The sequence below is a fragment of the Salvia splendens genome, chromosome 13 (assembly GCF_004379255.2).
Source record: "Salvia splendens isolate huo1 chromosome 13, SspV2, whole genome shotgun sequence".
NCBI lineage: Eukaryota > Viridiplantae > Streptophyta > Magnoliopsida > Lamiales > Lamiaceae > Salvia > Salvia splendens.
The window spans coordinates 31808982-31878783 of NC_056044.1; the positions used below are offsets into that span (position 1 = coordinate 31808982).

General features: G+C 37.7%; 8 protein-coding genes across 10 annotated transcripts; 3 read left to right on the top strand and 5 right to left on the bottom strand.

The window, feature by feature from the left end:
* Positions 1–6641: 6641 nt before the first annotated feature.
* LOC121762513 (protein DA1-related 2-like) lies at positions 6642–10388 on the bottom strand. Of its 2 annotated transcripts, XM_042158407.1 has the most exons (13): positions 10045–10388; positions 9588–9742; positions 8942–9029; positions 8747–8864; positions 8534–8654; positions 8350–8433; positions 8144–8263; positions 7864–8076; positions 7726–7788; positions 7509–7624; positions 7384–7442; positions 7208–7281; positions 6642–7131 (listed from the first exon to the last, which is right to left on the bottom strand). In XM_042158407.1, exons 1-13 carry the CDS (start codon positions 10088–10090, stop codon positions 7090–7092), a joined length of 1299 nt encoding a protein of 432 aa, XP_042014341.1. In that variant the 5' UTR covers positions 10091–10388; the 3' UTR covers positions 6642–7089. The 2 variants fall into 2 exon arrangements, with proteins under 2 accessions (XP_042014341.1, XP_042014340.1); XM_042158406.1 differs by having other exon boundaries at positions 6642–7281; positions 10045–10387.
* Positions 10389–13360: 2972 nt separating this feature from the next.
* Positions 13361–17996, top strand: LOC121762115 (serine/threonine-protein phosphatase PP1 isozyme 3-like). Its single transcript, XM_042157890.1, has 4 exons — positions 13361–13691; positions 15350–15909; positions 15973–16187; positions 17615–17996. Exons 1-3 carry the CDS (start codon positions 13514–13516, stop codon positions 16159–16161), a joined length of 927 nt encoding a protein of 308 aa, XP_042013824.1. The 5' UTR covers positions 13361–13513; the 3' UTR covers positions 16162–16187; positions 17615–17996.
* Positions 17997–18320: 324 nt separating this feature from the next.
* Positions 18321–19535, bottom strand: LOC121760903 (GDSL esterase/lipase At1g20120-like). The gene is made up of 3 exons (XM_042156495.1): positions 19075–19535; positions 18572–18732; positions 18321–18481 (listed from the first exon to the last, which is right to left on the bottom strand). Exons 1-3 carry the CDS (start codon positions 19533–19535, stop codon positions 18321–18323), a joined length of 783 nt encoding a protein of 260 aa, XP_042012429.1.
* An 842-nt stretch (positions 19536–20377) lies between these two features.
* LOC121760904 (GDSL esterase/lipase EXL1-like) lies at positions 20378–21307 on the bottom strand. The gene is made up of 3 exons (XM_042156496.1): positions 21128–21307; positions 20671–20953; positions 20378–20583 (listed from the first exon to the last, which is right to left on the bottom strand). The coding sequence occupies exons 1-3, from the start codon at positions 21305–21307 to the stop codon at positions 20378–20380; spliced, it is 669 nt and encodes a 222-aa protein (XP_042012430.1).
* Positions 21308–24312: 3005 nt separating this feature from the next.
* On the top strand, positions 24313–30130 carry LOC121761126 (folylpolyglutamate synthase-like). Of its 2 annotated transcripts, none has more exons than XM_042156721.1 (16): positions 24313–24726; positions 25109–25248; positions 25347–25412; positions 25572–25681; positions 25856–25916; positions 26103–26186; positions 26264–26320; positions 26465–26525; positions 26764–26810; positions 26918–26995; positions 27566–27730; positions 27813–28091; positions 28541–28619; positions 28845–28994; positions 29151–29311; positions 29730–30130. In XM_042156721.1, the coding sequence occupies exons 1-16, from the start codon at positions 24459–24461 to the stop codon at positions 29787–29789; spliced, it is 1866 nt and encodes a 621-aa protein (XP_042012655.1). In that variant the 5' UTR covers positions 24313–24458; the 3' UTR covers positions 29790–30130. The 2 variants fall into 2 exon arrangements, with proteins under 2 accessions (XP_042012655.1, XP_042012656.1); XM_042156722.1 differs by having other exon boundaries at positions 25861–25916.
* Positions 30131–30743: 613 nt separating this feature from the next.
* LOC121762796 (protein YIPF1 homolog) lies at positions 30744–34185 on the top strand. Its single transcript, XM_042158797.1, has 6 exons — positions 30744–30859; positions 31426–31468; positions 31552–31638; positions 32635–32800; positions 33013–33286; positions 33770–34185. Exons 1-6 carry the CDS (start codon positions 30806–30808, stop codon positions 33959–33961), a joined length of 816 nt encoding a protein of 271 aa, XP_042014731.1. The 5' UTR covers positions 30744–30805; the 3' UTR covers positions 33962–34185.
* A 916-nt stretch (positions 34186–35101) lies between these two features.
* LOC121760250 (mannose-1-phosphate guanylyltransferase 1-like) lies at positions 35102–38177 on the bottom strand. The gene is made up of 5 exons (XM_042155896.1): positions 38023–38177; positions 36642–36776; positions 36449–36511; positions 36109–36348; positions 35102–36032 (listed from the first exon to the last, which is right to left on the bottom strand). The coding sequence occupies exons 2-5, from the start codon at positions 36750–36752 to the stop codon at positions 35361–35363; spliced, it is 1086 nt and encodes a 361-aa protein (XP_042011830.1). The 5' UTR covers positions 36753–36776; positions 38023–38177; the 3' UTR covers positions 35102–35360.
* Positions 38178–39766: 1589 nt separating this feature from the next.
* On the bottom strand, positions 39767–42666 carry LOC121762478 (wall-associated receptor kinase-like 20). Its single transcript, XM_042158361.1, has 3 exons — positions 41876–42666; positions 41725–41775; positions 39767–41001 (listed from the first exon to the last, which is right to left on the bottom strand). The coding sequence occupies exons 1-3, from the start codon at positions 42636–42638 to the stop codon at positions 39950–39952; spliced, it is 1866 nt and encodes a 621-aa protein (XP_042014295.1). The 5' UTR covers positions 42639–42666; the 3' UTR covers positions 39767–39949.
* Positions 42667–69802: the final 27136 nt, after the last annotated feature.

Here is a 69802-nt window from a genome sequence, read left to right on the forward strand (position 1 = left end):
ATAGCGAGCTATAAAGGAAGTCGTTGGAAGTTGGGAGTTAAGTAGGAGTTAGTTGCTGTGTAACTAACTCAAGCCAGCTGGCAATCATCACGTGAGATATGACGTGTTGCAGCCAATAAGAGTCGAGCACGTGGCTGTTAGTTAGTTAAGTGAGCTAAGATGAACAGTATAAGTAGAGGAGTTGCTTATTTCTTTCGGTTATGTTGAGTATAGTGTTGAATTGTAAATCGGAGCTTAGATCGTGGATCTAGTTCCTCCTCTTCGTTTGATTGTTTCTATCGTGTAAACTTCTTGTTGATTCAATAATACGATCCTCGATTGTTCATTCAAGAGTTGCTTTGCGTATTATCGCTGAGTTCGGCAATGCCGAACTAAGAGAGGGAGACCGAGAAGAAGTCACTGAGTTCGGCAGTGACGAGCGAAGATAGGAAGACCGCGAGGAAGTCACTGAGTTCGGCAGTGACGAGCTAAGATAGGAAGACCGCGAAGAAGTCACTGAGTTCGGCAGTGGCGAGTTAAGATAGGAAGACCGCGAAGAAGTCACTGAGTTCGGCAGTGGCGAGCTAAGATAGGGAAGCTACGAGCTCGGATCGTAACAAGTGGTATCAAAGCAGTCGATCTCCGGAAACTGGAACGGTGACGCGAGGCGCTGAAATGGAGAAGAAAATGGCGGAATTGATGGATCAGAAGTTAAGTGAGCGTGATCAAGTCATTCATGAGCAGGAAATCCAAATTTTGGAATTGAGGCAAGCAATCGCTACGATTAATTTGCAGAATCAGAAAAACAACGCAGCAATGGATAATGGTGAAGGAAGTAGCGAAGGAAAATCAGATTGGGGAAGATCTACTCGATATGAGTTTCCTAAATTTGATGGTGAAGGATTTGAAGGTTGGATGATGAGAGCGGAATATTTTTTTCAAGTAGCAAGGGTACCAGAGGCGGAGAAAGTAAAGGTAGCAGCAATTCATATGGAAGGAAAAGCTCTCCAATGGCATAGAGGATTTTTGACTCTACATGGAAATGAGGCGTATGTTGATTGGAGATATTACATCTCGTGCGTAGCAGCTCGCTTTGGAGCTCATGCTTTTGAGGATCCGCTTGCAGATCTGAGGAATCTCAAACAAAAAGGTACGCTACAATCATACATGGATACTTTTGATGAGTTGTATCCGAGAGCTAATATAAGAGAGGATCAAGCACTTAGTTTTTTCTTATCTGGACTTATTGATGAACTACAAATGCCAGTGAGAATGTTTAAACCTAAGAGCTTGGCTGAGGCTTACTCATTAGCTAAATTGCAAGAACTAACTGTGAAGGCTTTAGGAATTAAGCCTAAGGTGATGCAGAGTAATGTGTATTCTAATAGCAGTTATTACTCGAGTAGTAAGCCCCTGGCAGTCACCACTAATACTAAACCTGTGGTGAATACTAACAATTGGAGTGGAGGTAATAAGGAGCCTAATCATTTGGGTGGTGTTAGAGCTAGCACTAATCTATCACCCAAAGAAATGGATGAAAAAAGAGCTAGGAAGGAGTGTTTCTGGTGCACTGAAAAATTCACTCCTAATCATCAATGTTCTAAGAGGAAATTTTATGTTATACAACTGATTGAGCTGGGAGACACAGCAGAAAGTGAGGAACAAGCAGATTTGGCAGATGAAACAAGGGCTGGTGAAGAACCGGATCTCCAGCTGTCTTTACATGCTGTTTGGGGTAAGAATGGACCTCAACTGATGAGGATTAGGGGAATCTGTCAGAAAAAGGCTTTAAAGATCTTAATTGATACTGGGAGTACTCATAACTTCTTGAGTTCCAGAGTAGCTAAAAAGATTAAGTGTGAACTCACTGCAGTGAGCTCTAAGGCTGTAGAGGTTGCTAATGGACAACTACTGCAATGCAATCAGAAATGTAGTAGCCTTGAGTGGGAAATGCAGGGAGCAACATTTCAAGCTGAGGTCTATCTTATTCATTTAGAAACTTATGATTTGATATTGGGTGGTGCTTGGTTGTCTACCTTGGGTGAGATTACATGGGATTTCAACAAGCTGACTATGCAATTCAAATTATCTGGTGCGGTTGTGAAGTTGCAAGAAGAGCTATGGTCACCAAAATCTGATCAATTACATTGTTTACATATCTGCAACCTGCAAGAAAAAGATGAAAATGAAAGAAAGATCAGCCAGCTGATGCCTTCAATAGAAGAGGAAATTTCCTTCTGTTATGAGATCAGTACAGAGGAAATATGGCCAGAACTTAAACTGATATTGGATGAGAATGAAGCCATATTTGCAGAGCCAAGTTCATTACCACCACCGAGGGAGCAAGATCACAAAATCATTTTGAAAGAGGGGTCTAATGCTGTCAACATAAGGCCCTATAAATATGCTTCCAAACAGAAAGATATCATTGAAACTATGATTGATGAAATGCTGAAATCTGGAGTTATAAGGCATAGTGAGAGTTCCTTTGCTAGCCCTATTGTTTTAGTCAAGAAGAAGGACTCATCATGGCGCATGTGTGTGGATTATAGAGCTTTAAATGCTATCACGGTTAAGGATAAATATCCTATACCGGTTATTGAGGAGCTTTTGGATGAGTTGGGTGGGGCTACTTGGTTTTCTAAAATTGATCTACGGTCTGGCTATTGGCAAGTTCGAATGAGGCTGGAGGACATCCATAAAACAGCCTTCAAAACTCACTCCGGTCACTATGAATTTTTAGTGATGCCATTTGGATTAACAAATGCTCCGGCCACCTTTCAAAACTTGATGAATTCTGTCTTCAGAGAGCATTTGAGGAAATTTATTTTGGTTTTCTTGATGACATCTTGATCTATAGCAAAAATAAGGAAGACCATGAGTTTCACTTGAAGGCTGTGATGAACTTAATGAAGCAGCACAGCCTTCTAGCTAAGAAGTCTAAATGTAGTTTTGGGTGTAGAAGGGTGGAATACTTGGGACATGTCATTTCTGCTGATGGTGTTGCTACTGATGAAGCCAAGATAGCAGCGGTTAAGAATTGGCCAAGACCAAAAACGATTAAACATGTTAGAAGCTTCTTGGGTTTAACTGGATATTATAGGCGATTTGTATACAATTATGGAGTCATTGCTAAACCATTGATAGAGGTGACAAAAGGTGCTGCATTTAGTTGGCCTGAGGAAGCACAAGAAGCTTTTGATAAATTAAAGAGTGCTATGATATCTGCACCAGTTTTAGCTTTACCCGATTTCTCCAAGGAATTTGTAGTTGAAACAGACGCATCTGGAGTGGGTATTGGTGCTGTACTAATGCAGGAGAAACATCCTATAGCTTTTATCAGCAAAGCCTTAACTCCTAAACATCAAGCCCTGTCTGTGTATGAAAAAGAACTCTTGGCTATCTTGATGGCAGTAAAAAAATGGTATTACTACCTGCAATGTAGGAGGTTTATAATCCTAACTGATCATCAGAGCCTCAAATATTTGGTTGAGCAGAAGTTGACAACTCCAACTCAACAAGCTTGGATGACAAAACTTATGCAATTCGATTATGAGATAAGGTACAAGAAAGGATGTGATAATGCAGTGGCTGATGCCTTATCTAGGGTGCCTGAATCTATGATATTTGCCCTAACTTCTCTTATAATTCCCTTGGAATTAATTGAGCAGATTAAGGAATCTTGGAAAGCAGATCAACAAATTCAATTAATTTTGAATGCAAAACAGACTGATACTACTTCTCACCCTAAATTTAGCTGGAAAAATGGTGAGTTAAGGAGAAATGGCAGACTTGTAGTTGGAAATGATGTATTCTTGAAGGCCAAAATTCTAACTATATTCCATGAGTCTGCAACAGCTGGCCATTCGGGTGTGTTGGGAACTTACAAGAGGATCTCTGCCTTGTGTTATTGGCCTAAGATGATGAAGGATGTTAAAGAATTTGTGAGGATGTGTGTGACTTGCCAAAGATATAAACCAAGCACTACTTCCCCGGCTGGATTACTTCAACCCCTGCCTATGCCTGCTGCAATTTTTACTGATATCACTATGGATTTCATAGAGGCTTTACCTACTTCGCATGGAAAAGACACTATATTTGTGGTGGTAGATCGGTTGAGTAAGTATGCTCATTTTATGGCTTTGTCCCATCCTTTTACAGCCAAGAAAGTAGCAGAAATATTCATGGATTTTGTTTTCAAATTACATGGCATGCCTGCTAAAATTGTGAGTGATCGAGGTGCTGTGTTTGTGGGAGCTTTCTGGAAGGAGTTTATGACTTTATTGGGTGTGGAATTGCTATATTCTACAGCCTATCACCCTGAGACCGATGGACAATCTGAGGTTGTTAATAGATGTTTACAATGTTATTTGCGATGCTCTATGGGAGAGAAACCACACTCTTGGGTTCAATGGCTGGGATTAGCCGAATATTGGTACAACACTACTTATCACTTGAGTATTCGGATGACTCCCTTTGAAGCATTATATGGATTTCCACCTCCTTTACATGTCCCATACCTACCTGGGGATTCAGATATTGAAGCTATAGACATTGCTTTGAGAGATAGAGAGGAGATGATTGTCATATTAAAGAAAAATATTGAGAAAGCTGCAGCAAGAATGAAGAAACAAGCTGATCTTCATCGTTTTGACAGAGAGTTTCAGATTGGTGATTGGGTTTGGCTGAAGCTTCAAGACTATAGGCAGAAATCTATTCGGGGCAAACACCACAAGTTCGAAGCTAAGTTTTTTGGACCATATCAGATCGTGGATAGAATGGGGAAGGTAGCTTATAAGCTGAATTTACCCTCATCAGCTGCTATACATGATGTCTTTCATGTTTCATTACTGAAGCCCGCTGCACCTCCTCTCGGGCCTATTTCAGATCTACCATCTACATCTCATATCAATGATGCTATACCACAAGCGATTCTGGATAGAAAAATGGTGAAGCGACACAATCAAGCGGCTACAAAATGGCTGATCCATTGGAAAGATAGATCCCCTGCCGATGCTTCTTGGGAATTCGCGGACGTGATCACCGAGCGTTTCCCTTGGTTCCTTGAGGACAAGGAACCTTAAGTCGGGGGTATTGTTGCATGCATGATCATTCATGCGTAAAATGCATGCAACACAAGATAGCGAGCTATAAAGGAAGTCGTTGGAAGTTGGGAGTTAAGTAGGAGTTAGTTGCTGTGTAACTAACTCAAGCCAGCTGGCAATCATCACGTGAGATATGACGTGTTGCAGCCAATAAGAGTCGAGCACGTGGCTGTTAGTTAGTTAAGTGAGCTAAGATGAACAGTATAAGTAGAGGAGTTGCTTATTTCTTTCGGTTATGTTGAGTATAGTGTTGAATTGTAAATCGGAGCTTAGATCGTGGATCTAGTTCCTCCTCTTCGTTTGATTGTTTCTATCGTGTAAACTTCTTGTTGATTCAATAATACGATCCTCGATTGTTCATTCAAGAGTTGCTTTGCGTATTATCGCTGAGTTCGGCAATGCCGAACTAAGAGAGGGAGACCGAGAAGAAGTCACTGAGTTCGGCAGTGACGAGCGAAGATAGGAAGACCGCGAGGAAGTCACTGAGTTCGGCAGTGACGAGCTAAGATAGGAAGACCGCGAAGAAGTCACTGAGTTCGGCAGTGGCGAGTTAAGATAGGAAGACCGCGAAGAAGTCACTGAGTTCGGCAGTGGCGAGCTAAGATAGGGAAGCTACGAGCTCGGATCGTAACATATTGTTTACATTTAGCATGATTTTATTTGTTTGATTTTTTCTTCTGAATTGGGGATTATAGGATTGGAATTTGAACCCTAGTTTCAGTGATGTGTCTGATTAGATATGTATCATTATGAATGAATTGATATGCGGAAAGAAGAGGGGACCAAATTCATAAGCTGCTATTGGTGTATTTGTTGCAGTTGTTGGCTTTGGAAAGAAGAGGGGACCAAATTCGTCTGAGAAGTAGTTGTTGAAGAGATTTTTATTGGTTTGATTTCATCATGTAGTATTGTTATTTACTTTGTCCTATCATTTTGAATATAAAGATTGGATTTTTATTTCTATTTACCTTCCTATTGTGAAAGAATTTGCTTATCTCTGAGCTTTTTTATAGTTTGAACAGCCATTATCAGTAAATTGCAGTATTTACGTTTGGTTTCGATTGGTACAACAAACTGGGGAAGTACTCTTTGAATCAAGTTAAATGAGAATCTAGTTATTTCCTAGAAATAGGTAATATCCCAACACTCACTAAATATTGGCTATCCAAAATGGTTAGATTTTTGTTTGGCAAAAGAATTAGTTGGAGATAATTTCTTAAGTAAAACTAATTGGAAAACCAGTTGAGTTATGCAAGAACAAACTATTGAAACATTTAGGGGTGTTGTCGAACTAATCAAGTCCGTTGTTTTTAACCAATAATTGAAGTTCTGGTTTTTGGTTAGTGTTTCTTTAAAAATTTGGTTTCAATTAAAGGATGAAGATGCGCAATGCAATTTGCGAGGATGATCACTTTTACCTAATCAACATACTTATGCATAGAAAGAGAGAATGATGTTATTTATCCATTTTTCTTTATGCTAAGAATTCACATTGATGCAAAGGGAAAAAGAGAGAGCGATTATTATTTATAAAATCACATTGCCCAAGGGCGATTCAAATGGTATATGGCAAGATTTTACAAAATCAATTATTTAGGATTTTACAAAATCAATTTACAGTTCTAAATAAAACACAAAATTTCTTATTTAGCCAATCTTATAAAACAAACTCAAAACAGGTCAATATAAGGAAGAATATCTGAAGACCACAATTTTTGAAACAAACAAAAAAAAATTTATTCCCCTCATTTTCATACATAACACTATGCATTCACATTTGAAGTTGTATGAATAGATCATATGATCCACTAATATATGATCAACTCAATCTTTTGAGAACCTCCTCTTTCCATCTCAACTCACTACTCCGGGAAGGTTCCCGTGAGTCGAATATGGTCCAACGTACGTCGTAGACCATACCTATTCACGGCCGCCATGGCGGCCCTGTAACCCCCTCCGTACGCTGGAGAGGCATCGTGGGCGATCTGATGCATGAAAAACTCGCCTAGCTTGTTCTCGACAGTCGACTTACCTCCCTTCTTGGATGCTGACCAAGGAGAATATGACGATGATGATGATGAGGAAGACGAAGCTGTAAAGGTGGTGGATGGTATGCTCAATACCTCTGACTCCAGCCATAGGCGCGCGAGCACTTGACAGATACCTTCTTCCACCTCGTGCCTCAGATGGCGGTAGCCTGCACGATGCCATAAGTGGAATGACTTATTTAACATAGAAGGCGCGTACAAACCATCATTTATGTGAAGTGAGACACCATTTTAATGGCTCGGATCTTTACCATTGAGACGTAGCCATCCGTGCATCAACTCATGCGCAAGGATTGCTCCGGTCAGCAACCTGCAGCAAGAATTGGTTAGACACATTCAACGTTGCAAACCCGAGATCTAGCTAGATAGTAGTTACCTTGGAAGGCCATACAAAACCAGAATGGCTGTAACATCACACCTCCTAACCAGCTTCTGCAGTTGTGTCCTCATTCCCACTAGTCCACACCGCTCCATTCTTGGCCTTCTCGACACCTGAATATTGGTCGTACGACACAGAATTTGTAACAAACAGCCTAATAAAAGTTCTGTTGAAGGAAAGAATGATCCAATGCTAGTACTAGAGAAGAGCTTACACTAGTAACAGTTTGCTCTTCGGATAAGCATAAGCCTCTTGTTTCCGGCATGTGATGATAGCCCTGCAAAATGGTAGTGATTCGTATAAATAAAAGTAATCAACAATACAATAAAATGGATATGGAGAAAATACTTACATGCTTCTCGCCCTCAATGGCCTCGTTAAGGGCTATTCTTTCAACAAGAAGCATTGGAATTTGTTGATCAATCCTCATGTTCAGTCCCTCATAGTAGTCCCTAATTGCATGGTACAACGGCTGACAGTCACCGGTGTCCATGATAGCCGACTCCATACACTCCAAGCATATGCTACGACTATCTCCCAGCGATATGTATCTAGTATTCCATGACTTGAAACAACAAAAACTGTAAATTACAGATTTTCATCCTATGGTTGAAATGAAAAAAAAAATATACCTCCAAACGTTCGCAACTGCAACACCTAGCTGTGTTGTCGTGTTCGTGTGAAGGACAGTACTTTTGAGACCAGAACGGGTGGCATCTGTATTCTATCAAGCCAGCTCCATTAGTGGGAATCTGCAGATTTAATGGACAGTAGCAAATCAATGTGAATAATAGGATTTCAATGATTGGGAGTTAAATAAATGGATGATGTTACTTACAAACTGATGACAGACTTCACATTTTGGATGAGTGAGCTCCTTGAAGCAAGACTTGTGGTATGTGTCTTTTCCTGACAAAGAGAACTATACTACAAAAAAAGAATTGCATATTAAAAAAGGTTCGATAATAACGTTCGATTCATATCTAGAGCAGTTGTAACTAAAGACCAAAGGGCCTAACTACCTCAAGCTCAGTAATAGGGTGACCACACGCGAAGCAGCAGAAGCACTCGGGATGAAAAAATGTCCCCATGCATCCGAGATAGTTCCCCTGCACGATTTCACGTTCGCACCCTCCACACTTTCTGCAAAAGATCAATGCATCATTGACAAGAAAAACTAGAAATTTGTGAAGAAATTTTCAAGATCTCTTGGCAAAAATGTGTAAAAAAAGTACCTATAGGCCTCTGGACAATAGTCTCTAGGGCCATACTGAGGGTTATACGGGGCTGAGTTTAAACTGTCGTGAAGTGTCCTCGCTAGATCTTCATCGTTGGCTGTTCTCCATCTATATCCTGCACAGTTAAGTCCATCACCTTAGATATCACTTATTATGTAGTTGCTGTTGAGGATGACAACAAGACGATATTACCATTCGGTTTGCTTAGATCTTCGTTCAAAGAGAGAGCTACTGCGCGGTCTAATTCCTCTTTCTCTTTATTGGCCCGAGACCTGTCATCCTGCAGTTCCAACCAGCACAAGTTTAACAATCGAACACTGTCCATTCGTTGTCAATGAACTTTCCATTTCTATGTTTTCGATCAAGCCATGTAAATTCAAACTTTGTAGAATAATGCAATATGCAATTATCATAGATAATAGTAATACAGAATTATAACAACAAAAGGAAGGATCATATAATAATTAAGCACTAATTAGTTCTTTTTCTGTTCTCCAATACTATGTGTGGTTTAGATCCATCCAAGATCTACTTTTCTTTCTTTGGGATAATGCAGTTGACAACTCAGTTGGATTTAAGATAAGAAAATCTCAGAAGATAAAAAAATTCTCTAAAGTAGGATAAGTATATGATACCAATTTGAAACATCTCTATTGATATATTAATATGAGGAATATATTCCACCTATCTTCAAACCACACTTTTAAATTCAAAATCTTAAGATAGAACACAAAAACAATCACTAAAGTATAATATTCCAACAGCTGACAATGTAGTGATGAAAATTCAACCTTGAAAGATGAACATAAGGCATATATAGAGACAGAGGGATCAATACCGAAGATCTAGTTGGGGCGCGTAAGATGACATTTCCATCACCGGGCTGTTGCACGCCCGTTGCAGCTCTCCTTCTACTACCTCCACCTTGGAAAACCTTGCTCAGCCATCTCATAAGGCGAGACTTCCTCTCTCCGTATGAAGAGACGATATTCCCTGCTTAAAGTAGCCCAAACATCAACAAAATTGAAAACTAAACTAAGCACAAGATCAAATTGCAACAATAAATAGCCCTTACACATAGTTATGACACAACAATAATCCAGATTATACAGAAACAACCTTCTTGATGCATAACTGATATAAATATGAATAGGGGCATAAATAAATTGGCAAAAAGGGATAATCTTGAGGCAAGCAGAAGCAAAATACATCCCTCAAAACAAAAATATCATGTGGGAATTGTGGAAAAAGGCAAAATTTGTTAAGTTAGTTAGGACAAAAGGAGAAATACATACCATAAATGCAAGGCTGGGCAAGGTGGTTAACATTTGAGGAAGACATGAGGTATTTCCAGGTTGAAGAGAAGGTTGTAAAAATTTGTAATGGTGAAAGGGACTAAGAGAGATGATGAGAGAGGAAGAGGGAAACAGCATTGTAAATAAAGGTGGAGAAAAGAGAGAATCTGAGATGGGGGAAGAGATTCTTGGCTTGGAGAAACAAGAGAAGAAAGTTAATGGTGGGAGAATCTGGTGATGAGGATTGAGGTCAGATCAGAAAAAGGAAGGGAATATGCAGAAAGGCTAAGAATTTATCAACTTGAGTTTGAGTGAACTACAATCATCTTGCCCACCACCTTTGGTGTTATCTTTGAACTTTACAACATGAATGCATATGGCTCTCACTAGAGTTTGATTTCACCTTTTGAGCTTTATAACATTAACTAGCTAGAGAGTCCATTCTTTCAACTACATACTTCTTCAATCGCCATACTTAAAAAATAACAATATAAGGGAATATTTGCATTTTTAGCATTGTGGAAAAGTCTAAATTAATCACTGGATAAAATTCTCATGATCGATTCATTTTAAGTATAGAATTGAAATCCTCCAGCCACCCCTAGTTTTAATTATTTCAAAAAATTTAATTTGTTAAACTTGAAATGTATTTTGTTTAATTGAAATTCTTCCTTTAGTAGAAGTTGAAACATATATAAGTAAACTAGTGTGGAAAGAATTCCATCGAAAAAAGGTGTAATTATTATCTTGCATTCTTCTTTTTTTAGCCAAGAAAAAAAAGTGTAGTTATTAGATCAGCATGATACTTGGCTTTATTAAAGAAGGGAGACAAATGGCGAATCTATCATAAATATTAGATCTGTCTGCTGCAAGAATAATCAGCCTTGTTTCAAAACACATTTAACTTAAAATTTAATTTTCAATTATGTAAAGTTTAAGATATATTCTATTCCTTTCAACGATATGAACTAACTTGTTACGATTGCGCAACCTAATTAAAAGTGAACGATGCTCAAATATTAATGCAATTACGTTACGTTAGTGTTGTGGGACATGCAAATTAGTTAGTAACTAACAACTTTTGGATATAAGGATAATGCCTAATTTTTCATTACTAAAAATTAAATTAAAATTTTTCATGAATATATTTTAAAAAGTATTCTTATTACAAAATCAGCCGATGTTGAATCAGAACCGATACTGAAATCGTGTATTATCTCATCGGGCTGGTTAAAGTTTCGATTTTTTGGATGAGTTCTTAAACCCGCAAAATCACTAAATTCTACTCCTTAGGGCATCCGCAATGGGCGGACGATGGCACGCCCGATGGCGCGCATCGTCCGCGCCATCCATCGTCCGCACCCATTGCGGGTGCGCGCCATAGGGCGCGGACGATAGTCGCGCCCTATACTTCGGTCGCGGAGGATAGCGCGGACGATGGCCATCGTCCGCGCCATCGTCCGCCCCATTGTGGAGGTCGCGGACGATCAACCGCGAACGATGGCACGCGGTTTCGTTTTTTTATAAATACCGTTCATTTGTAACATTTCATTTCACTCGATTTCATTTTCGAAACTTACAATTACATAATTACTACGAAATGGATTCAAACCCCAATAGTCCTACGTTACTCGATGAGCTGCGTCGGAAGTTGGGAATTTGTCCTACTTAGTTTTTTTTTATTAGTTCAATTATGTAACTTTTTTTTATTAAAATTTCGCCGTTTGTTATTTAGACCGTTTTTTATTTACTCGTTACTTGTTATTTGAATACAGTTAAATTAATTAAACAAAACAATAAAATGATGATGTGGCGCGCCATAGGGCGCACCTTAGGGCGCCCCACTGCAGGTGGGGAGGTAGGAGGATAAAACTGCTGACGTGGCGCGCCTTAGGGCGCCCCATTGCTAATGCTCTTAGATACTCCTAAAGGAAATTGATCGAATAATTGGACTACTACTCCGTTTAAGATTTCATAAAGTTATATTTTGTCAGTATAAAAATCGAGAATAAATCACCTAATATTTTTATGGGAGGTAAAGATGTAGACTTGGATTAAGTGTTATTCCTTTTGTGACTTCTTTTACAATTTCTGACGTATCTCCAGCCAAGATGTGCTTGAAAAGGTTTGATTTAGATTTAGATTTAGATTTTGATTTAGCCACATGCAATAGTATTACTACTTTTTTACTTTTATAGTTGTCAGCACAATATTATTCCATTCAATTTATAGAAATAAATTTATTAAGATTTATTTTTGACAAAAAAAACGTGACGATTATATGAACTTCTATGTCCAATAATTGAGTTTCAAAAATTAGGCTCGAGAACATGATCTCATCTTGATTGTATTTCAAAGTGGTTCTAAAATAGACATGACAAAACAACCTTTTTCCTTTAACTTGTGACACTTAGTGTGGAAATAGAAATCGGGTGCACTATTTGTCGTTGTATGATCGAAAGTAACATATCTCGAATACGAGACTCGTAGAATCGAACACAGTGAAAGTTATCGATGACTCACCGTTGTTTGATGACATTGTCTATCATCTTTTGTAGATAATGTCTAGATCGGGAAATAAACAAGTTGAAGTAAATATAAACAAAACAAGCTTAAAAGCTCAACTTTTTTGTTAATTTCACCGAGCCCAAAAATAATTAAATCTCAATTTTGATTGTTTATATATTCAAGTTTCTCCTATATCACTAATTCTGTTTTTATCTCTCAAACACCATAACCTCTTTTAGTGTCTCACCACAACTGTCATTTATAAGAATATTAAGTGTCTTTTTGCATCTTATCCGTTACATAATTTCAATTTCAATCAAAAAAGAGATATTAACAAGTGAGGCAATTTTGATCAAAACCTCACAATTTTCAGACAATTATATTGTTGGCATATAACTTGAAAATGACCCTTGACTAAACGAATCCTTAGCTAAAATAAATGAATGCGACTATACTATATAATTGGTCCATATAATCCAAATAATTTTCATGACAAACTGAATTAGTAATTTTCTAATTAAATGTGCGTGTGCCTCTTAATTAACGAGAACTTCTGTTTTGTTCCTTCCTCACTTATGTTGAAAAATCTCACAATCTCTCACTAAAACACATGAATTCAAGTTAAAAGAATATTTGAAAGGTATTCTTGATTTAACAATCCGCTAATTTTGATAATGTAATTTAACATCATATTTTTCATTGATGAGATTAATGCTTTAAATATGTGAATATTATTTTTAAAATGAATAAATTTTGAAGTCAATGCACCAATCAATTCAAAAACATTAAAAGTAATTACTTTTCTCTCAAACCCCCAAAATATCTGTTGCAGAGACCCACAAAGCAACAGGGCAAACGACTCTTCTCGCTCAAAATCCCAAAAATCGCACACACCCATGCGTATGTGTGTGTGAAGAAAACGCACTCGAGCGGAAGGGAAAGAGGGCGGCAGGGTGAGCTAATGGACCCTGTGGTTTTGGACAGGATAATTGACAAACTAATTGAAGTCCGATCCTCGAAGCCGGGCAAATTAGTGCAGCTCTCGGAGTCTGAGATTAAGCAGCTTTGTGCTGCGTCTCGTGAAATCTTCATTAATCAGCCCAATCTTCTCGAACTCGAAGCACCTATCAAGATTTGTGGTAATTTTTTTTGCTTTTTTAGGATTAAGGTTTTGATTTGATGATTTTTGGGGATTTTGCTTGTTTTTGTGTGTGAAGTTTTCCGCTTTTGTTCTAAAATCTTTAGAAAAACCTAAATTGTTTTTATTGTTCTTTTCCTGGATATTCAAGTCTATGATTGCTGTTAAGTTTCTCAAATATTATGCAATTTTAATTCAAAGCTTAATTTAGCATAATACTGTTAAGATTATCCCTATTATTCACATAATATTGTTGACCAGACTGGAAATTCTACAGGGAGGTTGTATTTTCTGTAGCTGTATGTAGTTGAAGTTCCTTGTTTTAGTTTAGTTGGATCGGTTGGTGATGTTTGGCCTTTGTCTATCATTTTGGTGAATGAAAGGCTAAGCAATGGCACCGTGCAATATTTAGCTTAGATCTAGTCTAATTGGGACTTTATCATACCTAGTGTAGTGACGATGATAGTTTCCTTTTCTGTTAATTGTGTTTCACTGGTAAGTCATCATAACATGCATGTACTCCTGTTTGGAATCTTTTGCTTGTATTCTTTTGTACCTAATGTAAAACTTACATTGATTCTACATGTTGTGTGGTTGTTTTAGGTTCGTTGTCGTTGTTTTTTATACAGCTAGAGCTAAGATTGTAATGTTTCCTACTTCCTCGATTAATTTATGCTGCAACTTCATGGCCCAGAGCTTTAGAAAAGTGACACAACGTTTCAGATGAAGTAAAATATGGGTTATAAATTTTTTTCTAATATTAAGACAATTGGTATTGTCCAGTTGTCATAGAAATGAAATGCTTTTGAGTGTCATGTTTGTAGTCTTCAATGAAGTGCTTTAAGCAGGGATCTGGATCAAGTTTGCAGTCTTCAATAAAATGCTTTTGAGTGTCATGTTGGAACAAGGAGGAAACTAAATATCAACAAGGTCTTGTTAAATGATGACAAACTGCTCCACAAAGTGAACAAGGAAGCTTTAGTAATATCCTGCCTGTAGTCACTAACCAAGATACCTGCATCTCTTGATAGCAAAATATAAGTGACACTGAGAAAAGTTATCGTGAGCACAAAATTAGTTCTATCATGCTTTAGAGTTGAACAGTGATTAGTGAAGGAAATTTGCAATCATACTTGTCATAGATTATCAAACTTAATAAAAATAAATAAAGAACATCTAAGATACTGAGGCCGTGTGCTGTAAATGGAACAGGAGGCAGCTTTTGAGAACCCACATTCCCATATTGAATGGTTATATGACTTTTCACCCTGGTTTCTGTTGGTTGTCTTGACGAGGGAAAGGGAAGGGCTTGATGACCCAAAACAGTGTCTCATTTGGAAACAAAGAAGAGAGGCCGGTGGTTTGGTTGTATGTGAAGTTTATGTCTTTGTAGTTAGCTTAATTTTCCAGTTTCGTACTGCTAAAGTTGTCCATTCATAAACTTAATACATCTACCAAATATTTTTGTTTCACTAGATTTTTGTTTAATAACGTTTTACTCAATTATAAGTGATTAGTTAATCAATTTCTCTTAGTAGCATGAACATCATGATGAACGATCATTTTATTTAATCATTGAAAACAATCAATCATGTCTCTAGCAGTGCTGTGTGATGAATTTTGTTAAACTAACCAGTAGTAATTCTGTTCTTATTTCAGGTGACATCCATGGGCAATATAGCGATCTTTTAAGGCTTTTCGAGTATGGGGGTTTCCCTCCAAAATCCAATTACCTATTTTTGGGTGACTATGTAGATCGTGGGAAACAGAGTTTAGAGACGATATGCTTATTGCTTGCATACAAAATCAAGTACCCCGAGAATTTTTTCCTTCTTAGAGGAAACCATGAATGTGCTTCTATAAATAGGATATATGGATTTTACGATGAATGCAAGCGCCGTTTCAATGTGAAATTGTGGAAAGCCTTCACTGACTGCTTTAATTGGCTTCCTGTTGCTGCACTAGTCGATAACAAGATACTATGCATGCATGGGGGCCTTTCTCCAGAACTGAATAACCTGGGTCAGATTAGGAGTTTGCCCCGCCCGACTGCTATACCGGACACTGGTTTGCTCTGTGATTTGTTATGGTCAGACCCTGGTAAAGATGTTAAAGGATGGGGAATGAATGATAGGGGAGTTTCATTTACATTTGGCGCTGATACAGTCTCAGAGTTCCTGGCAAAACATGATTTGGACCTTGTCTGTCGTGCTCATCAGGTAAATCGACCTTTGCTCTGTTCCTGGGTTAAGACTGTTTTCCTAACCTCTGTCTCATTTCAGGTTGTGGAGGATGGTTATGAGTTTTTTGCAGATAGGCAACTTGTAACAGTTTTCTCAGCTCCAAACTACTGCGGTGAATTTGATAATGCTGGTGCAATGATGAGCGTTGATGAAAACTTAATGTGCTCTTTTCAAATTCTGAAGCCAGCCGAGAGGAAAAACAAGTTCATGATGTCTACTAAAATGTGATGCTTCACCACATCCTAATTTTCAAGGTCAGCTCAAATTATTGCTTATGTCTTTCAGTCAATTTTCTTGAATTGGGACTGCTTGCATGCAGTTTATTGGAGATCCTTAAAGCTATTTCATAAGCAATACTACTAGATATATAAAAACCACGTTAAAAGAAAAAGGCAAAAGCCTAAAGCAATGAAGTCAGTTCTGATAAGTAAAGTAATCAACGTTCTCCTGTGTTCTTGCTTAGCAGTAGCTTTCCAGAACAAGACATTACATTTTATCCCCTCATTTGTCTACTTTTAATTACTGTGTGGTGAACTTCTCTCCTAACATAACAAGATATCTGTGGTCTGACATCAGTGCATGTGCCATTCATCCTCGGCATGAAACACCTATCATCTCAGACAAGATATCCTGCTGTTTAATATCAGTGCTTAGTGCTTACTGCCCATGTCATTTGTCATAGCTAAGAAATGCTATCATACATATCATTAGAATGCTTGCACAGATGAGAAAACCCAAAATCAGTGCTTGATTTGGAATCAGATCTCAAAACATCTAAACAGGCATGAGCTATGGCTTGCGGCATCAGCCTATGGCAATATCCTGATAGATATGTAATTTCATATTATGGTTTTATATAAGTGCATAACTTTTTTGCTGTGGTGCTCAATGTGTCGATGCTCTAGTTAAAACTTAAAAGAATGAATGTATAGGCTCACAGCTAACCTACCATTTGCTTTGGTGGATTGATTGATTTTGAACTTGTTTGACCATCTTATTATTGGAATCCCAGTCCTATCATTTATCAAAGTAATCCTCTCACTGAAGGTAAACACTCCCTAGATACTAGATGGTTAAAATGTTATAGACTATCACTGTGAACTTAGATGTATTGGAATTTCGGAAAATCCCAAGGCCCTTAATAATCTCTGTCGTTGAGCTAATTTTGCTTGATTCTATCATTGGTATAGGACTAAATTTTTTTTCCACCCTAGAGAAAACTTGATAAAAAATCAGAGACCACTAAAATGTGGGAAAATTTACCCATTTTTTTGTATCCCTCACTTTATTATGGTAAATTTGCAACAAAAGAGAATGCACCCTCAAGCTAACTGTTTGATACTTTTATCTGTATGGATGCCCATTTTGAGAGAGGTTCCTAATTCCTATATAAACTTCAAACCTTTTGAGTAATTTATTTGGTTCCTAGTACTTGTTAAATCTCTAATGTATGAGACTATGCTGCACTGTTGAGGCCACTAAACATATCAATAAAGTCCCTTTGCATCCTATTTCGGTAATTCAAGCAGCTAGCTAAGTTTTGTACACTGCCACTGACTGTAGAATATTTTAATTGGAGTTCATTTAGGCTTGTCATCACTTCAAATGTAAAAATAAATGATTGATTCCTAATCCCACGATCTACTAACTATGCACTGCATTCCATATCTTATTGCTGCAGGTACTAGTCTTCAGTTAGTAGAAGTCGCAGCTGCACCTGGCTCGATCTCCCCCAAGAGCGTTGAATAAGAACCGGGCTTAAGCTTTTTCGTTTTTTTTATTTCCTATCTCAAACTATAGTACACTTGAGAAGGAGTTTTTATTAGCGCGTCTTCAGGGGTGGATTAGCGGTAGATAAAGATTGTTTCAAACTCATGTTAGCAAACCACGGGCACCATAATGGGCCAATTTATTTGGAAAAGGTTGGCATATTTGTCTAGATTTGTGCTTTACTTGCAGTGCCTCCATGAATTGAATTACTATGTCTTTACTAGTTTAAGTAGAGATGATTATGTGTACTAGCCCCCCTTGTTTGTTGATAAATTTGATTGATGTTAGTTGCTTCTTTTCCTTGTTTGGACTTTGGGGGTGGGGAAATTGGAAATTGGTATGAAAGTTCGACCATACCTTAAAAATTGGAAAAAAGGTGACAAATTCAGACAAGTTTATAAGTACTGTTATACAAATTATGACAATGGGAAAATGGAATCATTCCCGAAGATAAACAGTACAAAATAAATAGACAATCTAAGAATTAAAGCTAACCGGAACAAATTAATCAAATAGAACGTGACTAAGAATGATTATTAGTATTTAGTAGCTAGCCATCATTAGTTAATCCTCAAACAGAACTAGGGAATAGACGACGAAGTGGTCTGGCTTTGAAATTATTTATTTGTAAGAGCTTTGTAAGCAGCTTCTGATGGATTAATTGAATCCCAAAACACATACTCCGAATGAACATTACATGCGACTGAGGCTACATTGCAAAGTGGCCCCAACTCCACCCAACCACTTCCACAACATCCCTCTACTGTAGACTTGAACCCTAAATCACAAAATTATAAACACATACATAATATTAATTAGATGATATTATGTTATGCTAAGTAGTAGTTGGTAATTATATATAGCTCACCAAATTGATTAGGCTTGTCAATCATCTCCATCATAGGGTTGAAGATATCCATATAAACAACCTTGAGCGTCGGCATTGCTACCATCATCCTCCTCACGCGAACTTGGAGCTTCACGTTGTATTCCTTTGCGTCCTTGTTGTGCTTCGCTTTGCACTCCCGCCTTAAAAAGTCACGGGTCAAATTTGCATTATTCTTAAAGATGGTGGTGTCCACCGGTAGACACCCTCGGCGGAAGTCCAATGATAGCTAAATATTTGGCACCGGCCTTGTACAATTTCTGCATAAACCCTAATTAATTTTTAATTTACGAAAAGGGAATGGATGACAGACGAAGAATATGACGTCGTACTTTTACTAAAGTGTCTAGATTTTGAGAAGCAAGCAGGTCATGGTAGGCAGGTAGGGAGTACTTAGCCCTAGTGGTTGGCATTTGGCAACAATAGTAGTAATTATCAATCATGTCACTTGACGCTGCTGATATTATAAACAACGCATTCCCAACAGTTGAATCCCAAATCTCTCTTCCATTTTCACAAACGCCTTTTCGAAATTTTTGAACTGTTTGTCCAAGTTGACGACGCCGACCGACGCCGCGGTCACGTCGTGGTAGCCCGAGCACGCGGACGCGAAGCTGACGCCGGTGAGGAGGCGGTAGACGTCGACGGTTGAGTCGGCGTAGGCCGGCAATAAGTCCTTGATGCGGAAAGCGGAGACGAGCATGTCCCCGGGGAGCTTCCCGTTGGTGAACCTCCCCGTGGGGCTTCGGCCCGGGAAGTCGAGTCCGTAGGGTTTGTGATTGGCGCGGCAGACGGTGGGGAGGTTGTTGTTGTTGCCGGGGTCGAGAAGGGCGTCTCCGAATGCGTATATGGCGCTTGGCCGGGCCGTGGCGGCGGCGGCCGGAATGACTTTGATGGAGATGGAGAGGAGGAGGAAGAGTATAGGGAGATGGCTATTTTTCTCCATTTTGTTTTGGCTGGTTGTATTAATTAACTGATTAACTGATTAACTCTCACTAATGTTAAACATAAACAAACTATGAAATGCCACAAATTTATACACAACAAACAAGAAGGAAGGAGGGAGATTTTGGATGCTATTTGAAAGTGTCAAAGGAGGATGACCAATTCAATGTTCGAGTATAACCTAAATCAGATCCAAAAATGGGGAGAGTTATTACATTACACACGATTAGTAATATTGCAATAAAAGTGGATCCATTGCTTTTTGTAGGCCAAAACTTTATATTGGTTGATTTATGTGAGATTCAAAAGATATTAGTAAAACAAAGTTTTCTTTTAATTGATCGTCTGGATAGCATATGAAAGGGTTGGCAATTTAGATAATTGATCGATAGACATGCACAGTAATAATTAATGTAAAGAACAATAAACTTGAATTACAAAATATCAACACAATAATAAAGTAGTACATCTTTAATGTACAAATTATAAGCATTTTTTTATAATAATTCATCCACTATTATGATCTCATATTTCATACAAAGAAAAATAGCACAGATGGAGTAGTCTTTTAAGAAACATTACAATAAAATCGAAACTCGGACATAATTATGGAGTATTAATGAATTGTTATAGAAATTACCACTACTTTGATGTTAATTTCATCATCGTACCTAAATAAGTGAAACAAAAGATTGAATTATTATTAAAACTCTTTATAATTGATAAATAAATAGAAATTCAACCTAAGGTTGAGTACAATGATCCAAAAACTGACAAAAAATGAAATTCTTGCAATGCATGGAGTAGACTAACTAAAACTAGAATCAAGCTAACTAGCCTGAATTAATTCTTAACTCCAGGAAAAAGTTGACTAAGCGCTCTGTCTTTGAAACTCTTTGCAACAACTTTGTAAGCAGCTTCTGTGGGATTAACTGAATCCCAAAATACATACTCTGAATGATCATGACACATGAGGGAGACCATATTGCAAAGAGGCACCAACTCGATTGCACCAGTTCCACAACATGAGGTTAGTGTAGTCTTGAACCCTAAATCACAAAATTATAAACATATACAAGATGATTAGGAAATATGTTACTGAAATTAGTAATTAGTTAGTTAAATAGGTAGCTCACCATATTGGTATGGCTTGTTGATCATGTTCATCATAGGGTTGTAGTAGTCCACATAGACAATCTTAAGATCAGGCATTGCCTCCATCATCTTCTTCACCCGGGTTGCGAGATTAGTGTTGTATTGTTGGGCGTCAGAGTTGTGGTCATCTCTGCACTCGGGCCTTAGAGGGTCGCCACTCTCGTTCTTGATCAGCGGGATGTTGGTGAAGGCATCTATCGGCATACACCCAATCGGTGGAACGCCAACCAGTGCTATCTTCCTAGCACTGGCTTTTCTCAATTTCTGCACCGTCACATCAAAATCAAATTAGTCATTAGTGTCGCTAATAAGTAATACTCCATCTGTCTCATTCAAGATGACTGACAGAAGATTTAAAGTAGAGTTATATACTCCATTAATATAATTAATATACTATTAAAAAGGGAATGGAGGACAGAGGAAGAATATGACACGTACTTTAATGAAATGCTCCATATTTTGGAGCAACATTTGAATGTAGGCAGAGTAAGAGTACTTAGCCCTAGTGAGTGGCTGCATATAGAAATCATTGACAATATCAGTTGAGCCTGCTGCAACCAAGAAGAGTGCTTTCTCCACTGTTTGTGCTGCCTTTTGAAGGCCGTATGCCTTTTTCATTTTGTCGAGCACGACGATGCGAAGCTGACGCCGGTGATCAGGTCCTTGTCGGTGACCGCGAAGTCCGAGTAGGCGGGCAGTTGGTCCTTGAGGCCGTAAGCGGCGACGAGGAAGTCTCCGGGAATCTTGCCTTTGCTGAACCTTCCGGTGTGGCTTCGGCCAGGGAAGTCGGACCCGTAGGGGTCGTGATCGGCGCGGCAGAGGGTGAGGATGTGGTTGTTGTTGCCGGCGTCGAGGATGGAGTCGTAGATGGCGCTTGGCCCGTGTGTGGCGGCGGAGGGAGTGGTGGTGATGGAGAGGAAGAGGAGGAAGGGTAGAGAGACGAGAGGGCTATTGCCCTTCATTTTTGATTGAATTGGAACTGCTTTGTTTTGATAGGAATGGATTAACTCGATTAGCTCCGATGAAATATGCTTGTACACAAACTTAAGAGGCAGAATTTGTTGCAATTTGAAATTTTCAAAGAAGAATGCCGATTCAAGGTTAGTAGTAAAATGGGAGAGCTAATCATAAGTAGAGAATTTTAGTGTTTGAATCCTATATCTTAGGAGGTATTTAATTTATTTCTTAACTTCATGGTATGAAACAAAATTAAACATTGAGACATATAAAAATAGCGACAAGTAGTATGTAGGAGTAGTACTATTTACTTAGTAATCCTAATTAACTGTGGTGTGTCCTAAACAACGCGAAGCTCGAGGTTCGAGTGAAGAGGATGATGGTGGCAATGCCTACACTCAAGGTTATTTATATGGATCTCTTCACTCCAATGATGGATATGATTGACACGCCTAGTAAATATGGTGAGCTACTACCACTTTTCATAGTATAAATGTTTCATGTAATGATATATGTATAATGTGTTTATAATTAATTTTGTGATTTAGGGTTCAAGACTACACTAAAGGGATGTTGTGGAAGTGGTACGAAGGAGTTGGGGCCACTTTGCAATGTAGCATCCATTGCATGTAATGTTCATTCGGAGTATGTATTTTGGGATTCAATCAATCCATCAGAAGCTGCTTACAAAGCTCTTACAAACAATTTCAAAGCCAGACTTCGTCGTCTATACCCTAATTCTGGTTAAGAATTATACTAATGATGGATAGCTACTAGATAAGTATCATTCTTAGATTACTCCATTTAATAATTTATTTTCCAGCTAGCTTCATTCTTAGTTAGTCTATTCATTTTATACTTTATCTTCGGGAATGATTCCATTTTCCCATTATCATGATTGGTATAACATTCCTCATAAATTTGTCTTTGAGAATTGTCACATTCTTTCCCATTTAAGGTTTAGTCGAATTTTGATATATTGCATTACTATTCACTTTAATCACACACGGAATTGGGTTATGGTTTAAACAAAATCAACCACACTAATCAAATTGGACGAAGATAAAATTAATCTTGTATTCGTATATTCATATTGCATATTCATAGCAGCAAAAGGCGATTCCGTTGCCTTGGCGGCCCTCACACTCCGACCCGACATCATGTGAGGGGGTTCAATCAGGATACGCAGTAGCCCGTTAAGGGAGAGACCTTAACCCACTGGCTGCTAGAAGCCCAACAACTACACGACAGCAGTGGGATTAGAACCCAGGTTCATTGCAGCAAGATCTACCCCTCCGTTGCCAACTGCGCTACGCCCTTGCGGGCTATTGCATATTCATGTGTAGAGCTGTGATCAATGTCGAACCAATTTTAAAGACCGAACTAGAGACCAAATCTGGGCCATTAGATCTAGTTTTTTTGATGAGATGTGCTGCTGTGTAAATTTTTCGGTCTTCATTACAAGCCCATTTTACTTCATTGTATAGGTTTATTACTTCATTCCGTACGTAATACCTTGAAACTACAACATGTTTTTACTTTCTTCCAGTAGATTTTGAAATGATTCAACATATGTTTCATTTGAATTCATTAAAATGAGTTTTTACTATTTACATTAAAAAATGCAATTTATTCAAGTGCGTTTATTATTTCATTCAGAAACGTTATTACTTCATTGGATAAGGTTTTTACTTCATTCCAGTAGGACTTCAAATGCTTCTACACATACTTCATTATAATAATTTATTACATCATTCCATATGTTTATTACACCATATCAACGTTGTGGCGGTGGTGATAGATAATATTGTAGAGAGAAAGAACGGCACGCGACGGCGAAACCGCATTTACGTACTGGAATGAAGTAATAATCCTACTGGATGAAGTAAAAACCTACTGGAATGAAGTAAAAACTTACTGGAATGAAGTTAAATCTTCGTAACATGTTAGTATGACTTATTTACCTCCGGATGAATTAAAATAGGCTCGTGATGAAGGCGAAAATAATTGATAAATTTGTGTCTCTCATCCATAAAAAAACTAGATCTAAAAACCCTAATTTGGTATGGTTCGGTGGTTCGGTCTTTAAGAGTAGATTTGTGAATAATGAGACTCTGTGTATATACAGCGACGATCACTCAATACTTTTACCTCCGTTAGTTTAGGCCACTCCCATTAAACAAGTATGCCTCAATGGGCTTAAATTCAACCAAATTTTAAGCCGAAAAATTCAAAATGTTAGTGGGCTAGGGCCAGCCCAACCTGAAAAATTGCACAATAAACAACAATTCGAGCCTCATTGGGTTATAATTTCCTAGCTCGATGCATTCTGAACCGGCTGATCCACCATGAGAAAAAAACACCACCGACTCGAGCGTGATCAACTCGGTTCTATATATGCATCTATGAAATTAACATGCCCTAAAAAAACTCAAGCCTAATTAACAAATTAGATCGACAAATCAATTCACTATACTTAGTAGTTTGTGGAGAAAAATAATGGACGCTTTCCATTATTTTCTAAAATATTAAGTCCAGAAAATTGGAGCCCAGTTGAGATAGCCAGCCCATTGAGGCCCACATGAATTAGCTAGCCCATCCCAGCAAAAATGCCAAATCTGCAATTCTCTCTCCTATTTCTTCACCATTCCTCACAAATTCCGGCGACAGCTCGCCGTCCGTACACCACCGCCGCCATTCAACAACGACGAGACCCAACCCTAAGCTCGACGACAGCTCAACTCAAACCGTGAGCGACGGCGTGGAAGAGAGCGGTGGGATAGCTTGTTAACGAAGAGAGGGAAAAAACGGTATGGTTAAAAGCGTTGAAATAATAAATAGCGCTTTCCGTGGGTCCAATTGTATAACAGACAACCCAATCTTTCCTCATCCTCCTCCCATTCACCAACCGCCACTCTGCATCTCTTCACCTTTTAGCTCGTCAGCTTCACACCAACACTCTCTCTCTATATACACACACAAATACATATATCAATCAAACATCTCTGCTTCGGTGAATCGTACTATCTTCCGATTTTCAAGCAGGGAAGCATTCCGTCGGATAGAAGTGATGTCGAAAGGTGAGCGAGCACGCCTAAATTTTTTCAAATACTGCATTTGATTTAATTTTCCAATAAAACTAGAATGAACTAGTAATATATACTATTCCATCTGATAATTATTGTTGGTAAACTGTGTGGTTGTGTAATCGATACTGTATAATGCTCGTTTGGATAGAAGAAATGTCGAAAGTGAGCACGCCTAAATTCTTTCAAATGCTGCTGTTTATTTAATTTTCAATAGCTTTACAATGAACTAATATACATATGTGTTTGATGTATTGTTGTGTGGTTGTGTAATCGATACTGTATAATGCTCTTTTGAAGTTGGTCACATATCTGTGCTTAGGCATTTCTGCTGATTTAGTTGATTTTTTGTGTGATTTTATCCTTGTAAATAAAGATGGAAATGGATCAGTAGACACTATGCCGTCTCCATACGACGAGGCGATGGAGGCTCTGTCTTCACTGATAACGAAGCGCAGCCGTGCAGATAACAATAACAATGGGGATCGGTTTGACATATTGTTTGATTACATTAAGGTATCTCTGTTCATTTAAATGTCTGTTGGATATGACTCCCTTTTTTATTAATTCAAATCTTGTAACTGTTTTTCATTTTCTTTGTTTTCGAAATGTAGATGCTTGAACTAGAGGAGCCAATAAAACAGATGAAGGTTATTCATGTGGCGGGCACCAAAGGAAAGGTGAGGGGATGGATTTATTAGTATTTTGTGTTTTGATGGATTGCAAATGGCTATACCTCATCAACTTTTTAGCAAATTCATATGAGTCCACTTCTTAGTGCTGGTTTTGTCATGGTATAGCACTGATAAAACTTCTGTTTGGTGCTCTGTAACATGAAGGGGTCAACCTGCACTTTCGCAGAATCTATTATGCGTAATTGTGGCTTCCAAACTGGGCTTTTCACATCTCCTCACCTTATTGATGTTCGAGAAAGATTTAGGCTTAATGGGTATGATCTTAAAAACAGCATGTGTGGAGAATGTCTACTACTATTACAAAGCTTATAGTATTTGCACACAGTCACACACAGAAAGACATAAATACAGATGTGCATATGTTGAGGGGGAAATGAAATCAGATTGACTTTCTTATTTTTATCCCCCACCCCTCCCGGATATTTTAGTTCAGATATTTGTGAAGAGAAGTTTCTGGAATACTTTTGGTGGTGTTGGGATCGACTAAAGGCAAGTATACAATACCGTTCCAGCATTTTCATTATATATATTTTGTTGGTCTTCCAAACTCTTATACTTGAGATACCTTTAAAATCATGGGTCTACATTATCTTGGCATTTTATCTGTACAGAAATGAGGCTGCTGGTTTTAGTTTTCTCTGGGGCCTGCTCAATGATTTTATTGATTTAATGTAGGAAAGAACCTCCAATGAGGTACCCATGCCAACATATTTCCGTTTCCTCGCCTTGCTCGCCTTTAAGATATTTGCAGCTGAGCAGGTAAGTTTTAACTGTACTATGTCATAGATTGTACTGTTTGGGAAAATTTTATCTCATTTTGATGTTATGTGATCCAGGTCGATGTTGTCATTTTGGAAGTTGGTTTAGGTGGAAAATTTGACGCTACAAATGTGGTATGAATCAGACACTCATCTGCACACTGAACTCACCTATATCATTATGTTTAAGTTGAACTATATGATTGTCCGAATTGCAATATCTTCTGAAATATCAGTGTTTCATGGATCTCTAACATTATGATGATGTAATTCATTCAGGTTGAAAATCCAGTCGTCTGTGGCATAGCTTCCCTAGGGTATGATCACATGGAAATTCTTGGTTAGTGCCTTCTCTCCATGATAATTTGACTGTTTTAGGAAGCCTCCTCCCCCTTCAATTTATTATGTACTTAATGATTCCAATACAGACAATGGTTAAGGAATCTAACTTTCTTAGTTTATTAAAATCCCAATGTTACTCCTTCAAGGTGTTGTCTTTTGAAAAGTAAACATGTGTTAATCTTTGTGAAAAAAAAGCATTTCTGTATGTTTTATATATTGATTGGTTCCTTGAGCAGGAAATACACTAGGACAAATTGCTGGGGAAAAGGCTGGAATCTTCAAGGTTGGATGGGCACTGATTTCTGATGCCATGTTCGCTATTTGAGATATAGAGAATGCCAGTAATCTCTTCCCCTCTGTAAAACCTTAATCTTTGTTTTCTGTAATTAGAGTGGTATTCCAGCCTTTACCGTACCACAACCTGAAGAAGCAATGACTGTTCTTGTGCAGAAGGCCGCAGAGCTCGGTGTGAGTTAATATCTCTATAGAAATTGATTATCTGCTCTGTTCAAATTATAGTTTTACATCATAATCGTGAAGATATATCATTGAGCAGCTTGAGGACTATTTGCGATCTTTTTTGGTGAGGGTAGGTAAACCGTAGAGTACTGCTTTTACTGGGGTAGAGACGTAAAGTGGTACTTTTAAGGTGTGGAATTTTATTGAATGAGAATGGAGACCTTGCTTAGTAATATGATTACTGAATTACAATAGATTATGTTTCCCCACCCTCCTTTTATATTTGAGCCTGCTCAAATCAGAGTGTTTGAGGTGTAAGTATTTGGCCTGGTGAAACTATGTCTTGTGATTTACTTAGTTGATGGGGTTATTTGCTGAATACATCTTGTACATTATGAGTCTTTGCAATCTCTGATAAATATATTCCGAGGATGTTAGTAATAAATGATAAGCTGTCCTTTAAAGGTGATATTTCGCAGTGCTTATTCTATTTAGACTTGATGGCCAGCTCATGTTTCCACACTATTTTAATTACAAAGATTTACAATGAGTAAAGCTTACAGTATAATGCTTATATAGGTAAATCTTCAAGTAGCTGATCCTTTAGATCCTAGCCTACTGAGTGATGAGCATCTTGGGCTTGAGGGTGAGCACCAATACTTAAATGCAGGACTTGCAGTTGCATTATGCTCAACTTGGCTTCAGAGGGAAGGTCATGTTGGAATCAATTATTTAAACCAGAATGTAAGCTCTACTTAACTGCAATTCACATTTATTACATCACTCGATATGCTCATCCATTGTTCTGACTTCTGAGCGGATGTAGACCTCTCTCCCAGAGGAATTCATTAGAGGACTTGCGACTGCCTCTTTGCAAGGACGTGCTCAAATTGTCCCTGACCATCTTATTGAGAGTGAGAGCCCAGGAGATCTTGTCTTCTATTTGGATGGTGCCCACAGCCCCGAAAGTATGGAAGTATGTGCAAAATGGTTTTGTCTTGCAACCAAAGAAGATCATAACCCTTCATATAACCAGTCTTACAATATCGCTAAAGGATCACATGAATCAGGGAACAGTGCACCACTCAGAAAGTATCCTACTCAGGTATTTATCGAGAGTTGTGTTGTGCGTGACATATAACCTCATCATTGGCACAAAATTCATTGCATCTTTATAACCTCTTGCGTTGGTAGAACCATCTCTGTTGTAGTACCAGCTCATCTAAGAGAGGATAGAAGTTGCATGACTGTTAATAAGTAAGCTCTTGAGTTTCATGGTTACGATTGATGGGGGAAAATGTGCACCGAGAAAAACAACTTTAATCGTTAAATTATATTGTCTGGTGAGGTATTGTTTGTATCTAGTAAATCTTTAAAATTAGAGCACTTCATGACTGCCATTAAGTTTATAGCTTATCAACCGGAGTTTAAACACTGGTTTGTGGTTAAAATTTCTCTTCTTTCCTTCTGAGTAATACTTATCTTTCTTTCTATATTTATGGGTTAATCAATTATTGACAAGGGATGATTTTTAATTTGTTGGCAAATGTGCAGATTCTGTTGTTCAATTGTATGTCTGTGAGAGACCCTCAGTTGCTTCTTCCACGCTTGATAAATGCCTGCACTAGTCATGGTAAATACCAGGTTCATCAAGTATATTTGGTGTAGAAGTAAATATATACCAATATATTTATTCCTTTGTTATTTTCTGAATTTCAAGGAAATGGTAAGCTTTTTGGTACTAGTCATAGGTTATTATTTATGTAGGCTTCAACCCTCTTCAACAAAGAAAGATGAATAGTAAAAGAATTTAAAAAACAAAACTTTTTAAACAATTTCTCTGCATCAATGCTTTCAGGAGTCCACTTCAAGAAGGCCTTATTTGTTCCAAACACGTCAGTGTATTACAAGGTGGGCACTGCTTTACCTGCTGCTGATGCTCAAGTTGATTTATCATGGCAGCTAACGCTTCAAAGATTATGGGAAAGTCTCATTGTTGGGGAAAAAGGTAAAGTTTCCCCTTGGGTGTATTTGCAATTTTATAGTGGTTGCTTACCTGAATCTCTGACTTGAATTTTCTGCATTTCGTATGGAATATGAATAAATTTTCACATTAAAAGGATGATGTCTCTGTAGCTGGCCTTAACTCTCACTAATCTTGCAGGTAGAGATCCCAAAAACACAGAATTAACGTGTGAAGCTGGCAATAACGATGCTGATAAAGGTTGTCATAACTCTGAGAACAGCACAGTTTTTACATCTCTTCCTCAAGCTATCAATTGGCTCAGGGACAGCGTCCGGAAAAATCAATCTGTTCGCTTCCAGGTAATTTTATTACCTTACTAATCTAGGACAATCATCTGTTTTACCACGTAGAGTAGGGATCCACAGTTACTGTTGCTTTGAACGTTACCCTTCACGATTCATGCAACCTACCACGCTCCTTACTTCCTACGCCATAAAGGAATCACATTTATGATCATTACCGTCACTTCTGAGATGCTCTGGTATTTATGGGAAAGCAACCGGGTCGAGAAACAGGACCAGCATCAAGTCATTAGCTTGCATGATAACATATATCAATGAGCTGCAAAAGTAGTAGTAGTAGTAGTAGTAGTAGTAGTTATTAACAAAAACCATTGAAGTATGTGTGGTAGTCATTTGATATATTTACAAATCCATCTTCACGTAATAATTCTTATTGGCGTTTAACAAGTTTTTGTCTCTGTATTTGCTTCACCAGGTCCTGGTGACGGGCTCGCTACATTTAGTAGGCGACGCGTTGCGATTAATCAAGAAGTAAAGTTGGGAGGATCACATATTTCTCTATAAATGATTTCATCATTCATTATATATTTGATTAATCAAGAAGTAAAGTTGGAAGGATCACAGTTTTCTCTATGTTTGATTTCATCATTGATTAGAGACTCAACAACGAAGAGATGTCTCTTTAACTAACATTGCAGATATTGTATCATCATCTACAAATTTGTGTTTCTAAAAATTTGTTTTTGTTTGTTTTCAATTACACTTGGATGGTTTTTCTGGTTTTTTATTCATGTTAATCTCTTCTTGAAAGTGTAAATGATCTATATGATTGGAGATGTTCATTTTTTTATGTTATAATCATTTTATGTTCATTCATTTACTTGAGTTTACCTTTTGGTTTGATGCACTTAGAACACATCTTTTTGTATTTTATCATTACCGAGTAATTGCAATATTAAGTTTAAAGATTGTATTATAGTACATTCGAAATTCCGAATATCCCATTTTGTAGTACGCCATATCTCACTATCAATTTTTTACTTCAATTTCAAACTCTTGTATTTCAATTTAATTTTAAAAGAGTAAGTTAGTGCTAACCAATTTATAAACTATTTTTATATATAATTGACATGTTTTAAAGTTTGAACTAATGATTAATTATTAGGGTTGATTAATCCATAATTAGCAAGTGTATAGTTTTAAAATTTAGTGAAAAATAATATTAGTGAAATTTATAATAGGATACAGTGAGACATAGTAATAAAATCTTTATATGGGATACAAATAATTTGTATTTTGTCTTGAAAAAAATATAAAATAGCTAAATCCTAAATGCATAGTAGTTGTATAATTGAATTATCACCACTCTTATAAAATATTTTTGTAAATTAACAGCCTTAATATTCGGGTCGGGGCAGCCCGGCGAAACACCGAATAACAAACTCGGGTTCAAAATTTCGCCCCAACTTTTCTTCATAATTCAACAATCAACCCAATATAACATGAATATTAACACGAAGTTTTCTCTTGTCTGCTGAGCTGCTTGAATCAATGGACGAATCCTTCACCAACATCCCCAGCAGCCACTTTGTTGGATCTGTGCCGGTACGATAATCGAAATCCCATAGCTATTTTCTCTGTATAGGCCGAAAATTGCATATGCATGTTTTTGTAATTGTGCCTTTTGGGGCACTTTTTTAGGGCGGGGAGTATTGCTTGGATCAGTTTTGTGTTTAAGTTATCACATTGTGATATTTGCAATAGAGAATTGTTTTAGCATGAATTTGAGGTCTGGAAGGAAGATTCTCCTGGAATTTGAGCATTAAGTTAAGTGGGTTTCCTTTTCTATCACGTTTTTCATTTGTGAGGGTTTCCCTTGTCTATGTTTTATTTTGTCCAAGTAATTGGGAATGATAGAATGTTAGCTTCTTGGTCTATACTGTAATAGATCGTATTTACTCAATTGAGGTTTGAGTTACTCTTTTCCTGTTTATGATGGCTACATTTTGACCTAAGCTTTTAGGCATGGGTTTGATTGTCAATTTGTTATTCCATTAAGATTAAGCTACATATTTTTGAAGAATAGATATAAATGGCTCCTAGCCAAGATATAATCTGATTGCGAATTTGAATTTATTGATTTGTTTTATGATGTGCCTGGATATGCACAGGCTGTTATTAGTGAAGATAAGAAACCCGCTAACCTGCCAGAAGGTACAAGATCTTTTAAAAGTTTCATTTGTATTTGCTAATTTTATTCAATAATAATGCATTCACTGACTCTGAATTTCATGTAGTTCCAGGAGCAAACTTGCAAATATTTCCCCCCAATACTAATAATGGTCAGGGCTACCAAACGATAGGTGGTCCCAGCGGTAATGCTGGTAAGTAATAGAATCCTATATTTACGTGAATTGTTTATTTTGCAGGGATCATGGAGTATTTAACTACTGCATCCTGTGATTGTATTGTGCTATTGTTTAAAAAATAGTTCTTTTCTCTATTAGAGTATTAGCTATGCTTTGTCAACTAGCAAACCTTAGTTTTTCTTTTGCTTGTTTCTCGATTGTAGCTGCATGAGCAGAATCACCATTTTCAACCAACGAAATCCTAGAATAGTTCTGAAACGAAGGTAGCTATCAGCCTATTACTGTTGAAGAATTATATAGGACACTAGGAAGCTAGTTGGAGCAGTATAGCGTTTGACTCTACATGTAAGAAGCTCTACTCGATCGGAACACATGATTTCTAGGTGGAAAATTAGACTTCCATTCAAGAGAAATTGCCATCAATTGTTGCGTGTAGGAATGGGATGGGGGTGGTAATAAATCATTCTGATCTTTAATTTCCATGGTTAATTCAACTTTTGCTTGATCCTTTAGGTTGAGCATTTAAAACATTATTATTCTTTGGGAGGATAAGGGAGATAATCATTTACTGGAATTCGTAGAGAAAATTTTAGTTTCAATTATAGTCTAGTTTGTGCAGCTTGCTTAAGTATTGTGATTTCAGGATTTTGTACAATAAGTGATAACTTTCAGATTGAGCTGTGGGCTGTGGCCATAAACCGTGCCAATGCCCCCCTTGAAATGTAATGAGATAATGCATATGAAGAAATGAGAATTTAGCAATTGGCATGACATGCTTATTAGTGCTGGCGAGTCAATATCACAATCAAATGTTGTCACTTGAAAGTAGCTCGAATAATCATGCTTTTACCATGACAAACAACATGCTCATTAGTTAATATACCCTTGTACATACAGCGTGAATTGCATTCTGTCCCCCTCTTTGTTAAAAGACATATTTCTTCAGTTTACATTTGAAACTACTTAATCATTCTAGGTTCTCAAGTTAGCTATATATGTGTATGTTCTCAGATGATGGTGGTCCACAGCCAACAAACAACTGGAAGGGATTATTCAGCATCTATTCATACACACAATATTTTAATGTAGACACCGACATTGTTTTGAACAGATTGATAAGTTCTTTGTATCCTACAACCGGAGACTTTGTCAACAAGATTGATGCAAACCCAGACCTGTAAGTTTGATGATGAACAATCCATGAAATTGTTGGATATCGTATCAACTACTTGCCGTACCGATCTTTGCCTTTGTGGTTGCAATTTTTATTTATAAGGGGTTTGCTTGAAAATATATTTCTTCTCAAAATCTGAATTCATAAACAGAAATGTTGTGACTTGATTATTTTTGCGGCTCCCCATGACATTGCTCATTTCTTTCTATTTTCAGCTATGGGCTTGTCTGGATCTCTACTACATTGGTTTTTGTGATTGCCTCGCTTGGAAATTGTGCCACCTACTTAATGAACAGCAAAGGCAACCCAAATATCACATGGACATTTGATGTCAACTATGTAAATGTCGCAGCAGGCTCCATTTATGGATATGCGCTCATAGTTCCGCTGGGATATTACTTTTTGCTTCAGTACTTGGGTGCAAGTGTCAGCCTCGTACGCTTTTGGTGCTTGTGGGGATATTCTCTTTTCATTTTCATCTTGATTTCTGTAAGTATCTTTTTTCCCACTCACCTCCATTTTTTGGTGTTCAAGTTCTAACAATTGTTTATTTCCCTATAAAACTGTTCGCAACCCTTCAGAGCAGTTTTAAATTCTTAGTGTCTACTAATACTACGGAGTACTAAACAAAAAAATTCGGTTAATGCTAATGTTTTGTGAACTTGTAATTGCTCCAATAGTCTTGTTACATGAAGTACCTCTTTTCTCTTTTCCCCTATTTTTTCTCTTTTTTCACTTGGGGAATGCCTTTTGAGCCTCACTGCTTGATGAAGATGGATTTGATTGAACAGTTGGATCGATTCCATCATGAAAATGGCATTATATGCTTTTAAATACCTGTTAGATGACAGAAGCTTGTGCTGCTTGAGAGTTGAGACGATCTATTGGCTGCATTTTGCTTCTCATCAACAGTCTTTCCCTAGTTTTTTTCCGTGCGCAATATCTGATGCTTGTTTTTCATTGCCTGTCCAGTTTCTGTTGCTGATTCCCCTTGAATTTCTTCGGTGGATTATCATATTGGTTGCTGGTGCTGCATCAGCCAGCTTTGTCAGTTTGAACCTCAAGAATTATGTACAAACCGCTGATACTATGATTGTGGTCGTCTCAGCATTCGTGCTGCAAATGGGTTTGTCAATCTTCATCAAGATGTGGTTTTTCCCCTAACTTGTACTTTATCGTGTTTTTCTATGTTTGAGTACAGAACTGGACTTACTAGCCTTGTAAACGTTTTTTCCACAGTTTAGTATGTAGTCGTTGGTTGCTGGTGTATTCTTATATTGTAAGCACTGGTGTCTGTGTATATTCTCAAATGCTACAAATTTGGTTGGAACTTTGTAAGGATTCTGGTTTCTGGTTAACTGTCTTGCATATATTAATTCATTTTGAAATTTGGACTCCATCAAAATTATTTCAAAGTTTTAATATACTATCAATGATGTACTCCCTCTGTCCCGGCTAAGATGACACATTTCTTAGCCGGCACGTGATTTTAGGAGTTATTGGTTAAAGTGTTTAATTGAAGAGAGAAAAGGTGTTGTAAAATCAAAATAGAGAGAGAAAGAAAGATGAATATTTTAATAGGAGTTAGATAAAGTGGTTAGGTGTATTAATTTGGGAGAGAAAATTTTCGAAAAGGAAATGTGTCATTTTAGGTGAGACAAACTAAAAAGGAAAACGTATCATCTTAAGCAGGACGGAGGTAGAAGCTGACATGTAAATTGTCCAAAGATTGATTGTCTATCAAGAACAATCGATTTTTGATCTTTTTAGCTGTGCAACGCAATAATGTCAGCTAATGTCAAATCATTTTCATACAAAAAAATGAATGCTACTTTATGTTTATGTCAATTTTTCGTCCATTTTATATACAGTTGAAAAATATTATAAAGTGTACATAAGATAAACTATGGATAATATATCAATTTAAACAATCAATCATGATTTATAATATAATGATCTGCTAAAGGACAATTGAAATAATTAGCCCAAGACGTATCTTCTTTAAAAAAAAGGATCCATGTCGCCTAAGGTGTTACTTATTTTGCATGATTTTCTACGTTAGAAAATTGGATGAAATAAATTGATTTGGACCTTTCCTATATAAAATTGATGAAAGAAATTAGGTATGTGAAAAGATTAGCTGCCACAAAATCCAAACCCAACCCAAAAGAGGACCCCATTCATTTAATTATTAGTAATTATTAATTCATATAACAAAATAAAAGTATAAATTTGATACTATTGAATATTGAGATGCAAAATAATGTACCAAAATTCTGCAATCTAATTTGAAGAGATTACACATCCAAAACAATTCATCATCCTTATACAATACATCCACAAAAAAAGTTACCAAGAAACAATGCTTAATTTAAACTTATTTCTATTTACAAGATCACATCACATAATTGACACACAAATCCAAGGCAGGGACTGACTTCTACAGTTGGTTAAATCAAAAATCAAAATCAAGAATCGAAGAAGCACTAGAACAAATCACAAACCATTACATATTTCAGACATAGTATAGCTTAGTAAACAAGATTTGGTAATAGAACAGACCTCACATCACAATCTCTGGCTTCAGGATGCTGGACTTGATCTCCTTGTGAGGCAAGACCACGCCGCCGTTACTGTAGACCTCATCCCCGACGTGGACATCTTCGCCTAGGATGGTCATGTTCTCCGCCCGAGCCCACTGACCGACAGTGGAGTGCCAGCCGATGATACTGCCCGAAACGCAAGCGTGTTTCTTGATCCGGACTCCCCGCATGACTGTGCAGCGAGACAGCCTCACGCCCGACTCGACAACGCAGCCGGGGCCAATTGCAACGTCGGGGCCGATCAAGCATCCCTCGCCGATTTTGGCAGTTTCGTCCACCAAGACGTTGCCGATTATATTAGTGCCAGAGGCCAGCAGCGGAGACGACTGCTTCCTCAAGGAGTCTAAGTAAAGTCTCAGGCCGGTGATGTAGTCCTTTGGCTGCCCGATGTCCATCCAGAATCCCGACAGCACCATCGCGTACAGCTTTTTCTCGGCTGCAATTTTTGGGAATACCTCTTTTTCGATGGAGGTGGGCCGTAGCTCAATACGGTCCAGAACTGAGGGGTTGAGCAGATAGATGCCAGCATTGATCTTGTTACCCACGAATATCTTTGGCTTCTCGACAAACCTCTCGACCTTCCCAGTCGACTCTTCCATAATGACAACGCCATATTTTGAAGGCTCGTCCACCTATATTGGCTATTTAAATTAATCTTTGTCACACACAGATCCGAGAAATAATGCGACTGGAGTATCGAGATACTACCTTGGTCACCATGATAGAAGCCTCTCCTCCGTGGGATTTGTGGAATTCGATCATGTCTTTTAGCGGGTATTCACTGATGACATCACTGTTAAGTACGAAAAATGGCTCGCCAGAATCATCAATAAGTTTGTCCCTAGCTAAAGCAAGGGGACCTGCAGTACCGAGAGGCTCGGTCTCTTGTGAGCATGTAATCTTTATCCCGAGCTTTGCCTCGAAATCCTTCAAGAAGTTCATCATTACCTGAAAAGGTCCATATTTAGCAATGATAATCCACTTAAAACTAGATTTTCAATATGAAAATTTTACAATGGTAGAAACTGAGAGTCGATCGACAGGTTACCTCTGGCTGATAATTGATTGCCAAGACCACTTCAGTAACCCCAATAGCCTTGAGGGCTTCTATCTGATTCGTTGTTAAATATTATCGTCAGAGTACATATAGAAGAAAATAGATATATATCTTGGTCCCTGATGCAGTCATGAATCAACATACGACATGATTGCAAGCTAATATAATTAAGAATATAACATACCTGATGCAAAATCATGGGCTTGTTTCCAAAATCAACAAGTGGCTTTGGCACGCTGAGTGTCAACGGCCTCAATCTGGTTCCAAACCCTCCAACAAGAATAAGTGCCTTCATCTTAGCTATGATGTTCTAAAAATCCTGTAAAAGAAGAGTTATAAATATTCGTCCTTAACCCTTTCTCTGTTTATGTAGCTCAAACGAAACTCTATATTGACATCGGTAATGGAATATAATGACAAATGGCATGCTCACATCAAGTTTGTTGGCCCTTCAGAGCATAAAATAAGCACGATAGTAATAAGTGGAAAGAAGAAAGTAACAAAAAGAATTGGAAAGGGAAAGATCAAAACATTTTGGGAAGTCGGATATCAACAGATGTGCTATGTGATCAACGCAGTAGCTAGGAACGCAAGAGAAAACATCCAAAGCTTTAGCTGAAGAAAGAAACAAATTTTCCAGCTATACCAAAGTTGGATACGTTGATTTCGTGACAAAAACAAGAATTTCTAGAGGATAAACTAGATACAGTACTCATTCTGCAACCATACCATAGTTGTGGGTGGGGTCCATCTACAAGAGTTTAATGAAAATCATTAAGATCTAACTCTGCATCTAAATGTTGAATTCCAAAAATATATAAAAGAAACAAAAAGAAAGTAAAAGTAATACCAACAAACAACCAGCTTCCACTCTAAAGTACACAGATGAACTTTCCCTCTAAGTTTCTTGTCGAATTTCGCTACACTAACTTATAGGTAAAGTGCAATTGAGGGAAGCCGTTTCAATGAAACTAACATTTCTTGTGTGGCACGGCCTAAACCTCCACGAAACTAACGCGTGAACTTAATTCGATCAGAAATAGCGGAGAGATCACGGTTGTAAACCTCTTACCTACTTCCTTTTCGGGTTAGATTAAAACCTCAAGATCTTACTCAGTCTTGATCAACATATAGTAATACACAAAATACCGACTTACCATAACCTAATTCATGAATATGATAGACACATCTAGAAAAAAAATGATCAAGAAAATGGCACACTATCCAATTATAACCTCATTCACAGCAAAACACCATTTAGTCACTCAAAGACTCCAAATTTATATCTGATCCAAAAAAGCACAGCAAAAACGGATGCATTAAAACACACCTTTCCACAATTCAATCAGCAAGAATATATGTTTACATACAAAAAAACAAAAAAATAAAGCAACCCCATAACAGAAATCACTATAAATCAGCTCCTTCAACAAACGGCTCGATTCAAACATTCACATTGTTAAATATCATAAAATTGACAGCACAAAAATCTAGAACAAGCTATGAATCGTATCAAATGTGAATTCCAGCAGAAACCCAGATCACGTTGGGAAAAAAGATCAAACCTTGAAGAAGCGATTGGAAGGAATTGGTGGAGAAAATTCCCCCTGGTGTTGAAGGAGAAACCACCACAACAGAAGCGTTGTTGGTGGAATTTATGTGCAGTGTGGTGTGTGTGTCGGTGTGGATTGACGATGTGGACCGGACAGCGAAGCTCTTCCTCTTGGAATTAATAAATATATATCCATTGTAATAATTGGTGGGTGCCATTGCCATGCCATTTTTTTCTAACGCCACACCCAATAACTTCACTTATTTTGTTTTGTTTGTTGTATGTTTCTTTCTTTGTGTTGTTTTATTTTTTTATAAATTGTGAAAAATACTTATTTTTGTTCGTGAAATATAAATTTGGTAAGAGAAATATACATAAAAAGCGATTTAATTATTATTAGTGAAAAGTTTTCGTTGATGGGAATAAGTTTTATTAGAGTTAAAGCATTATGTGATAACAAATTCGTAATACACAACACGGACGAATTTATTGCACAACACATACAGTTTAAGAAAATTTTCGTTTGAATATTTTCCTACTTTGCAATCGATATTTGACTGAATGAAAGATCATTTCATTTAAATGTGTGATCCGATTTTAATATAAGTGAATAACGATAAATTTAAAGGGGCGGGAGCTTGGAGAGGGCGATTGCCCCCAGATCACCGCGAGAGTCTAACTTTCTTTTAGGGTAGGTCGACACGCTATAACTACCTCTTGATTTGTATGTTTCTTTAAGATAATATGTCATTTTTTTATTACAATATAAAATTATAATTTTATTTAGAGAATAAAAGCTCCTCCCTTCTTCCTTCCTTCATTCATATGGAAATTCGTTATATCATTACATGAGAAATGGTTCTCAATTCTCATAGTAGAAATTGCAAGAGGGCAAAGAAAGAAGTTAATACTACTATGAGTGGTTTCTGGTTTGGCAGTATTAATAACCTAAACAATTATTGCCTTATCTGCAACGTTTTCATACAAAAAGGTACAGCTGAGCTGTAGCTGTCAGGCTCCATATATAACACAGCTATCAACTTTTTTAACTACCTTTTGACTATTTGAGGTAAACTCTTCACCTTTACTACTCTTCTCTTTTACTATTTGAGGATGCTCAAAACTTTCTTGAATGACAAGAAGTTATAGGCTTTTAGTAGTTCCAGGTTGGGAAAAAAATCAGTTCAAAACGAAGCCACCAAATGGATAAATGGATCAGTGTTGGATGGAAGGATTCTAGCCTCCGACGAATGGTGGGATCGCTTAATGGATGGATCGTATCAACGCAAATGAATGATAGATCGAACAACCGAAACAAGAAATCGAGTTCTACTATATGGGCTTTTATATGCTACTATATCACGAGTTGGAGATAGGAGGACTCGAAACTTAGACATCTTAGTTCTCAATTAGAATTCAAAACCGAAACAAAGAATATCTTGGAATTCGAATTCAAAGGGATTTGTGTATCCTGACTAGACCTTAGTAGCTCCAAATCACCAGATTCGTTACAATTCCTCTTGGAATAACGAACTAGCCCGTGACTTGGTCATTCCTAAACAAGTCACGTAGGGTACAACGAACTAACCCAACTCCACATTGGATCAAGATTAAGGTCATAAGGATCAAACATTGCTGATTCACACTACAAAGCCATAAAATTCTCCTTTTCCCCCAAATTTCAAATTGAAGATAATTTTTTAATGATATTGTTTGTGATTCATGAATATTGAGATTATTCTAGCTAGAAGATTGTATTTAAAATGGAAATATTCAAAGAAAAAGTGTTCACTAGCTAACCACAAACTATGTACAATAAGTGAAATCAACATTCAAGTGTAGGATTAAAAACCAAAGGAGAAAAACAAAGAAAGAGCTCCCTCCAAAAAAACCCATCATAACTATCGGTATGCATATATGTATATTAATTCCGATCAGAGCTAAGCCTCGGCGGGCTTCGCCGTCGCAATACTAATGATATACTCAATCTCCTCCGCCACCTCCTTCATCGACGGCCTATTCTGGCGCCGCTCCTCCAAGCACCCGACCGCGAGGAACCCCAACGCCTTCATCGTCTCCAGCTCCAAGCCGCTCGCCCCCTCCTTCAGCCCCGGATCCACCGCTTCCATCACCCTCTCCGCCTCCACCAGCCGCTGCACGTACACCGCCAAGTTCACGTCGTCTGCGTCCCTGTTAAAGTCGATCGCCCTCTGCGACGTCAGCAGCTCCAGCAGAACAACTCCAAAACTGTAAACATCGCTCTTGTCTGTAAGCTGGTAGTTCCTGTAATACTCTGGGTCCAAATACCCGAGCGTGCCTTGGGCGCACGTGGATATGTGGCTCATATCCGTGTGGGCCAGGCGCGAGAGCCCAAAATCGGACACCTTCCCGTTCAACTTCTCGTCGAGTAAAATGTTGCTTGACTTGACGTCGCGGTGGTAGATGGGTGGCACTGCTGAGAAGTGGAGGTAGGCCAGGCCTTCAGCAGTCGCGTGGGCAATGCTGAGGCGGCGTTTCCAAGAGAGAAGCTCTCTCTTGGGGCCTCCTAGGTAGTCTAGGAGGGTCCCATTAGAGATGTACTCGTAGACTAGCAGTGGCTGCTGCAGCTCTACGCAGCAGCCAAGCAGGCCTACGAGGCTTCTGTGGTTGACCTGGCACAGGATCCGGACTTCGTTGAGGACCTGGTCCGTGCTCTTGGAGTTTCCGAGCTTGGCGCACTTGACAGCGACTACGGTGCCGTCGTCGAGGATGCCCTTGTAGACTTCGCCGTAGCCGCCTGCGCCGAGGAGGCGGTCCTTGGCGAAGTTGTTGGTTGCCTTCTTTATCTCTTTGCCGGTGAAGACCTTCGCGGATTTACCTCCACCGGCGTTGAGGATCTCCTCACGCTCGCGCGTGAGGCGATCCTGCTCGCGCTTGATGCGCTGGTGGCGCCGGTAGAAGAAGAAGCCGATCAGGGATGCTAGTAGCGCCACCCCAAGGCCAACGGTCACACCTGCATAAATTGTTACTATTAGTTTTAGTAATACTATTGGAATTTGTTAATTTATTAAATCATCATTATATTATTAAATGCAGACCAGGAGTGAAGTAAGGGACGGAGGGAGTAGTATACTAGCAATGGAAAAAATGTACATCCTTTTTTTCTGCAGTGTGAAAATATTAAATTATTCAAATCGAGAGCTCAAACAAAATTCACTCAAGTTTGAATTATTGATAGAGAACATGATCTCTATAACAAAAAAGTCAACTTTAGCATACCCTACCATGTTATGTACATTGAATTTTATTCAAACAGACTGTACACATCGACACAAAATTAAACTCCATATCTCATTAGTCATTATTCTAGTGGGAATATTTTTCTTCCTAATTCATTATGACTGGTAATAATAAAGTCCCCTTCTTCCACCAATATTCACATACAAAAAGAAACAAATAAAATCTACCAAGTCTTGGTCATATAAAGGTCAAATGGCTATGCCCAATAAAATAATAAATGTCGTTTTTACTAGGTGATCTAACACTATCCAACTAGTATAACTAATCAAAAACTCATTCATGTATACACAACACAATACAACAGTGGACATAAGTTGGATTGGAGTTAATCGCATTACCTCTGTTTTCTAAGACCGACAACAGACTTTGTTCATCGTGTCTGATCTCATGAATTTTGTGTCATTAATCTATATATATCATTATAGGAATAAATTACCTGTAATAAGCGCAGTTCGATCTTTGCCACAACCGTCTGGATCTTTACACTCTACATATCAACATTAGATTTAAATTAGTATCAAAATTAATGACACATCATTAATAGGAGTAATTAATAAATGTTCCAAATATACAAAAAAAAAACCAACCTAGAGCACATAGTCCAGAAACCGGGTCCCACTCCAGACCCGAATTACAAAAGCACCTTCTGACCGATCCGCCCGAGTACCGGTCCGGCCCGCAGGTCGAACCGGATCCGCAATCCGCCTGGGCCGCGCAGACGGGCTCAGGCGGCAGAAGCCAGAGCAGCTCCACCGCCGGCTGCGGCCACCTCGCCACGGGCAAGTCCGGATCCAGGTTGACGAAGCTGCGGTAGGCCCGGCAGCCCTCCTCCCTGACCCGGATCTGGTAGGCCGTGGTGGAGCCGCCAGCCCTGAAGGCGCAGCACTGGGTGCCGCGGCAGGGGCTGGCGGTGGCGTTGCTGTAGACGTGGCAGAGGCTGGTGGAGGTGCAGTTGAGGGGGGAGTTGAGGATGGAGTCGGTGCAGTTGAGGTAGAAGATGGTGTTGCTGCTGGTGATGTTGAAGGGGGCGGAGGGGCTGAGCTGGAGGCCGTTGGAGGGGAGGTCGGCGGCGAGGCAGGTGTTGGGAGGGAGGGGAGGGGGGGTGATGGTGAGGCGCTGGGTGGAGGGGGAGATGGAGGCGATGGGATAGGTGTTGTTGGAGGAGTCGAAGAGGAGGGTGGAGGCGGCGGAGCACCGGATTTTGTAGGCAGGGTCGCCGCAGGTGGGGGCGGTGCTCAGGGGGTAGGGGACCGGGGTGGGCCCGCACGGGGGGCAGGGTGGGAGGGAGAGGGACGGGATCGCGGCGTAGGATAGCAGCGCCGCCGCGAAGAGGAGGAGGTGGGCGGCCATGGCGGCGTAGAGTGGTGGTTATTGGATGAGTTTATTTTTATGGAAATGGAGGTGTTTTCATTAAATAACAAGTGCTTCCTCCATTTTTCAATACGAGTTTTAAGAAATGCTAAAAAATTTTAAATGAGCGAATGGAATATGGGCTTACTATTCACGGTAAAAATGAATTGAGACTCTTATTCATGTACTAAGAGAATACTTCCTTTCATTCGTTATTAATTGAATTATTTTGCATTTCAGTAAATTTCAAGATAATAAGCCATTTCTATTTTAGCATAAGGTAATATTTTCTCAGTATTTTATTATATTTTATCTCTTTATTTTATTCTATTTTTTATTTTATTTCCTTCCTATTTAACACTAAATATCTCCTTTTCATATTCGCAGAAAAAAGTTAGTCAACTAGAGGATATACAATCACATGTGATTTTATTTGGAATTTTTATCTTCTTTTTGTTTTCTTTATGGAGGTAATTAATAACGGAATTCTGGTCAAACGTTTGAAATTTATGGGTGCAAATGTTTATTTAATCCCATGTTCTGGAAGGGGCATTTTGGGCTTTTAAGTTTTAATTGTTTATTTTTGTAAAATAGTAAATGGGAATGTGAAATTGTAAATGAATTACGCCGGACTACTGCAGCAAGCAAATTTTATTAGCAGCATTGAGCTTTTTAATACTCCAGACTACTTCCTACAGACTAGGAAGTAATTAGTTATTTAATAAATATATTGAAATAAATAGGTTATATGTATGGAAAATTATGTAAAATTGAGGGGGCAATTTGCCCTTGGTGTGCATAAGGTGGCTCTACCACTGAACTAAGCTATTCATGATTTATTCGACTTTTGACTTGCTAAAATTCGTCTCAATTTTAGTATTCATCTCATCAGTTCATGAAGAAGTTTGTTAGAGGATATAATTTGGAAAATGTAAGATTGTTAATTTGAGCAAACACAGTGTAAAGTATAAACACTTAACATTGTGTAAACATTTAGTAATTTACTAATAACAATCGAAGAATCTCTTGTCTATTTTGTTCTACACAATTATGCAATCCCAAATTAAGATGTATAAAAGGGTATAAACTTAAGATAGAGAATGTGATGTACTAATAAAAATAGCAAAACTGCACAAATTTGGCATCTTATCATACAAAGGAAAGTACTCTTAGATACCTTTGAAGTAATGTGATCGAACACGTTCATGAAACATGTTACTAGAAAATAAAGGTGGAACATTTAAAACAGAAAAACGTCGTCAATTTATTTTCATATTTTTGAAGAAAGAAAAATGAATAAGGTATGTTATATACTCCACTCTTTTTATGGGCATCAACATATCTTTTTGAGTAGTAATGTGTGAACATTGACCTAACTCTCGTTGACTGGGAGGGTTCCTCCACTTCCACAAAGTCATCCTTGTATAATTATTTTAATACAAATTAATTGATATGTAACTACCAACACGATAACAAATCCTACCAATAACCATTCAAGATACAGGATTGGTATTTATACCTTTTACTTGTGAAAATTTGAAATTGATTGGTTTCTTGGCCTCAAAGTCAACTATATTGTTGGCTTCCAAAAAAATATTTCTTAATTTTTGGATAAATTATTTATCATACTTTTGATTTTCTTCAAATCTTTGTTGTTGAACATATTTAAGTCCTCTCTTGAAATAAATCCATGTCTATTTACCATACCTTAATCCTGAATAGTTGAAAAATAATTCTACTTCCTCCTCCGTTCCTTGAAAGGTATGAATATTTATTTGACAGTGCATAATTGGTAAAGTAAGAGAGAGAAATGATATTGTAGGTAGTTTTAATAGAAAGTGAGCTCTACATCATTAGTAGCATAGTGTACTTGTATAAATTGTAAATAAAATGATGTGTAGGGGTACTGTGTTGTTTAACTATTCCAAAATAAGAAAATTCATATTTTTATGGGACGGACTAATAAGAAAATACTAATTCATACATTCCAGGAACGGATAGAATAGTGTGATTTGTGAATTGATTGGAGTACAACTCATGATGAATAGTTAAGATATGATATGATATGATTTGTCTACTACTGTTGATGCCCGTCCTAAGGCCATCTGCAACGCTGTCTCTTATCCGTCCCTTAAATTACTATTCATGGGCCCTCACTATACTTTTTTACTCCTTCTCTTAACTAAGGGACGGAACCTGCAACCCTCCATCTCTTATCCGTCCCTTAACCGCCTCTTAAATTACTATTCATTCAATTTCATTTTTTATTTTTATTTCCAACAAATTCAATTAATAAAAACACACTTCATTAAAATGTTGCCTCCAAGAGGTCTTAGTATCAATCACAGCAACGAAGTAGGAAAAAATAGAATGTGGAGATAAAACAATAAATAGTCTTAGCAAAAAAAAACGGTATCACAACAAAAGGAAAACTAAAATGAAGCAAACTAAACCATGACTATCAATCTCGAACTTCTTCTTCCTCCCACTCCTCCTCCTCCTCGGCCTCACCATCAGTCTCCATATGCGAGTTCTCTTCCTCCTCGAGGGGTTCCTCTTCTTCCTCGAGGGGTTCCTCCTCTTTCTCCTCGTCTTCTCCTTCAATGCGAACTGGGGAAGGAACTGTCGTGATTATTTTCTCGACCTCCCTTCCTATTCTTAAAGGGGCCGAAGTGCGCATCCCGGGCCTTGTTCTTCGGGGCACACGTGAGACATGTGGCTCACTATCAGATCGAAACTTCCTTGCATGTGTTTGCTCAGGCGGATAAATCTGTGGTGGTGGAGAACGTGGTGGTCCGTCAGCTGCCCTTATTAAGGCCGGAAGTAGTACTTCCAGAAGACCGGGCAAGTCCCCACGCGGTGTGTATTCGGGCAGGCTATACCACGTAAACGATTCTGCCGCTTGAGCTACCCACTGACTCCAGATGAGCGGTAGAGTGTGAATAAGCTTTGTGATTCCAGCATGGTGGGTGGCTCGCCCGAACGCATAGGCGTCCATCCAAAGATTCAAAATTCAGTGACGTAACTCATGAGGTCAGTCCTTCCATCCCATTCATAATCCCTATATTTCTCCACGGGGAAATTTCTATTTTTGGCGTATCTATTACGCATCTGGGCAAAATATGATCCAACCATCTACATAGAAGGAAAATCTCAACATCAGCTCAAGATAGGAAAGAACAAAGAAGATATATGGCTCTGAATGATGTTGAGAGTATGGAATGGGTACATATAGATGTGTATACAAGATAAGGGTATGATGATTGCATCATGCCAAAAAAATAAACTTGGGTGCTCAAGGTGGATGGTTCACTCATTCTGTTTGATTTCGCATTTGATCATGTCACAGTATGTCGACTTTTATTTCCCATAGGCTACTTGCCTCGTATTTCGTACTTCCACATTTATTTTCGTCGCGAAATTATATATTACGTATTCTATAGGTACATATGGTTACAGACGTTGTACACAGCCAGCGTTTCCTTGGGGCTGTACGGATGCCGGCCTAGATCCTCCTCCTCCTCCTCCTCGTCCGCCTCCGCCTCCGCCATGGAGCTTCCACCGCCTCGGCCTCCTCCATCGCCTCAGCCTACTTCCGGAGTCGGTTCAACCGAATAATCCTCCCGAATCTGGGATAATCCCTGCTAATACCTCGGGGTGGAGGGACGGGCGTATGCATCCACATCAAAATGGGGTGGTTGGTACCCCCCCGGCGTCGACGAACCGTGGGTGCCCGGCGTCAACGAACCGGAACCACCACCCAGGACATTGTACATGCCCCTCAGTCGCCGAACGCGTTGATGTCGAACCCGCCGGAGCAGCCACCACCAGAGTTTCCATCGCCGGACATTTTGTGATGAGAGGTTAGATGAAAATTGGAGAGGAAATGGAGATAATTTGGGAAGAATAGATGTGTTTTTGTGTGTGAAATGATGATGAAAATTGGAGAGGAAATGGAGATGATTTAGGAGTATTTAGAGTAAAAAAAATTAAAAAAAGAAAAAACGGTAATATTAACGTTAATATTACCGGTTTTCATTTTTTTAATTTTTTTATTCGAATTTTATAAAAAAAATGATTTATTGCGTCAGCGTGACGATGCCCACTCGCGGGCCGGCGAGTGGGCGTCACGCATGGCGTCGGAGCGCGCCACGTCGCGCTGGCGCGTGGCGAGACGTCTCTCCATCCGTCACGGCGGGCTGGAGACAAGACGGGACGCTGCAACGCGTCTCGCCGCTGTCTCGTCCTGGCATGACGGATTACGAGCCACCCGCGTAACGCGTTGCGGGTGGCCTAAGCTTTAAGTTAGCCTGGCCAACTTCAAAATCCACATAGGCTTCATTTTATGCTTTAAGTTACCCAAACAAACTTCAAAATCCATAGAGGCTCCTAAGCTTAAAATTTGCTAGGCCAACTTCAAAATCCATAAAGGCACCGTTGGATATCATATAATTGGGCATGCAGAATTGGAATTGGAACCTTTTCAATTTCAAATCCAATGTTTGTTACTATGAAAAAATTGGATTTAGATTTGGATTTAGAGTTAAATTACAATTACAATTCTTCATAACTCCATAATTTAAATTTCATATAAAAATAGATACTTGAAATACCAAATAATTCTTGGATATTGGATTTTGAATAAGAAAAATATATAGTGTGCATCGAACCAAATTTTCAGAAATTTTAGAACCTTCCAAACTGAAAAAATGTACTCCCATCGTCCCTTATAATTTGTCACCATTTGACCCGGTAAGAGTTTTAAGAAACGTACTTAATAGAAAGTGGATTTAAAAAGTTAGTGGCATGTGAGTCCTACTTTTATATATTAGTTTTATAATAAAATATGAGTGAGAATAAGTTAGTGAAATGTGAAGTTCCTACTGAAAAAGATAAAAGTCACTACTAAAAAAGATAAAAGTGAAAAATAACAAATTTATAGAAATAGATAAAAATAAAAATAAATGACAAATTTTCAGGGTTGGGAGAATTATAAAAATATAGAAAAAATCGAAACCCAATTATCTAAAATATCAAAGATGTGTTGAACTGTTGATGTGTGCAAAGAGTTATGGACAGGTAAAAACTTGTGTGTTGTGACAGTGCGCGCATACGGTGCATGCGTGAATTTGGTGGGCCTTCAAATATTGATTAGAGAATTTTATTGCATCCGCTTCTTTCTTACAGCCCAAATGGCCCAATACATTTATACACATATAGTAGTAGTATAATTCAGTAACAATCTGACAGGTCCAGTTAAAAGGCGCTTTTTAAAGATTCACTAAACCACGGTTTTGTTTCCCTAATAATATTATTTGTAAATAGAGTTTTATCGTTCATATAAATAAAAGTTATTGTTATGCGAAAAGAAGTTACTGCGAGTAAAAGTTACTGATTTTGCAAATAAAGTCATTGTGTTTGTTCATCAAAAAGTTCACTCACTTGTCTAATCATATACGTATATAGATTAGGGTACATGATTTTTTAAAAAATATCTTAAAAAATCAGAAAAAAACTATATATATTTTCCATTTCCCAAAAATAGAACCATTTATGACCGTTTTTTTAATTTTTATATTTTTTAATCCCCAATTCATCCTAATTATCTATAAATACCACCATTTATCACTCATTTTTTACATCAAACTATCTCTCACTCGTGCTTCTCTCATATTTCTTCATACAATTTACTAAATGGATCAAAACAGTCTAGACCGATTGATTGCGGAAGCGGAGTAAGAAGAATAAGATCTAGTCGAGCACATTTGGGTGAAATTCGTCCACAAGTAGTGGATTTTTTAATTTTAGGATTTTAATTATTTTTTTATTTTAGGAATTTGTAATAGTATTTCAGGTGTTTAATGTATTTTAGCATTATGAAAATGTTTTAATAATTGAAGTATTTAAATTAAATAATATAATAAAAAAATGAATAAAAGTGTGCCGTAGCTAAAAGCACCATGGAGAGATATGGTGCCTCAGCTAAAGAGTAAGAAATATAAAATGAATAAAAGTGAGACCGGACCCACAACTATCCTATTAGCTAGGAGCACGGTTAAAAATGCTCAAACATAGTAGTATTTGAAAAGGAATGGAACGATAGGTCATTGACTACCGTAGAAAACACAGCTACATGATGTAAAGTATTTCTAAACTGTAATATCGTGAGAGTACTAAATGTTTTGTAAAATATTTTTCTAATGTAATCACTAATCACATTCAAATTAACGTAATCACCTATCAAATCTAAGATCGCTAAATATTTAATAATTTTAAATATATATAAAAAATCATATTCCCTCCGTCCCATAAAAATATGTGCACTTTCTATTTTCGTCCGTCTCACAAAAATATATGTATTCCATTTTTGAAAAGTTAATATCAATTTAATAAGGTAGGTCTTACTATCTACTAACTCTACTTTAACTACTATCTCCTCTATCTTACTTTATCATAATATTCTTCTCATTTTTTTACTTTACTAAATTTGTTTTAATTCTTGTACCATATGCATTGTTGATATTTTTATGGGACGAATGGAGTATGTTATTTAGAAAAGTTTAAGCGATGGTTTATGCAAACGATCGCTTTACCTTTTTCTCTTACAAAATGAAAGGACCACATTTATAATCCTGTAACTTAGCCGCCTAAGTTTTCTTTTGACGTGTCTGTTTCGATATCTCATAAAAATTTATTTTAGTTCACACCTACTTTAAATAAGTACGTACATATAATTTGTAAATTGAGTTTTTGAGGTACATTCAAATATGTCACAAATTAAATAAGTAATTTGACTCATCCAGTCATCCTCTATTATCTGTCCTTATTAAATATCTTGTGTAGAATTTAATAATTTGAGTTCTTGTGATATTTTTTTTCCATTTTAATATTTTCTTTACTTTAACTATTTTTTTAGAATAACTGCATAAAAAAGGAAATGTATCTAGTAGTATATATGGGTCGAGGGAGTATCATATTGTCAATATTTTTCTAGAGGGGGGCCTGTCAACATTGATCCAAGTCATAGAAAGGCATGAGTTACAAATTAGCTGACATCAAAATTTTGTTCTTCTATTATTTTGGACGATATTTTATATTGATATACTATTAGCTCAAAGTTGGGGTCGCGCTTATCAAATCAATAAATTGTAAGTTACCGCCACAAATATTTTCAACAAAATACCTATAAAACTTTAAGAGTGATAATTTTCATTTAGACTAGTTCGTCTCATAATTTTTGAAACTGTACAAATTTTATTTTGGGGATATTGACCCCTACTATCATAAAACTTTCAAAAAGTTAGATTTTCGCATGAACTTTAAATGTGACATATAATATCAAAAACTTTATCCGAGTTTCTTATTTCCTATGGCGAAAAAATTATGACAAATAATATTATGGTACATATTTTTTTTCGTAATTCTTGACAACAATTTCAAAAGCTTTAAGTTCTTCAATCTTTGAGGATAGTTTTTCTTGAAGTACACCCTCCAAAAATTTTCTTCAATCTAATAACATACCCAGAATTTTTTCATCAGTGGGAAATACTCCCTCCGTTCGACATTAAGAGTCTCATTTCTTGGCGGCACGGGTTTTAAGAAATGTTAAGAAAAGTGAGTGGAAAAAAGTTAATAGAATAGAAGTCTCACTTGTGTATACTATTAGTTTTAAATGAAATGTGAGTTGAATGAGTTAGTGTAAGGTAAGACCCTATTACCATTTATGGTAAAAGTGAATAGAGATTCCTATTCGCGGACGAAGGGAGTAATAAACATATGTAAAGTTCGTGATATTATTTTCCAAATTAAAAGTTCGTAGGAAAATCTCAACTTTTTGAAAGTTTTATGATATTAGAGGCCAGTATGCCTTTATTTTGTTTTTGCAATTTTCCCATAAGCAAAATCTAAATTAATAGAACGATAAAATATTAAAGTGATAACAAAATGACGTTATTTTGGACAGAACAATGTCATTGAGTATTAATTAAATAGTGTTAGAGTTATTCGAAACGATGTGGTTTTATCGTCTTTTCGACATTAGTGGTGATTTCGATGATCGAGAAACAATAGCAAAAAAGCTACTCCATATATATATATATATATAGTTACAGTTTAAAAATTTATAATATAGCTATAAATCAATAAAAAAAGTTATGATTTACTCTCTCCGTCCGTCATTAGGAGTCTCATTCCTTAACGGTACGAGTTTTAAGAAATGTTGAAAAATAGGTGGAAAAGAGTCAGTGGAATATGAGTCACACTTGTGTATATTAGTTTTAAATGAAATGTGAGTGAAATAAGTTAGTGAAATGTGAGACCCTTTTACCATTTATAGTAAAAGTGAGCCGAGACTCCTATTTGTGGACGGACTAAAATGGAAAAATGAAATTCAATATTCGGGGAGAGAGGGAGGGAGTAAGTAAATGATACTTATCTGGAACCTAAATTGCAACTTTATGTGACGTACATCATCACCGCCCAAACTTTGACAAAATACCTATAAAACCACCACATCGGCTGCCCTCATTTCCTTCACTAAAGCCCAAGAAATGGCCTCCTTCTCCTCCGCCACCCTTGTCCTCCTCCTCCTCGTCTCCTCTCTGCTCACTGGGGCGGCTGCAGCGCGGGGTGTCCCGGTGGACTCCAAAATGTCCGGAGACGCTGTCGGCCATTTCATGCTCCCCAAGAAAGGCGCCGAGCCATTGGGAGGAAACGCCGTCTCCATCCCCAGTGGAGACGGCGAGTTGGTGGCCCGCTGGTCACCACCGCCACCGCCAAATATTGTACTAGAATCGGAGCCCCCACGGAAACCAAGTCCGCCAACTTGCAAACCAAGATGTTAAGTTTCTGCATTATGAAGATTTCATATTTTTTTTTCTTTTGGAAGAATAAATGAAGCCGTGGTTAATGGCTCATTTGGGTCCCGGCCCAGCCCAGCCGTTATTAGGCATCCCGGTGGAGACCGCCGCCGCTGTCACTAGCTGTAATTAATTAACCGGCCGTTATAAGTTATAACCATGTCAACAATTTTTGTACGGACATGGCTGATGACGAATACGGCCCTATATACTTAATATTTGCTCTTAATATTTTTATAGTTAATGCCTATTGCTCTCCTTTTTCTTTCATCGTAATACTAACTACAATCAACTAGCCTGCTTTACGTATTGTTCTACTAATGTATAGTTTGATAAAGATGTGAAATTGTGAATCAATAATAAAAACAAAAATGATTTGTTTAAGAAATAAGTATATATATGCAATTAATGTCCAAATATTTGTACAATCATCCCAATAACAAGTATGCAATGTTTGATCGCCAACTAAAATTAACAAATTAAGGAATCGTAAATATTGATCACAATGTTTTAATGAGATTAAATTGTGTCACTTGGTAGAGTTTATAATTGATTTAAGTAGCTTATAAAGTATCTAAAACACAAGGGACAGATTTATTTGTCTAGATTTATTTATGAAAGTCTCTTTGAAACATTAGTTTAAAGATAAGGTTCAGTCAAAGTGTATAGATACAAGTTGTAAGTGGCAAGTTGACAAATAAAGTGGAACATTCTATTCACTCCTAGAATAAATAAATCTGTCCCTTGTGTTTTAGATACTTTATAAGCTACTTAAATCAATTATAAACTCTACCAAGTGACACAATTTAATCTCATTAAAACATTGTGATCAATATTTACGATTCCTTAATTTGTTAATTTTAGTTGGCGATCAAACATTGCATACTTGGGCGATCAAACATTCTTTGTTGACATTTGCACACGTGAATTGACAGGTACGGAGAGTGAGAATCTAAACATGAAGTATTATAAATTTCATAATTAATAAAATAATACTTCATCCGCCTCTTAAATTTTATTATATTTTAAATGAGCATAAGTTTTAAGAAATATATATAAAAATTGGAGTAGGTTGAAAATATTAGTGGAATGCAAGTCATACTTTTATAATAAAATTTAAGTGAGAATGAGTTAGTAGAATGTGAAGTCCATTACTAAAAATAGTAAAAATGGAAGGTGGTAAATTTTTAGGGACGAACAAAAATGAAAATAGGTGGCAAATTTTTAGGAACGGAAGGAATGGTAAAAAAATACATATTAATATCTATTATGGCCAAAAAATTATGTCTCTACCTAATGTTTAATTTTACTGCTAAGCACAGTACAAGTATAAAAAAAACTTACATATAGCAACTTCGAAAAAAAGAGCTAAAAATTAAAGCAACCACACCTGATGAAATTAATTGGTGAAGATAAAACACCCAACATAGAATACTAGCTAGTAGGATGTTTTTCTCATAAAAGCATTTCATTTATTTGAAAACAAAAACAGAGTCTATAGTTACGACTTACGAGCATATATAGCCAGATAGGTGCTTAATCCTCTAATAAATCCACTTTTTTCAAAATTCTTCTTTATTCAAAGTTTAAAAATTAGTATTATAAAAATCACTATAAATATTTGAATAAAAACGAGAATATTCTCGAATATAAGGAATGGTCCCTATCAAAAAAAATCATGCATCCATACATGGTTTGACTGTTTGAGTATGTGTTACTCTCTCTTCGTCATTAAATGTATTTTCCTTTTTTTTCATCATTAAATGTTTATTCTATTTCTACTATTTTCGGTAATAGGATGTGTTCCCTTTGCATTAATTAAAGCAGTCAAATAAAATGGAATCCATCTTCTTTCTATTCGTTGTTTTATTAAAACCGTCGCCTAAAAAAACCATTAATATTTCATTATATTCTCCATACATATCCTTATCTTACAAAAGGAAGGGTCCAAAATGTCGTTGTGTTATTCATTCTGGTATAGTGGTATATATCAATTTCGATATCTCTATAAAATAAATAAAAGTTATTTTGACTCACCCCTACTCTAAATAAGTACTCCCTCCGTCCGCAAATAGAAGTCTCATTTGTTTTAGTCACGAGTTTTAAGAAATGTTAAGAAAAGTGGATGGAAGAAAATTAGTGGAATAGAGGTCCCACCTATATATATATATTAGTTTTAAATGATATGTAGTAGAATGAGTTAGTTGAATGTGGAGTCTCTTTACCATTTATGGTAATTATGAACCGAGATTCCTATTCGCGGACATATCAAAATGGAAAAACAGGACTCCTATTCGCGGACAAAGGGAGTAATTCACAAATCTAGCACTCATATATCGGCATCGATCCTCGTCACTATTTAGGTATATTGATATCGATATTGAGTCGTTGTCTTCATTACCTCAAAAGTTAGTATCGTGATCATCAAATAAATCTATAATTGCAACATTCGTTCCATTAATCATCAAATCAATCAAATAAATGCAACACTCTACTGAGTTCCATTAATATATCATCAATAAGATCAAACTAGCTAAACCAAGCGAATCCAAATATTCCCTTTCAACCTAGGTTCTAGCTAGTAGCTTTAGATTTTCAAGTCTAAGGATCCATTTTTATCTAAACCAACTCATTTTCATTTTCTTGTAACAATGACAACCAACAAATTATGAGTAAAACTAAACTGTAAAGTGAACTCATGTGTTTTTCCCAAAAAGTAGTGAAAACCAGGCCTCACTTTATTCATATACCAAGCCTCAATTTTAGAGTGAAGTTAACCAAATAAAATCAAATTCAAGAACTCCCCTTAAGCTTCAAATTTTCTATCACTATAGAAAACATTAGGGGATCTTAATTTCAACGCAAGCTCTTCATATCAAATTATATCCAGTTACACCCATAAAAATTCAAGCCATTAAACAAAAATCCCCAAGTACTGTAGCTTTCAATTTTCGACCAACACACTAACACATCCAAATTTTAATTTTATTTTACAATTCCAACTCAATTATATCCATTCCCTATCATACTCAAAACCATTATGAGCAACTAAGAATAATTAGGTTTTAATTAAAAACTGCTATCGTAGAACCTAATCATTTTAATTAACATATCAGAACAATTATGGATTTAGCCCATCACTCTCTCTTTCTATAGTTCAAATAAAACAAACAAATAACGAAACAAATAGAAATACACACACTTTACAATTAACCTATGATACAACGCATTATTTAATTTCTTAATTTAAAATTCTTATGTAATATCAAACACTTTATTTCAATCACGAGTTATTTTACTTCATCCAATTATTCTCAAAACTTTCATAAATTGGTGGTATTTGCGATTTTCAAAATTTCTCATGACGACAAGAACTCAATATCACCTAGTATTAACATAGCACATGTCATATAATTTTCATTTACTGAATACAAATTTGAAATAATAAACATAATTAAGAATAATATCATTATATACATTTTTTTTAAAAATGAACGTTACTCATCCCCATTCTAATAATAATTATTCATTTTTCCTACTATTTTTATTTTTAAAAATAGTTATATACATATATATTTTCAACATAATTTGTCTATTTATTTATTTTCTATATTTAATTGTATTTTTCATTTTCTACTAAATATATTCAATAATTAACTATAAATATGGCCAAAAATATGGATTTATTGTGATGTGTTTTGGATTAAAGATGACTAGAAAATTATCAATAACAGTTAACAATAATTTGTGGTTGTTTTCGACGATGATACTGATACTAACACTAAAAAATATGTCACGTTTGATAAAATTCCGACTCTGCCACTAGGTAGAGTGGTTAATGCCTGAGGGCTGAAGCATAAGATGTTGAGTTGGTGTCATTAGAACAATATTTAAATATTTATATTTATTTATTCATAAAATATAGTGTGAATCAAATTCAGATTTATTTTTCTATGAATTGGAAAATGCATAAGCAATTTGCAAAATTTAAACGGAGTGATCGAAACATACTCATATCATTTGGACAGGCAGTTCAATACTTTTATCGAAACAATACTATATTTCCAATTGAGATAAGGCGTACTAGAACAATCAACACATGATCTTACACTTACTGCCAAGTACCACCCATCCACTTGTCTACGTTTACACTTGTACAATTTATAATTTAGATGCACGTAAATTTAGTAAAGATAAATACTCCCTCCTTCCCGGTTAGAGTTCTATTTTGTCATTTATGTCCGTCTCAATTTAAGAGTCCTATTTAAAATTTACTATATTTGGACATAAAATTTAACTTCATTGTTGACGAAATTTACACTCAAATATCATTACTTTCATAAAAATAAAATAAAAAAAATCCTAAACATACAAAAAGTTAAAAGGGTCACACTTTCCACTATATCATGACTTTAATTATTACACCCTAACAACCACTACCTCACTTCAATTATTACACGCTCTAACAATTTCTTAAAATCCACACCCTAACTAAATTGCACTGCTAAATTGGGACGGGGGAGTAAATGTTTTATATTAAGAAAAAAATACTTTCTCGGTCCCAACGTAAGAGTCCTAATTAGTTAGGCAATAAGAAATGTAAAGAAAAGTGAGTTGAATAAGTTAGTGGAATATGAGACGATCCACTTATATATATTATTTTTATAATAAAATATGAGTGGAATAAGTTAGTGGAACGTGAAGTTTACTTACCATTTATGATAAAACTAAAATAGGACTTTTAAGTTAATAGTGATGGAAATGGCAAAACTAAACTCTTAAATTGGAACGGAACGGAACGGAGAGGAAGTAATCAACTAAAATGGAAAGATGATAGAGTTGCCGTGGCACCAACACCTCCAACCCACTATATACCAAAATTTCCTACGCAATGTACGTAGGTCACATCCCCAATCTGATCACGCGCATATTCCTCTTGTTCTACTTGATTCCAACTCCCTCGTTTCTATTTTCTCTCTCCTTCTAAGCCGTTGAAATGAGCTTCCCGTACTGTCCACTAAAAATATACCGATTTAATTCTTTTAAAAGAGGTGGTTTTTGAATCTCCTTCAAAACTGTACCAAGAATTGAAACCAAATTTATATTTTTAGCCCTTTCTTTTACTCACCGTCAGTAATCTCATTTTAACTTGATACGAATTTTAAAAATTTGTTTAAGAAGAATATTAGAAATGCACTCACCCCTTAAAAGGCCTTATACGGAGGATAGTTATTCATACTTATACAGTTGAGCTAGAATCATAGGATCATCATCAAGTCGATATGAGACAAGATTTAAGAGTTTTAACATAGAAAAAAAATGAGGAAATGAGTTAGTAGAATATGAATCCTACTTTTATACTACTCCCTCCGTCTCATAGTAGATGTCACACTTGGGGATTGACACGGTATTTTAGGAGGTGTTGTTTTGTGTGTTAAGTGAAAATAGAAAATAATATATTTATATTAATGTGAGAGGGAACTTTTTCTAAAAAAGGAAATGTGACATCGTTTGTGGGACAAACTAAAAAGGAAAATTGTGACATCTACTATGTGATAGATGGAGTATTAGTTTTATACTTTCCGTGACCCATAAAAATATGGATACTTTCCTTTTCTGTCTGTTCCATAAAAATAGTCAATTTCCATTTATGAAAAGTTCTCTCCAACTAATAGATAATTTTACAACTTAATTAAATACTACTCCCTCCGTCCCATTGTAGATGTCACACTTGGGGATTGACACGAGATTTTAGGAGGTGTTGTTTTATGTGTTAAGTGAAAAGAGAAAATAATATATTTATATTAATGTGAGAGAGAACTTTTTCCAAAAAAGAGTACTAATAATAATATAAGTTTCATTATCCACCAACATTATTTTAACTTCTCAAATTTTGGAAATCCCCCGCATCTAGCTAGCCATCAAAATTTGTGTGGGAACTGCAATGGGTATTTTTGCATTTGCTGCGCACAAATGGGGCTAAGGGTATTTTGTAAAAATTTAACACTTCTATAGGTTTTTTTGTCCACACACTGAAAAATACATCCTCCTTATTTAAGTGGATTAGGTAAAATAAGAATAAACAAGAATAAAGTAGAAAAAAAAAGGTAGAGAAATGAAGAGAGAATAAAGTAAGAAAGAATAAAGTAAGTGAGAAGAAATGTGTTGACTATTATTAAAAAGGGAAATGACTCTACTACTATGGAATGTATTCAAATGACAAAATAATTCTACTATTATAGGACGAACGAGTAGCAGATAGAGGAAAGGTAATTAGGTGTTTTAATGAGGAGAAAGAGTAGATGAATTTATTTATACATATAAAAAATGAATATTTTAAATGGGACAGAAGAGGCGAAAAATAATGCTCTAGAAGACTAAAACAAGGTACAAACTACAAATCACAGTACAATGTGAAGGCATATTTCTAAATTGAATTTGGTGGGCCATATCTACGTCATTCGGGGCATTTCCCAAAAGGGAAAGCGAATAGCTCTAGTGTTCTATTGCTTGTTTTTTTACAGCGGGGAACTGGAATCTGTGACTGGGTAGCAACTCGGTCGAACTCGGCGTTACACGCGAAATTGGGTAGGGATCGGAAATTTAATTTTAATTTTAATTTTAATTTTAATAATTTATTGATATATAAAATTTAAATTTAATTTTATAAAATTAAATTTGGTATTTAAAAAATGAAATAAAACGAAGATGTCGAATGGAAAAAAAATATAATTTTGAAATAATATTAGATTGAAAAAAATTTAAAATGTGAAAAGATGAAATTGTCCAGTAACCCAAAAGGACATTTTCGGGTGGAAAAATGCCAAAAGCGCCGATTTTGAAATAAATCCTTAGTTCATGGACAACTTTAGATACTTTTAAGTCCAAGGACTAATGACGAGATAAACCCATCGTTCGTGTACCTTTTTCGTAGTCACTCTTCTTAATAATTAGTAATATACTAAATTATTTCCACCCACTTTTCTTAATATTTCTGAAAATCTTTGCAGAAAATAAATGAGATTTCTCATAGTGTATGGAATGGATATAAAACATGTAGATGTAGTGAGAACATTCCCAATAGATTATTCTCATTGAACTCTGAATCCACACAACTATACCAAACTAAAAATGTTGAATAAAAATGCTATCAATTGACCAAAAATGCAATGATCCTGCTTTTTCATTGTTGCGTTAATTTGTTGGCGTTATATATGAAACCTAAAAAATACTGAATAAATTTCACAGTTAGCATACACACTGTTAATTTGATTATTCTTATTGTATTCTGAATCAACACAACTATAACAAACTAAAATCCATGCAGTAGATGCCATAGGATGATAGGGGAAATGAAAAAAAAGGCTTCCCTTTTGGGATCCTAAATCCTATGGAGTATTTGCCTAAAAGGCTCCCATTTTGGAAATAATATACTCCATCTCTATTACAGTTACTGATGAATCCGCGAATTTCTGGTGGTAGTAAATGCAGGAAAGTAGAAATCACAACACAGAGATTTACGTGGTTCGATTTACTGAGGTAAATCTACGTCCACGGGAAGAAAAGAGGGCAGAGTTGTATTGCTTGATCTGTTTTCTACAACTTACAAATACAAGCTTGCTATATGATATTCTCTCTCTAGAGTTGGTGAATCCTCTATCGGATCTAAGTTCCGTTTATATATAGAACTGAGATCGTGGCTTGCATCACCACCCTAAGTCGTGGAGGTCACGGAGGTCATGAGATCCTGCATGGCCACTAATTAGGCGGTGGCTTACATCATCAGTAATTATGTCGTGGATGTCGTGGAGGTCATGAGAGCCTGCATGGGTCCACCACTAGATAGATCGTGTCTCCCAGTCCGGTATTGCCGAGCAGCTTTTGCCGATGCTGAGACCGAACTGCTGAACTATTGCCGAGCAGCTTTTGCCGATCTGAGAGTAGAGCTTGATGCCGACCTGAGGGCAGAGCTTGATCGGTTGGTTTTTACTGAGCTGTAGGCTGAGGCCGAACTCTTTGGTCATGCCGAACTGATACTCTTTCTTGGGCTTTGTGCTGGCTTGTTTAGTACGTACTCCATCACTACCCCCCCCCCCGAAAAGCGAAGTGAATCACTTCGGCATCCTGGATAATGGTACGGGGTAAGTTGATGTTTGTCCTCGGTCTTATGAAGTGAACTCTTCTTTGACCAGACTTGGTCCTTGGTCTTGATGAAATAAACATCTTTGACCGGACTCGTCTTTGGCCTGATGAAATAAACATCTTTGACCGGACTCGTCTTTGGTCTGATGAAATAAACATCTTTGACCGGACTAAGCTTGTGTCCTAATTTGGCGAGTTTTATCGCTCGGATCGGACTTTCCGTTGTCCTAATTTGGGGATCGGACTTTCCCTTGTCCTAATTCGGCGAGTTTTATCGCGTGGATCGGACTTTCCCTTGTCCTAATTCAGGCAAGTTTTATCGCGAGAATCGGACTTTCGTTGCAGTTCGTTTCAGACGAAGTGCTTGATTTTTAAGCCGAATTGTGGTCTTGTATCCTCTTTAGAAGCTTGGACTTCACAATCGTTGGCTTATTGCAGCTCGTTTCAGACGAACTGCTTGTTTAAGCTGAATTGTGGTCTTGTATCCTCTTTAGAAGCTTTGACTCACAATCGTTGGCTTGTACACGTTCTAAGAAGGGGATCAGCCTTCGAAGAACAAGATACCTCAGTTACATTTGTAAGAGACGACACTCACATAGACAGACACAACGCACGTAAGACAAACAAAAACGCACATAGGCAAAGAGAGCAAAATAAAAAACAAGGAAAGCACATAAGACTGACTGACCGACCGGACTGTCTCTTACAAATGGAACTTCTTGAGGTTGGAAATGTGCCATGTTCGGGGTACCTGTTCTCCTGACATGTGAGCCAATCTGTAAGACCCTTTGCCGAGGACTTCTGACACCCGATACGGACCTTCCCATGTGGGTTCGAGCTTGCCCAGCTTTTCTGCTCGGCTTACTTCGTTGTTTCTCAAGACGAGATCTCCCACTTGAAATTGCAGCTTCTTCACCCGTTGGTTGTAATACCGGGCTACTTGCTCCTTGTACTTGGCTGCTTTTATGCACGCCAATTCTCTTCTTTCTTCGGCCAGATCTAACTCGGCTCGCAGTCCGTCATCATTCATTTCTGAGGAGAAATGTAGAGTTCGTGGACTGGGTACGCCGATCTCAACCGGAATCACGGCTTCAGTGCCGTACACCAGACTGTACGGAGTTTCACCGCTGGAGGTTGTGGGTGTAGTTCGGTAGGACCATAGGACTTGAGGGAGATTTTCTACCCATTGTCCTTTGGCTTGTTCTAACCGAGCTTTTAACCCTTTCACCAGGATACGATTTGTTACCTCCGTTTGTCCGTTTGCTTGTGGATGAGAGACCGAAGTGAACCGCTGTTGAATATTCAGCTCTTGGCACCAATTCTTGAACGTCTTGTCGGTGAACTGAGTCCCGTTATCCGAGATGAGGATGTGGGGTATGCCAAATCGGCACACTATGTTCTTCCAGACGAAATCCAATGCCTTCGAGCTCGTTATCGTAGCTAATGGTTCAGCTTCCACCCACTTCGTAAAGTAGTCCACGGCAACGATTAGGAATTTCATTTGCCGAGGAGCTTGAGGAAGTGGTCCCACTATGTCTATGCCCCATTGCATGAAAGGCCAAGGGCTCTGCATAGTGGATAGATCGGTCTGCGGCATCTTTGGGATATTTGCATGGATTTGGCACTTCGGGCAGGTCTTGACGAGCTGCACTGCTTCTTGTACCAAGGTTGGCCAATAATATCCCCATCTCAGAACTTTTTTAGCTAAAGCTCTGGCTCCGATGTGGCTACCGCACGATCCTTCATGAACTTCTCTGAGGATGTAGTCCGTCTCTCCTGGTCCTACGCACCGCAATAATGGCTGGAGGTAAGACTTTCTAAAGAGGACTCCTTCATGAAGTTCGTACCGAAGTGCTCGGCACGTGATCTTCCGAGCTTCTCTCCTATCCTCGGGCAATTGTCCTTGATCCAGATACTGCAAGATCGGCGTCATCCAGTTCGGCGAGCTGGATACCGAATGTACCTCGGCTTCATCAATGCTTCGATGCATTAATTCTTCCGCCTTTGAGCTCGGATCTGAGGCCAACTTGCTTAAGGTATCTGCTCGGCTATTTTCCGCTCTAGGAACGCGGATTATCCGAAAATAGGAGAAACTTCGGCTGATGCTTTGCGCTTTGTCCAAATACTTCTTCATTCTCTCGTCACGAGCTTCACTTGTACCCAACATGTGATTTACTATGACTTGTGAATCACAATGGACTTTGAGAGATTTGGCGAGCAGACTTTGCGCTAACTGGAGTCCGGCAAGAAGGGCTTCGTACTCGGCTTCATTATTAGTAGTGGGGAATAGGAACCGAAGTGAGTAGGTTACCTCGTGTCCGTCGGGAGCGACGAGTAAAATACCAGCTCCACTTCCCATCTTGTTTGAAGCTCCATCTACGAATCCGCTCCAGCAGTCTGGCGGCTCTACTTCGGATTCCAAGGGCTGTGCTAGTTCGGCATTGGCAGACTTTTTCTGTTCGGCAATGACAGGGATTGCTTGATCGAACTTGGCCTCTGTAAGAAAATCTGCCAAGGCTTGTCCCTTGATGGCTTTCCGAGGTAGGTACTCGATTGAGTGTTCTCCCAGCTCTATGGCCCATTTGGCGATTCTGCCTGATGCTTCTGGCTTGGTCAAAACTTGCCGAAGAGGCAGATCGGTTAAGACGCATACCTTGTGAGCATAGAAATATGGCCGCAGTCTCCTTGCTGCATTTACTAACGCCAGAGCAATTTTTTCCAGAGGTTGATACCTTGTTTCTGGACCTCTTAATGCTCGGCTTGTAAAGTAGATGGGAAACTGCTTTAGGCCTTCTTCTCGTACAAGCACCGCACTGATGGTTTGATCTGATGCCGCTAAGTATAAGAATATTACTTCGGCTCCGGTTGGAGCAGAGAGAATAGGAAGCTCGGCTAGATAACTTTTGAGCTCGTCAAAGGCCTTTTTCTGCTCGGCTCCCCACTCGAACTTTGGTGCCTTTTTCAACACCTTGAAGAACGGCAGTTGCTTTTCGGCTGCTTGGGAAAGGAATCGATTCAGTGCGGCTAGACATCCAGTTAGCCTTTGCACGTCATGTATGGACTTCGGCATTGTCATGTTCTGAACGACTTGAACTTTGGAGGGGTTTGCCTTGAGTCCGTCCTTTGAAACCCAACAACCCAGAAACTTTCCCGAATCTACCAAAAAGGTACACTTTTGGGGATTGAGTTTGAGGTTGGCTTTCTTGAGCACGTTGAGAGTGGACTTGAGGTTGTCTTCGTACTCCGAAGTGCTTTTGCTTTTGACGACTATGTCGTCGACATACACTTCAACCTGCTTTCCGATTAGGTGCCGAAAAAGCTTGTCTACCATCCTTTGATAAGTGGCTCCGGCATTCTTTAAACCGAATGGCATCTTTTTATAAGCGAAAATGCCGAAATCGGTAATGAAAGCTGTTTTCGGAGCGTCACTCTCATCCATCAACACTTGGTGATATCCTTTGTATAAATCAAGAAAACAGAAAATTTCGAAGCCGATCAAAGCTTCTACTTTTTTATCTATATTCGGAAGGGGATAGCAATCTTTAGGACAGTGCTTGTTTAGATCGGTAAAATCTATGCACATCCGCCATCCTCCTCCTTTTTTCTTGATCATCACAGGATTGGCCACCCAGGAAGGATATTTTACCTCGAATAGTACATCCGCTTTTAGTAATTGGCGGACTTCGTCATGGATGACTTGGCTTCTTTCTGCCGCAAAGAGTCTTTGCTTCTGTTTTATCGGCCGGACCGAAGGATCAATATTTAACCGATGAGTGATTACCTCGGGGGGCACTCCGGTCATGTCCAACGGAGACCATGCAAAGACGTCTTTATACTCCTTGAGGAGCTGGATGGTTTTTTTCCCGGAGTAGAGGCGTTCCTGCGAAGCCGATCTTGACCACTCTGGATGGATCATCTTCGTATAACTGAACGGTCATTGAGTTCGGCTCTGAAGTGACTTCGGTCATCTCGCTTGCCTCTGACTCCGGTTGCTGTGATTGCTATGCTTGATGGTGCCGAACTGGTTGCTCGGCACTTTTAAGCGCAATCTGCAGACATTCTTTTGCTCTCTTTTGATCACCTCGGATGACCGCTATCCCACCTTTAGTGGGGATCTTGATGGTGAGGTGATAAGTAGAGCAAACGGCCCGAACTGTGTTGAGCCAGTCTCTCCCCAGGATGATGTTGTACGGGGACCGAGCTTTTACCACAAAGAACTCGATCATCGTATTGGAGCTTGTAGGCGCTTTTCCCACCGTGATCGGAAGGCTGATAATACCTTCAGGGCGGGTGTCTTCCTGGGCGAAACTTTTCAGAGGAAGTGGAGCCGGACTGAGCCGAGCTGGATCCACTTCCATTTTATCAAAACATTCTTTAAAAAGAACGCTGACTGACGCTCCTGTATCCACAAATACTCTGTGGATCAGTTTGTTTGCCACTCCGGCTTGAATGACAATAGCGTCTTGGTGAGGAGAGATGGCTGGGACGGGATCGGCATCTGAAAATGTAATCACTTCGTCTTTCTTCAGCCTTTTATGTGTCGGCTCCTCTTGATTGGAACCTCTGCGTTCTGCTTTTAGGGACGACTTAGTTTTCCCGGCAGGGAGAGCATCAATAGTCTGGATTACTCCATCATATTGCGGCTCGTCGTCGTCTTCGGGATCTTCATGCCTTTTCGGATCCTGAGGATTGCAGTTCGCACCTCTCTGCTTTTTGTTCTTTTTCGGCTGCTTGCTTTGGTATTTTTTTAACGTTCCTGTTTTCACAAGAACATCAATACCTGCAGCCAAATTTCGGCACTCCTCGGTATCATGACCGTGGGCTTGATGGAAGGAGCAATATTGATCCTGAGGTCGCCGCGCGGCTGATTTCGTCATCCGCTTTGGTTTTTCGAACATATCGGAATGTAGTTCGAAAATTTCCGTTCTTGACTTGTTTAATGGTACGAACTGAGCGGGCGGCTTCTCAGGATTGAGCCGTGGCCCCAATCTGCCTTGTACCGGTGCCCTTTGAATTCTTTCAAAAGGAGTTCGGCGAGGAAGCACCTGGCCGCTTTGATCGGGCTTCTTTTTCTCTTCTTGGGATGAGCTGTCTAAAGACCGTTTTCGACGGTCTGCCTCATCCGCACGGGAAAACTGATCCGCAATGTCCCACATTTCTTGAGCTGTTTGCGGACCGCACTCCACGAGCTTTCTGTAGAGAGCTCCGGGCAGGATTCCATTTTGGAATGCCGAAATGACAAGTAGATCGTTAAGATCATTTACTTGTAGGCATTCCTTGTGGAATCTCGTCAGGAAGTCGCTGATCTTTTCGTCGCGACCTTGACGTATAGAAAGCAGCTGAGCCGAAGTAATTCGGGCTTCCGCTTTCTGAAAGAACCTCCTGTGGAAAGCATCCATTAGATCTCGGTAGGATCTAATGCTGCCTTGAGGAAGGCTGTCGAACCACCTTCTGGCGTTCCCGATGAGCAGCTCGGGGAACAGCTTGCACATGTGGACCTCATTGAGACCCTGGTTCGCCATATTATACTGATAGCGTCCCAAGAAGTCATGAGGATCCACGAGTCCGTCATAGGTTATCGACGGAGTTCGGTAGTTCCGCGGCAAAGGAGTTCGGATGATATCGTCCGAGAACGGAGTCTTTAACGCTCCGTACATGGCGAACCCGACATCTCTTCGGTACGGAGGAGAAGGAGTTCTCCTGTGATTCCGGTGCCGAGGAGAAACAGGAACATGTCGGGGTTGAGGATTCTCTCTCCTGGAAGACACGTCACTACTGCGGTAGTGACTTTCATGCCTAGACGAGGAGGGAGAATCCGTCGTTGTCTTCTCCGGCTGTTGGCTCTTCTGCAGGAAGGTTAAGAACTCCTCCTGCTTCTCAGCCAAGAACAGCTTGACAGCCTCATTCAAATCAGGCTGCTGGGAAGACTCGGTGTGTGGACCTTTTGAGCGGCTTGTTCCTTCACCGTGAGAACTGGATACAGACTTCTCACGAGGCTGCTTTCCAGGCCTATGGGCTGCTGGGTTAGTTTCCTCATGGTCATCACGGACGGAGGCACGGGAGTTGTGCGATCTGGCATGCATTTTTTTTTTTTTTTTTTGTAGTGGAAAAAGGGTCAAAAATTCGCTTTATCACAGATTTGGTTCTCTGTTTCCCACAGACGGCGCCAGTGATGAATCCGCGAATTTCTGGTGGTAGTAAATGCAGGAAAGTAGAAATCACAACACAGAGATTTACGTGGTTCGATTTACTGAGGTAAATCTACGTCCACGGGAAGAAAAGAGGGCAGAGTTGTATTGCTTGATCTGTTTTCTACAACTTACAAATACAAGCTTGCTATATGATATTCTCTCTCTAGAGTTGGTGAATCCTCTATCGGATCTAAGTTCCGTTTATATATAGAACTGAGATCGTGGCTTGCATCACCACCCTAAGTCGTGGAGGTCACGGAGGTCATGAGATCCTGCATGGCCACTAATTAGGCGGTGGCTTACATCATCAGTAATTATGTCGTGGATGTCGTGGAGGTCATGAGAGCCTGCATGGGTCCACCACTAGATAGATCGTGTCTCCCAGTCCGGTATTGCCGAGCAGCTTTTGCCGATGCTGAGACCGAACTGCTGAACTATTGCCGAGCAGCTTTTGCCGATCTGAGAGTAGAGCTTGATGCCGACCTGAGGGCAGAGCTTGATCGGTTGGTTTTTACTGAGCTGTAGGCTGAGGCCGAACTCTTTGGTCATGCCGAACTGATACTCTTTCTTGGGCTTTGTGCTGGCTTGTTTAGTACGTACTCCATCAGTTACACTCACTCATTTTAGAAGGTTGGTAACAAATGAGGCTATGAAGTCATGAATGAGTAATCGTAGCAATCTATCGTTGTTTTATTATCGCATTTTTTTGCTGTACAAAGTTCCAAATTTTAGTTTAAATTCGTTTTTTTAAATCAATTTTTTTTTGTTGATAAATAACAAACTGTTGCGCAGAATTTCCCTTTTTCGCTTTTCTATTGTCATTTGATAATGTTTTAAGTATATAAAATCACCCAATATTAAATATGCAATGTTTGATTGCAAACAACAAATTAAAGAATTTTTGATATTGATCACAATGTTTAGTGAGACAAATAAGTCACTTGGTAGGGTTTCTAATTTTGTTAAATGTCTAAAACACAGGTACTTTATTTATTTATCACTCTATCTGGAAACAAGAATTTTTAAAATGTTGGTTTAAAGCTTTTAAGATTTCAACGAAAGTGTTTATGGAGTATATGTCTATTTTATACAGGATTATGTATAGATATTCATTCAATGTTATACAGATAAGAATCCTCTTGTTTACTACATTATCTTATATATTTATTCTTTATACCATCTAGCTTACCACTTTAATCAACTACTTTTCGTAAAAATTTGTAATCATCCCAATCTTTCTATTAAATCTGCTGAACAAGAATGCAATCAATTGACTAGAAATTTAGTGATCTTGCTTTTACATTGTTACGTTAGTGTAAAAAAGGGGATGAAATAATATTTAATTTAAGGTTAAAAACAGAGCAAACATGAAGGGTTACGTAAGGTGTGGTGTACAAAATTAGGTCCAAATCCGGATATAAAAAAACCCGCATAGCTAACCTCATTTCCTACACCTAATAGAATGGGTTCCTCCTCCTAATCCTCATCCTCCCCATGGCGGCCGCAGTGCGTCCCGTTCCACTCCCTGCGGCCTCCAAGATGTCCCTAGACGGCCGCAGCCATTTCATGTTCCCCAAGAAACGCTCCGACCCGTTAGCCCAATTTTCCCCTGGAGGGAACGCCGTAGGCATCATCCACAGTGGAGACGACAAATTGGCGACCTCCAAGATGTCCCTAGACGGCATGCACCCCTAGAAGTCATTGGACTACAATGCCACCGCCCGATCCCCCAGGAAGAAAGCCTAGTTTCCACCGCCCGCTGGTCACCATCGCCACCGCCACCATCAGCATATGTTGTACAAACGGAGCCTCCATCAAAACCATCTCTACCGACTTGTTTACCCATATGTTAAAAAGCATGTTTGCTAGGGAAGATAACTTATCTCTGTTTGTAAAATTCTACGACCAAACATTTATCTTTCCTACCAAACATGCACCAAGTTTCTGCAAACCACATTGTCCATGAATTTTTTTTTAATTCATTCTAATTATTGAACAGCTGATTTAACAATGACTATATAATTATATGATTTCATCTCGTATAGTTGTAATGATGAAATGACTGCAACACATCAAATTATGAAATGACTTAAACAATGTGCAAAGTCAAGCTATAAAGACAAACACTTAATACAATAAAACAAATAAAACTCTCATGTCTTTAATTTAGGATTACTCTATATCTCTCCTGATCAGGTGGTTAGAGATCACAGTTATAACTTATATAAGCATAAAAATTAGTCATGTACGTATAAATTCCAAACAGTGGATATTGTCGGACATGAAGGAAGTCTACCATTTTTGTACAAACTTTTTTTTTTTTTACTTTTCGTTGCTGAATTTTCCAATTATATTTAGCTACATTCAATTTCAGAATATTTATTTTAAACCAACCTACAATTTGAGTTAACAAATTAAGAAGTGTTAGAGATCGATCATAATGTTTTAATGGGACCATTACAAGAATTGTCTGAAATATATATACTCATAAATTTGAATATTCTTACTGGCAGTGACGGATTCAGAAATTTCATATTATGGGTGCGATAAATATTACACTCGACTTGGAGATTTAAAATTCAATTTATCTTTTTTTTGTTTATCTATATAAAAAATAGATTACTTTTTGATATTATTACTTGAAAGCTATTAAAAATGAAAGTTCTTGAATATTTATATAGGTATATAACAATGAATTTATTTTAGTTTTGAAAATTTTAAATATTTAAACTAAAACAAACGCATTATATTTTTTATATAATCCCAAATATGAGCATTAGAAATCATAAATTAATAAAGATTTTCAATCTGCTTTATTGTGTATAAAATAAATGAGAGAAAAATTAATAAAGTATTGCATTTTATTAAACATCGAATAGAAACTATAAACAATTAATTATATACAATAATAAATTATTTATTGTGTATAAAATAAATGAGAGAACAAATAATATATTACGTAAATTAATGCATTGGTAGAAACAATATACTGTACAATTATTTTATTGATTAATCAAGATAGAATAGGGGTGCAATTAATTAAAGCAAAAAAGCAACAAATCAATGCATAAATAGCAAAAACTGCGCAGAGAGAACTCACTCCTGGGCAACACTATATGTTAGAAAGAGTATATTACCACTAGCCTACTTGTAGTTTTGGAATACACTCGCACTCCTTTATTTTTAATTATTCATTATTGCTTACTGGGGTAGGGGGACATAAATTTTAATGAAAAAAATAAGAAAAGGAAGGAAAAATTTGTAGATAAACTATGAGAAAGAAGGAGAAAGAGGATAGAATAGTATTCATAATTTAATAGAAACTTTCTATCTTTTGTAATATCCCCCCAAAAAATGAGAATATTACTCATAGACACGGAAAATATAATATTTTGCAATCATCAACTTTTTTTTTATTTAATCATAGTGTTCTGAATTTATCTCTGACAAAAGTCTATCATGGGCGGTAAGGATTGAATTTAGGGATATTGACACTTTAATAATATCATGGAATTTGTAAAAATTTGAACTTTTCCAAACTTTGAAATTGATAAATAATATCACAAACTTATCCTGAGTTTGTTATTTCCCACTAATGAAAAAATTCTGACTATATTAATAGATTGAAGAACAATTTCGGAGGGTGTGCTTCAAGAAAAACTATCTTCAAAGATTGAAAAACTTGAAACTCTCGAAGTTATTATCGAGAAATTATCAAAAAAAATCTAAAATGAAATCATTTGCCCAAAATTTTTTATTAATAGAAAACAACAAACTTAAAGTAAAGTTCGTGATATTAGTATTTATTAATTTCAAAATTTATAAAAAAAACCTATCTTTTAAAAATTCAATATTAAATATCAATATCCCTTAAATTTATAACCTCAAGATCATTACAATTTCACATTATGAATTGTACTAGTTGGTTTTATTTTACTTTTTATAGCAGTACAATGTAATTGCTTGAACAACT

Bases quoted from the DNA above. Each gene is read 5' to 3' on its own strand.
- LOC121760904 (XM_042156496.1), bottom strand. From the start codon at position 21,307: ATGAAAAAGGCATACGGCCTTCAAAAGGCAGCACAAACAGTGGAGAAA. The intron at 20,954-21,127 runs GTACGTGTCATA...GTGACGGTGCAG, and splicing joins ATATGGAGCATTTCATTAAA to AAATTGAGAAAAGCCAGTGC. The intron at 20,584-20,670 runs GTGAGCTACCTA...TTTGTGATTTAG, and splicing joins CAACAAGCCATACCAATATG to GGTTCAAGACTACACTAACC.
- LOC121762796 (XM_042158797.1), top strand. From the start codon at position 30,806: ATGGACGAATCCTTCACCAACATCCCCAGCAGCCACTTTGTTGGATCT. The intron at 31,469-31,551 runs GTACAAGATCTT...AATTTCATGTAG, and splicing joins ACCCGCTAACCTGCCAGAAG to TTCCAGGAGCAAACTTGCAA. The intron at 31,639-32,634 runs GTAAGTAATAGA...GTATGTTCTCAG, and splicing joins TGGTCCCAGCGGTAATGCTG to ATGATGGTGGTCCACAGCCA.
- LOC121760903 (XM_042156495.1), bottom strand. From the start codon at position 19,535: ATGGAGAAAAATAGCCATCTCCCTATACTCTTCCTCCTCCTCTCCATC. The intron at 18,733-19,074 runs GTTGGGAATGCG...TGACTTTTTAAG, and splicing joins GAGAGATTTGGGATTCAACT to GCGGGAGTGCAAAGCGAAGC. The intron at 18,482-18,571 runs GTGAGCTATATA...TTTGTGATTTAG, and splicing joins TGACAAGCCTAATCAATTTG to GGTTCAAGTCTACAGTAGAG.
- LOC121761126 (XM_042156721.1), top strand. From the start codon at position 24,459: ATGGTTAAAAGCGTTGAAATAATAAATAGCGCTTTCCGTGGGTCCAAT. The intron at 24,727-25,108 runs GTGAGCGAGCAC...TTGTAAATAAAG, and splicing joins GATAGAAGTGATGTCGAAAG to ATGGAAATGGATCAGTAGAC. The intron at 29,312-29,729 runs GTAATTTTATTA...TTGCTTCACCAG, and splicing joins ATCAATCTGTTCGCTTCCAG to GTCCTGGTGACGGGCTCGCT.
- LOC121760250 (XM_042155896.1), bottom strand. From the start codon at position 36,752: ATGAAGGCACTTATTCTTGTTGGAGGGTTTGGAACCAGATTGAGGCCG. The intron at 36,349-36,448 runs GTAACCTGTCGA...GGACCTTTTCAG, and splicing joins CAATCAATTATCAGCCAGAG to GTAATGATGAACTTCTTGAA. The intron at 36,033-36,108 runs GTAGTATCTCGA...TAGCCAATATAG, and splicing joins CTTCTATCATGGTGACCAAG to GTGGACGAGCCTTCAAAATA.
- LOC121762513 (XM_042158406.1), bottom strand. From the start codon at position 10,090: ATGTCTTCCTCAAATGTTAACCACCTTGCCCAGCCTTGCATTTATG. The intron at 8,865-8,941 runs GTAATATCGTCT...TTAACTGTGCAG, and splicing joins AGATCTAAGCAAACCGAATG to GATATAGATGGAGAACAGCC. The intron at 7,625-7,725 runs GTAAGCTCTTCT...ACCAATATTCAG, and splicing joins AAGAGCAAACTGTTACTAGT to GTGTCGAGAAGGCCAAGAAT.
- LOC121762115 (XM_042157890.1), top strand. From the start codon at position 13,514: ATGGACCCTGTGGTTTTGGACAGGATAATTGACAAACTAATTGAAGTC. The intron at 13,692-15,349 runs GTAATTTTTTTT...TTCTTATTTCAG, and splicing joins AGCACCTATCAAGATTTGTG to GTGACATCCATGGGCAATAT. The intron at 15,910-15,972 runs GTAAATCGACCT...GTCTCATTTCAG, and splicing joins TTGTCTGTCGTGCTCATCAG to GTTGTGGAGGATGGTTATGA.
- LOC121762478 (XM_042158361.1), bottom strand. From the start codon at position 42,638: ATGGCCGCCCACCTCCTCCTCTTCGCGGCGGCGCTGCTATCCTACGCC. The intron at 41,776-41,875 runs GTTGGTTTTTTT...GTTGATATGTAG, and splicing joins TTCTGGACTATGTGCTCTAG to AGTGTAAAGATCCAGACGGT. The intron at 41,002-41,724 runs GTAATTTATTCC...CAATTTATGCAG, and splicing joins TCGAACTGCGCTTATTACAG to GTGTGACCGTTGGCCTTGGG.